At 34.5% G+C, this 72089-nt stretch overlaps 1 protein-coding gene across 1 annotated transcript; it reads left to right on the top strand.

Moving 5' to 3' along the window:
- The first annotated feature begins 25497 nt into the window (after positions 1–25497).
- LOC139500520 (SCO-spondin-like) lies at positions 25498–50545 on the top strand. Its single transcript, XM_071289266.1, has 40 exons — positions 25498–25510; positions 28051–28221; positions 28754–28924; positions 29504–29674; positions 30042–30212; positions 30665–30835; positions 31202–31372; positions 31950–32120; positions 32487–32657; positions 33238–33408; positions 33776–33946; positions 34527–34697; positions 35070–35240; positions 35820–35990; positions 36357–36527; positions 37105–37275; positions 37642–37812; positions 38390–38560; positions 38933–39103; positions 39430–39600; positions 39860–40030; positions 40301–40471; positions 40799–40969; positions 41286–41456; positions 42211–42381; positions 42709–42879; positions 43210–43380; positions 43709–43879; positions 44209–44379; positions 44711–44881; positions 45199–45369; positions 46182–46352; positions 46681–46851; positions 47181–47351; positions 47669–47839; positions 48107–48277; positions 48545–48715; positions 48935–49111; positions 49852–50028; positions 50508–50545. Exons 1-40 carry the CDS (start codon positions 25498–25500, stop codon positions 50543–50545), a joined length of 6561 nt encoding a protein of 2186 aa, XP_071145367.1.
- Positions 50546–72089: the final 21544 nt, after the last annotated feature.

The following is a 72089-nucleotide window of genomic DNA, read 5'->3' as shown; positions in this document are numbered from 1 at the left end:
GAAGGTTAGAAGCTAACTGAATTACATCATTACCTTTACAATGTAATGTAGAATCGTCTGCATATAAATCTATTAATGAATGTTCTATATTAAGTGGTAAATCATTGATATATAAAATAAATAACAAAGGGCCCAGGATAGAACCTTGTGATACACCAGTTTTTCTGCATTTAGTATTAGACATGACGTTATTGACCTTAACTTGTTGGCTTCGTTCAAACAAGTATGACTTAAACCAGTCAAGTGTACTATTAGAAACATTATAATATTCAAGTTTTTTCAATAAAATTATATGATTAACCAGATCAAAAGCTTTCTTTAAATCTAAAAATATAACTCCATTTATCTCTCCATTATCTTTTTTTGCTAACCATTCATCTACTAATTTAGTATGTGCAGTAGTATACGAATGATTAGTTCTGAAACCTGACTGTGTAGTATTAAGAAGGTCATTACTATTTAAAAATATATACAAACTATTAGCTATATGTCGTTCTATGATTTTAGATAGACAAGCCAAAACTGCTATTGGTCTATAATTATCAGGATTACAGGCATTGCCACTTTTAAAAATTGGGCATACTCTTGCAGTTTTAAAAATACTTGGAAATTTACCATAATTGATGTTTAGATATATGTCAAAGCTGGTAAAATGACATTGCTGCACATACTCAAAATAATTGGTCCGACATCATCTAAACCAGTTGCTTTCGACTTGTCAAGTTTTTTTAAATACATATTTACATCTAAAATGCTCATTTCTGGTATAATGAATTTTTCACTACCCCTTTGTAACTTTGATTTTACAAATTTATTAAGTGCATCAATTTAATCAACTCGCATTAAGCCAAAAAGTATGTTAGGGTTGAGAATTGGTATATTTTTTACTGTACGTTAAGGCATTAAATTATTAAATGCACGTGTATTCCCTTATATTTGTTTTTAGTATTTTTTATTTACGACTTTTTTTTATCTGCAATCATGTCGGCAGATGAAATTATTAAACGTACAGTCTGAACAATCATCTTTAAATCATTTATTGCAGCTCTTATGTCTTAAAGTTTTTGAGTCTTTGTTTACTCCTTGACTTTTTTTAAATTGTTATTGTCTTATAAACTATTGGCCTTCAAATATTCGTCTTTTGGTCGTTCATGAGGAAATAGAATCCACAAATGCACTTCTTAGTCAGGGTTGAGTTCAATATCGTAGCTGCTACGTAGTGCTACGTAGATCTTGACGATTGGACATGCAGCTATAGACTAGTTGTTACATAGATATTGATAGCAGCTACGTAGCCGCTACGATATTGAACTCAACCCAGGATTTTATTACGTGTTGTCGTTATTTTTTATCGATTACATAACGATTATATATTGCTGTATAGTATTGATATTAGTTCTAAGTATTGGTACGGAATGAAAACTGAATCCATGGTGTCGCAATGATCATTGTGTTAACTTCGAAAGTAGGAAAATTGTTGATATATATTTTACACTGCTACATGCACTGAATTTAAGAGTAAAATAAAATACTTGTTTGTAGCCAGGATAATGTTACAAAGACTTAGGTCAAACTAAATGTACTGCGGCAATTATTACATACAAATCCCGGTATGCAGGTTGAAAATCATGTGTAAGTTATATGTTTACATTGTATGAATGGCTACAAGCTACTCATGGACTTCGTCATTGGGCATTACTGTGCACCTGATTATTAGCTTGATTTCACCAAACAACAATATGACGTCTAAGCATCCAGGCTAAAAATAAAGCGTATGTTCTTTTTAAAACTCAGGTACGGACCTGCGAATTCGCGGGTATGCTCTAGTCTCGGTAACGACCTTCATAACCTATCAATATGTTAAGCTTATTTTTGACTCCTTATTAATACTCTTTCGACTTAATGTATCATTCTTCAATTGAAGATTTAAAAAAATCAACTAGTAAGTACATCCTCAAAAAGTTTATGTTTGCAATAGATGCGAATTCCAATCGGAAAAAAAAAATAGGATACTGCTATTTCATGTGATGTCCAATTTGTTAATTTGTTTCTTAAACTCATTTATTTTGTAATTAAAACAATTACATGTATTTGATACATTTTGTGCTTTTAATTTCTAACAAAGAATGATCATAACCAGAGCTGTGTTTCTTGTTTTAAAATGATTTCTCCACTTTTGAGAAATTTACATTGTTAATGAATTTAACCGCTTACATTAATTCAACTATTTGCCTCTTTATTAATTTTATACATTATATTTTAAGAATATATGACTGTTCATTTCATTTTGTATTGTTTCGTTCGATTCGTTCCAATTTTCTTCTTTACAGGTATCCCTCTCTCCATCTAGTTTTTATTATTTGGTGAAAACAACTTCACAAATATATAATATGATATATGATATATTCATATAACAGAAGACAGGTTTAGAACTCTTAACTGGTTCGGTTACATTTGAAAAATTTGGAATTTTAAATCGAACTTCAATCAAAATTCCCCAAAACTAATATTTGAAAACTTTTAAAATTTCTGAATTGATAAGTGTTACACGCATTGAAATTGCTTTATTTTACATTGTATGTAAAAAATGAAAAAAAAAAAATCTTCAGAAGTACATCATATGAAATACTAGTATGCATATAATAAAAGACACGTTTAAAACTCTTGACTTGCCTTATTCGGTCTTATTTAAAACAGAGTTACGACCATCACAAATTTAAGTTACGACCATCCTCAATATTTTGTTTTTTTAGTTACGACCATCATGCTTGAATTTTTGAATGACTATTTTACGAAAATTGGAATGTTTTAATGCATCAAATTTGGTTTTAATATCACCGGACTGTCGAATAGTATGTACGAGACAAGCGGTTTGGTTCAAATGAACCTTTTAGTGCACAAAAATCGGAAAAGAAAAACTTATGCCTAGAGTTGTCTCCCATCTCCGGATGGTCGTAACTTTTAGTTACGACCATCCGCTTACCACCAGTGATTTTATATATCGTACATCGAAGCTAGAAAAATAATAATTACACCACTGTTTTCAGTACATTGAATTGTTTTGTTAGACATGAATACTTTTTATAATGAAAATATATTTAGAAAGTTATACAATGAAACATGCTGAACTTTCAATGATGTTCTCGATAACACCTGATTAACAGACTTTAGCCAACCCGATTAACAGACCAATCGCCGATATAGCCGCATACTCAATATAGATTAACAGACCAATCTCTCGGTTAGCCGAGTGTCGGCCGTGAACGTGCCAGTGCTAACAAAAGTGTGCATGTTTCTAAGACATATTGAAAAAATATTTTCATAATTCATAGCATGTTACAATAATTTCTAACCACGTTGCAATTAAGAATTTTGCAAACAAATCAACCAAATATATTTCAGTTTTATTGTATGATATCAATTATTAATTTATTGTGAGTCTTTCTTGTAAATGTATAAGTATATATGTAATTGTTAATGCGGGGTTCGCACATTGCCGATTATTGCTCCCGTTTGAGATCAGACAGCGATACGACACGAAAAGTGAAAAAGTCGGATTAGTATCCTCAATTATCTTGAATGTCCTAGTATTGTCTGAACGCAGTCGTTTTAGTTCGTAACAGATTCCTACTGGTCGGGAAGGGTCCGAATAGTTCGGCAAAGCACCCCGACAGTAAGGTGCGTCCCGTAACATTCGGGGAAACTCAGCCGATTTTGTCTAGTCGGATTACAATCGTGCCTATGTCGTGACAGATTCTGCTGTATCGGATCGAATTCCTAACAATGTTCTGTGTATTCGGGACGGTGTCCTGTGGAACGGGAATGATCTGGAGAAGTCCCGACAATAACAGAATACAATACGACTGAGACCAGACAAAGCCGTTTGCAATGCGATAGAGCGGACCGTGATAGGATTACGTTCCGACAGTACCTGATCATCCCGATTATGCCGACAGTTTTCGAACAGATAACTTCCGTCAGCGTCGGTTCACTGTCTTGTCACTATCTGATCTCTCGGATTACATACGGTAGAATCGGGACGCAGTCGTGACAGACTCGGTCGAATTTTACCTGGCGAAAGATACAAATCGAATTTCCATCCACGATTCACAGGATCTTGATCAGAATTTTGACAAATTTTAATCGGGAATGGTCCTGTCAAGGACGGCAGTAAAAATCGTGAATGTGTGACCCCAGCTTAATGTATAATTGTTATCCTCTTGTAGCACCATACGTGTGCCTAAGTTGTAATAAATTGTCTTGTCTTGTCTTGTCTTGGCACTGTGATTTTTCAGAGGGGGGTTTTGAACAGCCAGCATGAACGGTTGTCGTATCTAGGTCAAGTATGTCAATTTCGGAATGCAACACATTACAGTCATAATAAATAACATGCATGTGCATCATTTAAGAGTTTGGAAGTGTTTCAAGTTAATGAAATATATTAAATGCATGTCAATTTGATAAAATTCATTATTCTGCAGTAGTCAATATACGCATGTGCCCAAAAAAATATTGCATTTAGAGCATGGGTTTATTCATAAAGCGAAAGAAGCACGTCAAATTAGAATGATATATATATATATCAGACCTTAATTTAAAATTATTTTTTTTAAAGGAAAATCTTCTTTTTTTTTTAATTCGCACTAACTTAAACTTCCATTGACTGGAACTGAATAAAACAAAAGACTAGACATGTTTAGCTGAAGATTTTAGCACCATAGAAGATAAAATATAGACTCCATGTAATACATTGTAAATTCTACAAATAGATAATTGATATATCAAAACGTTCCGAATAACAGAGACATATAATACACATTTGTGGATATGTCTCTACAAATATACATTAAAGAAAAAAAAATATGTGAAAAAAGAAATACAATATTACAAATGTTACATAATTTTGCAGTCACTCCTTCTCAAAATGAAAGTTTTCTACACTGAGAAAACGTAGTGTTACTGTTCCGATGGAACACGTTTGATTAAATAAACCCAGATACTACATATGTATTATAACATTAGTATAATATAAAAAAAAAAAAAAAAAAAAAAAAAAAAACCATCAAAATTGCGTTTTTACGAAAAATAATTGTTTATAATATAAAATACTCTGTGAATTTTCTATATTTATTCATTGATGCAACTGAGTCAAACATTTATTTCAATGGTTTGAAGCCCTCTTACTTACAACTAAGTAAAACATTTATTTCAATGGTTTGAAGCCCTCTTACTTACAATTTAGCCATTTGTAATATTAGGTAACAAAACTACGGAAGCCGATAAGGGCCATTCAAAAAAAAATAATTATGTCGTAATTACGACATAGCATGTCGTAATTTCGACATAACATGTCGTTATTACGACATCGCTATGTCGTAATTTCGACATAACATGTCGTTATAACGACATTGCTATGTCGTAATTTCGACATATCATGTCGTAATAACGACATCACTATGTCGTTATAACGACATCGCTATGTCGTAATAACGACATCGCTTAATATAAAAGAATATGTATTATTATTGCCAAGAGACTAAATGACACAGATATTAACAACTATACGTCATCATAATGCCCCCAATAATTAGAAAAGCCCCTGCATGTCAGCTATAAAAGAGGGAGGAAAGATACCAGAGGGAGAGTCTCCGAAATGCTGTGTTGCGGACAGTGTTATTATTCAATTATTAGCTCCCTTGGTAAAACTCCAAATTTCATATTTAATGCATTTTATTGTTAAATAATTTACATGTAGCTTAATAAGTATATACTTGTTAATTGCATAGTTTTTTGCTATTTGAATTCATTGGTTAAAAATATTTATTTATATTGTAAAGTTTAATATTTGCATCGTCGCAAATTCTTTGAATGCCTTCTTTGAATACCTTCAGTGAAAAAGTTATATATTTTATAAACTACAATTGAGGTTTATAAATTAACGCATGTCAAACAGCTATACAGCTACATAATAGTATGTGAATATACGAGCCTACTTTTCCAGCTAAGCAGCCTACTTTGCCAGCAAAGCATCCTATCTTCCTCTAAATAAGCGCATACTACATGGCTTTTTGTAATAAGGGAGAATTATTGTATCAATTGCTTTGATGCTACTTTCAAACGTTGGGCACGATATCCCTACAACACGTTACACTTAAAATGTGACGTCGAAGAGGGTCTTTGACTTCGATTAATTTTTGCAAGTTTTATTCGGATTTTTATATTGTTGGTTGATTCTGGTTCTGTTCGTTTTGTGATGTCATTTTATCAAAAAATTACCTCGAGTTGTGGAAATCGATATAATAATGTTTACCCTTTAAGTTATTTCAACTTAAAATGCAGTACTGTTGCAAGTAATGTAGGAAGGAAAGATGGGACGGAAGTACATGTATACGGTTTTCATATTTTTTTTATCATAGGATGTTTAACTTTCAAGTTGCATATCATCTGTCATTGTAAAATTTCTATATCTTAATTCATCCCCAATACAAATATATCTGACACTCTGCAAGTAAATCGATTTTTTTACCCTTGGTTAAATTTGAATAGAATTGTATTTTCCCTGACATATAAGTTGTCGAAATACACCCCTTCAATTACTTGAACCTTGACTTGAGAATTATTTCCCAAGTCATCTTCAGATATATACTTTTTAAAATATAGCAATCTACTCCTGGGTCGTCCGTGAAAACGGCAAATAAAAATATAATCCCTTTTTTTTTTTTATTCGATGAAACGGTTTTCGTTGCTGTTTGGGATTCGTCTTTCAATTACCTCCATTTCATGCACAAGTTTATATTGACGAAAAGTTCCGGCTTCGCTAGTACAGGAATTACTTTCATCACGAAATAGCAGGACAAATCGCGAAAGTGTTTTGATATTGGTGATTGCACCTAACTGAAGTGACGACTTTAAATGATCTATTTCGGAGTACTTCCGTAACATAAATTTCAATTTATTTTATAAAATGGGATTTTTCCCCCATTTCCAAATTCTTTTAAATAAATCTTTAAAAGCTATACAATTAATAAAAATTGCAAAATTTAACCTGTGTCGAACCTATTTCCCCGGGCGTAGTCTTTAGCAACATGCACTATTTTTTTTCGGCAGCAATCATTAACATCTTTCTCAAAATTTCATAACACGATTTGTTTTAATTACATGTATCATAAACATTTAATTGAAACTTTAGCACATTTCACGTCGGAAATTAGCGTCTTTAGGATTTTAGACGTTTTCAGACATATGGAAAAATTGGCTACCGTTTTGTAATGTATGGAAGCATTTTATTCCTTTAAGACCCAAATATGTTGTTAATAAGGAAAGAATTTTGGCATTTTTTACTCTTCGTATATCTAGCTTTTGTTTTGATCAATTATAAAAAAAACCGCCTTAACTGCTTTGAAAAATGAAATATCAACTTGGACAAAATGGCTACCGTTTGAAAAACGACTGTGTAGAGAAGATTTTTATTGAATCAGCAATATTTGAACTCACATGAGGCAAATATTTGTACTTTTGTTAGATATTATTATTGTGTTACTATTTTTATTCATTTTCTACTATAATATGCAGTCGAGTCAAATGAAATTTGGTAAAATAACAGCTTTAACGCCACAAAGAACCGACACATGTCGTTGTTCCTGTCAAGAATCAAGAAGATCAGAGAATAAGAAATAGGATCACTATACATAAGAGTTAAAACAGTTTTTCATAAATGTAACGTTGGATGGGGACATCCGTTTTTTCACATAGCTTTCTTTTTTTAATCCTCAAATATACTAGATATTACTTAGGAGATGATCAAGAGCTGTAAAAACATAATTTAAAACATATATTGCATTTGTTTTAATATTGGTTCGTGTTTTCTAACATTTTTATTTGTTTTGCGGATGAAATTTCGAAGATTCTGTTTTAAATCCTAGGGGTTGTAGGAACATCGTGCGTGTCCAACTTTTGAAAGTAGAAATAAAGCTATCAATACTTCAATACACCCTTATACCAAGAAGCCATGTAGTTTGCGCTTATTTGAAGGGAGATGGAAAGCTTGGCTTGACTTGGTTGTACAATTTCAGTCCTCTAATAATTCCACAATTCATTCTTCCAATATGTGTGACTGCATAGCTATTCTACGACCGGTAACTTGTTAATCTAAACGACTTTGACTGACTGTACAGCCCTCGCACTATAGGCCATGTTAATTTGAATTAGTATCTATAACATATATAAGTTTCTCACTGAAGGTATCCAAAGAAGGTAACCAAAGATTTTGCGACGATGCAAATATTAAACTTTACAATATGAATAAATATCTTTAACCAATGAATTCAAATAGCAAAAGCTATGCAATTAACAAATATTAAACTTTACAATATGAATAAATATCTTTAACCAATGAATTCAAATAGCAAAAACTATGCAATTAACAAATATATACTTATTAAGCTTTATGTAAATTATTTAACAATAGAATACATTAAATATGAAATTTGGAGTTTTACCAAGGGAGCTAATAATTGAATAATAACACTGTCTGCCACACAGCATTTCGGGGACTCTCCCTCTGGTAGCTTTCTTCCCTCTTTTATAGCTGACCATGCGGGGGCTTTCATAACTATCGGGGACATTATGATGACGTATAATTGTTAATTTCTTTGTCATTTAGTCTCTTGCCAATCATAATACATATTCTTTTAAATAAAGCGATGTCGTAATTACGACATAGCTATGTCGTTAAAACGACATAGTGATGTCGTTATTACGACATGATATGTCGTTATTACGACATGATATGTCGAAATTACGACATAGCGATGTCGTTATAACGACATGTTATGTCGAAATTACGACATAGCGATGTCGTAATAACGACATGTTATGTCGAAATTACGACATGCTATGTCGTAATAACGACATAATTTATTTTTTTGAATGGCCCTTATCGGCTTCCGTACAAAACAGCTTATCCTTATATTTATTCTCCTTGGTGAAAAGTTTAAACCGTTAAACCCCTACTTCGTTTTGAGTATGTAAATTTGAATAACGCGTTATTTAAACTTCTCAATTATTAACGTTTTTTACAGAGGTACTTATACATTCCTGGGTGCGTTCGTTATTTTCTCAGTGTACGTTTTATTACCACTTTATAGTTGATACAAATAATGCTTCAGTCTATATGCAGATGTTGCATCTCCAATCTTTTTAAAAATAGAAAGAACAAGAAAAGAAACAGAAAATACGGGCATGTGTTTATAATCTAAATAAAAACATTAAATAAAAATGAAATTGAAAATTACGTTACTGATATAAAATAAGAAGTTGTGTTATGATTTTCAATAAGACAACTCTCAACAAGAGATCAATTGACTTAGAAGTTTACAACTATAGGCTAGCGTATGGCCTTCAACAATAAGCAAAACACATACCACACAGGCGGCCTTAAAATGATCAGTAAAGAGAACTTGTAAAACAATTCAAACGAGAAAACTAAATGCCTGATTTATGTTAACTGAATACAATCGACGAAATACGATATGGTATACAGCAAAACACGACAACCAATTAATTACAGACTCCTGACTAAGGACAGGCATATACAAAATGTAGCGGTGTTAAACTATTTGCTGGGAAAACCCTCTATTTTACCTGTTTTGACGAAAAGTACTATGAGACAAAATCAGTCAGTCGAACAAAATTTTTCTTAACGAAAGTGCTTTTCAATCAGGATCAGACCCGATTTTATTTGGACTTATCATTTACAAATTTTGATTTATTTGTTCGTTCGTCCGTCCGTCTGTCCCGCTTCAGGTTAAAGTTTTTGGTCAAGGTAGTTTTTGATGAAGTTGAAGTCCAATCAACTTGAAATTTAGTATACGTGTGCCCTATGATATGATCTTTCTAATTTAAATGCCAAATTAGAGTTCTGACCCCAATTTTACGGTTCACTGAACATAGAAAATGATAGTGCAAATTTCAGGTTAAAGTTTTTGGTCAAGATAGTTTTTGATAAAGTAGAAGTCCAATCAACTTGAAACTTAGTATACATGTTCCCTTTGATAAGATCATTCTAATTTTAATGCCAAATTAGAGAATTTATTCCAATTTCACGGTCCACTAAACATAGAAAATGATAGTGCGAGTGGGGCATCCGTGTACTGTGGACACATTCTTGTTTGTTATCTTTTTAAACAAACAAATGAAATCTAACGATATAATCGTATTGCTGTGAGTGAATAAACAGGTTTGTTAAATACCATTTATTAATGGTCCTTCCGTTAATTACAGTAGTAGACAACCACCAGACTAAAGATTACCAGTGGGGTATTTAGGTTAATCTTCGACCCTACTTTTACAGTACTGCATTGTGTTTATAACACTTGTAACTATGATGTCTAAATGAATCAATGCCTTTTTTAAAATATAATAATGGAGTTCTCATTTTTTGTACATAAATAAGGCCGTAAGTTTTCTCGTTTGAATTGTTTTACATTTGTCATTTCGGGGTCTTTTATAGCTGACTATGCGGTATTGGCTTTGCTTGTTGTTTAGAGCCGTACGGTGACATAAAGTTGTTAATTTCTGTGTCATTTGGTCTGTTGTGGAGAGTTTAAATTTTTTCATTGAAAATCACACCACATTTTCTTTTTAAATTTACAGACCTTTTTTTTTAATTCATTGAAATTAACGAGGTTACTATTATTTTATATCGGTTATAAAAATGGTAGTTTTTTTTTATATTTTCCAGTTTATTTAACTATTTAAGACCTTTTCATTTTCATTTTCATTTTCATTTTCATTTTCATTTTCATTTTCATTTTATTTTTATTTTTATTTTTATTTTTATTTTTATTTTTATTTTTATTTTTATTTTTATTTTTATTTTATTTCTATTTCTATTTCTATTTTTAATTTTAATTTTAATTTTTATTCAATACAATACATGATTTTCAAATTGATGCACTGTGCAAAAACATGCAATTGAATTTCAGCATATTGTAAAGAAGGAACTGCTAGACAAATCAAAATTACCATCTTTAAAAATAAGAAAAATAAAATCAATTTCAACAGAAACATTTAAAATAATTCACCAAAATAAAACCTAGTTAAAACTTCTTTATTTGATGGATATAAGAATTAGCAAGTATTATTTAAGATCACAGGAAACAACAGTAACTCCCGAGATTCAGAACTACCAGGTATGGTTTTAGATCGTTTCGCTATAATGCTGTACAAATATATAAATGAGCTGCCGAACCACTGTGACACACAGTCCTTTTTCCTAATTTTTTTTTTAATAAAACACATTATCCTGCCAAATATAAAGAAAATATAGAAAATTTTTGCACATTTTCCTTGATTTAATAGCAGAATATAATATTCTTTTTTAATTTTACAGGTAAAATAAAAGGTAAAAAATAAGACTATAATTCAGAAATAAACTATATTTGTTAAAACAACAATTCCCTCTATGTTTACATATACATGTAATTAAAAGTGGGCAAACCAGGATGACACCGTTTTAAGATACTATGTTTTGCATACTATGCACATGGTATCTTACTATGAACTATATGCTTAGAATCGTGTTTGTTTTCATGACTTTTGTATGTGTGTATACATTCCGGTATTCGGTTGATTTGGAAAGATTACTATAGAGTATGTTTATGTAGTTTATTGAATATCGACTTTAAATAAAACTTTGAACTTGAACTTGAACTTGAACAAGGCCCATGAAACGATTTAAATTAGAGAAAACAGACGTATTGATTCATACTGCTAAATATAGTCTATTCATTATTTTATAAATAATATGCTGTCAAAGTGCTGACTCATTTGTGCCTTTAAATGTATTCATACTATAATTTTAAGCTGACGGTTATTTATTTAGTAAGGTTTACTTATAACTGTCTTTCCATTCAATAATTTGATCTTTAAAGAGATAATATATATATATATATATTTTCAATTTCTCTTCAATATTCAAACGATAAAAAAAAAAATAATAAACCGTGCCTATCTATCCGTATCACAATTCCGAATTACAACAAAACAAAAAAACACTTCAGGGTAGTAGTTACCAATAGATATTGTGAAATATAAACAGGAATTTAGTTTATTCATAATAAAAAAAGTCCACTAGCCCACTTTGAAAGTGCTGATTCGATAGTGCTTATAAATTCATGCTATGATCTAAAGCTGTCAATTAATCCTTTAGTAAAGCTTATCATTTATAACCGCCTTTATATTCAATTATTTGATTTATGAAGATGTTACGCTATTGTTTCGGGTAAGGGTGAAGGTTGGTCCCTATTAAAATGTTTCAACCCGCTGCATTTGTTTGCACCTGTCCTAAGTCAGAAATTCAAATAAATGTTCAGTAGTTGTCGTTTGTTGATGTGGTTCATAAGTGTTTGTCGTTTCCCGTTGGTTTTCCGTTTGAATGATTTAACACTAGTCAATATTTGGGCCCTTTTTTAACTTACTGTTCGGTGTGAGCCAAGGCTCCGTGTTGAAGACCGTACTTTGACCTATTTTGGATTTATCTTACAAATTGTTGCTTGGATGGAGAGCTGTCTCATTTGCACTCATACCACAAATATTTAAAAAAAAAAAATTCTCATGCCTTTCGGTCTGCATCACAATTTAAACGTATCATAGGATTTAAAATTAAAATTCCGACCGGACACATTGAGGCATCAGTCATATAGCTATATACGGAAGCACAGCATTTACGATTATCGACATCTTGGTGTTAATTAAGTATAATTTTTTATTTTTTTATTTTACTTCATGTATATCCAAACTGAATGTTTCTCGTCTTTCGAAAAAATTAACTGTTTACTTTTTGCTTTCACAATGAAGCTAAACGAAAATTACAATAATTTATTATATTTCGGAGAAAAAAATCTTTTAAATGACGAGAATTTAACGAATGGGTTAAATATGTCTCTGGTTAAAATAAATAAAACATATAAAAGCTAGCATACATTATAAATCATTTCAATAATTTTAAAAGAAAATTCAATTCACACAATCATGACGATAATATATTGTAATGAGAAAAGTTGAATATTCTGGTACTGAAACATGGTCTGCTTCCTTTCGGACTCTCGATAGACACACTACATCTGTGAGAGTTGATGTTGGGACCTTTACATGTTGTGGGGAAAACTAGCTTATGTCTCGAATGAAATGAGACATTGCGGCTCTGCTACCGTTGTTGAAAGCAGGCCAGCTGTTCTGATGTTGTAGAGACAGACCGGGATCAACTGACACCTATAAGATTCAAAATTCAAACTCTTTTAATAAAATAAATAAAAACAAAAATAATACAAAACAGTACGTATTTCATATCCAAAATTTTATGGAAATATTCTTTATAAAGCACAAAAATTTCAGTATTCTCCTCAGAAACTAACAAAACCTTTAAATAGACTTATTAAAAGGGGATATAGTTACGATACTGTTGTCAGGTCATTAAAGATTGCATATTTTGGCTTTAACATTGATTCACTGATAGGGTCTTTGCATCGGAACTAAACACATTTACTTCTAAAAAAAACAGTTGTTGGCATGACACGGGTTATGTTCTTCTCATATATTTTATGATAGTATGATACTAAACCCCTAACGGGAGGGATTGTACCTGATATTCATATGATGAAGACATAATCTTTCAATCAGTTTAATTAAGGTCTGGAGCTGGCATGTCAGTTAACTGCTAGTAGTCTGTTGTTATTTATGTATTATTGTCATTTTATTTATTTTCTTTTGTTACATCTTTTGACATCAGACTCGGACTTCTCTTGAACTGAATTTTAATGTGCGTATTGTTATTCTTTTACTTTTCTACATTGGCTAGAGGTATAGGGGGAGGGTTGAGATCTCATAAACATGTTTAACCCCGCCGCAATTTTGCGCCTGTCCCAAGTCAGGAGCCTCTGGCCTTTGTTAGTCTTGTATGATTTTAAATTTTAGTTTCTTGTGTATAATTCGGAGTTTAGTATGACGTCCATTATCACTGTACTATTATGCATATTTTAGGGGCCAGCTGAAGGACACCTACGGGTGCGGGAATTCTCGCTACATTGAAGACCCATTGGTTGCCTTCGGCTGTTGTTTGCTCTATGGTCGGGTGGTTGTCGCTTTGACATATTCACCATTTCCTTTCTCAATTTTACAATCACAATAAAGGAAAACAAATATTGGCAATTATTTCTTTAAAAGAAAACAATGAATATTTTATTAAAACTTTATTTATGAAAACTATTAATTATCTCTATTTCAATTTAACTTGTTTTAAAATATTTTACTTTAAATCTTAATAACTTTTAATTAACAATTCAAAACTCATGACTTACCTATAAGATTCAAAATTCAAACTCTGACGTCTCAAAGCAGAATTTTGACTTATATAGCAATCATGATAAAATTAGAAATTTCCAAATATGGTTAGGGTCAATTGTATTTGTACAATTCGATTATATAATTTTTATGAAAGAGGTCACTCTGTTTATATCGGCCACGTAAACAATCGTGTATTGGAAATTTGAAGTAGATAAACATATTAATTAAATGGACAGAGAAATTGATTATTAGCGCTATAAAAGTTAATGATTAATTCTAACAACATATGTGTCCTAAATTAGTGTCAAAATACTGTCACAATAAATACATGAAAAATAAATAAAAAACAAAATAAAAACAAACTAAACTACGATGATCAAGGGTCTGGCTAAGTTTGGTGACTATTTAAACAAATAAACAATGATGATCAAGGGTCTGGCTAAGTTTGGTCACTATTTAAACAAATCAACAACAAGGAATATCTTCGACCCTCTAAAAAACTCAATCACGTGTTTTAAAATCTTTTCGTTTTGCACCCGAGGTTAATGTGCAGAAAAGATTAGTGTGTTATTACTAGATGTCGTATTGGTCATACTAGAATAACACACGAGTATCTTTTAAAAAATGAACATGAACCACAATGTGTACCTTGCAACTGCAAGTATACTATTAAACATGTTTTAATTAATTGTATTGACTTTGCTGATATTCGTAAGAAGCATTTCAATGTCAATAATATGTATGATCTATTTAATAATGTTCCATTTACAGATATTGTTGCATTTTTAAAAGAAATTGGAATTTATTTTAGAATATAAAAATGTTATTATATTTTAGTCGTTTTTAATTTTTATCACGTTATCTTACTGCTGAATTTTATTTGTAAATAATCAATTTGCTTTAGTCTAGAATTTTAGTATATTGGAGGACGTATTGTCTTATTTTAAAAATATTCCTTAAATTGTAAAAATAATCGAATTAGCTCTCGCCGCGATATAGCCTTTTTGTGCTAATGCGGCGTAAAACAACCAACAATCAATCATCAATCATTAATATTTTTATGGCGTGAAATGTGTATTTTACATGTTTGGTTGAATTTTACTATATTTTTCTTTTATTTTATAAAATATGACTTAACATAACATAAAGCTAACTTGCATTTCTTTTTAATCACTGTTCTAAATATAACAATTTTACAGCTCATTTAGGATGAGGCATGTTGTCACGGATTTTAAAATAGCAGGGAAATCAAACTTAGATTTATATTTGTAGATATTTCATGATTGTATTGTTTAATTTTTATATTTGTATGATTTAGCAATAATCCTATTGTTTGGATTTTATACTAATAAAGTATGTTATATAATATAATCATAACTTTCCGAAAAAACCCGTTAGGGATTAGGATAAGCTCGTTGAATAGGGACTCGTTTCATCTTCATAATAGTCGAAAGGACTACATAGCGGTTGTGTAATTAGTTCCATAGTATTTACGTAATTTATTCTTATTATTTCACATTTTTTAGCATGTGACACTTATCCTAATACGAGTTATAGGATGAAAATAGAATTAGTAACGTTTAACTTATAGTTCCACTGAATTTAGTCACATATGTCCGGGGAAGGAGTTCATGTCGGTTAGTTTTTTTATTCCGCTCTAGAATTTTGACTGATAGATACCTTTACTGTGTATCCCCATCACCGGATATTTTCGGTTGTGTACTGTAGATTAGAATTGGTGTACGGGAATTTGGATAGTCAGCAGGACAACAAGCACAAGTCAGGTATTTTAAAATAAATCTTTTTTATTAGATAGTTTATTTCTCATAAAACCATAAAAGTACAAAGGTTACAGAGAAGTTAAAAACATGCATACAAAATATACATAAATACATCAATACAAATAGTTAAATAAACAAAATAAATAAAATAGTTAAATAAACAAAATAAATAAAATAGTTAAACAAATAAATAAATAAAATATAAGAATGCAATTCAAGTAAATAAACATGTTTAAAGTCATAGTTTTAGTGTTCAGAGGTTGAGAAGAAGGAGTAATTTTACTGTTGATACATTTGATGAAATTGCAAAGCTGTCTGAGTGCTTTTTGTTTTTTGGAATTAAACAGCCGCTTGAATTTTAAAACATTATGTCTGATTATTAGTTCTTTCGGTATCAATCTTTTCCTTTCATCTTCTAAAGCCAGGCAAACAAAAATATGATATTCGTCTCCAATATCTCCATTCTGGCATAAAGAACACTTTCTGTCACTTCTGTCAATATGATACAATCTCCCCTTTTCTATTGGGAGTGAAGAATCTGTAGTTCGGAATTTGCAAAGTGTATATATATCTCGGTCATTGCTAATATTCAAATAATTTTCTAACTCCAAATTTTTCTTGAAAAATATTTACAGATTGTTATTTTCTTATCGAAACCATTGATTTAAGGCAAATATGAGATTTTTTTTTAATTTTTGTTATCTTAAAATCGTATTTTCACCCAAAAATTTATAAATCGATTAAAAATATGAAACTTGAAACTTCACCATGGTCTGCTTAAATTTCATAATGACTTTGTGCAGATATTTGAATATTTAATTTTCGTCTTCGAAATTAAGGGTCGACTTTTGTCATAAGTTTCCGCAACAAAAAAAAAGGAGAAAATGAGTAGGTTCAGTAAGACCTCTTTTTGGCCCCAAAATATATCGGTTTTACAAAATTGTTATAATGTTAACTTATAGCTATTTGTTGGAAAGTAAAATACTTCTGCTACATAAATATGGGCTGTTTTTGACAATACAATGCACATATATCGGGTACTAAGTCATGCTAAATTACTGAAATCTTTACAATTTTAGCATTTGCGTTGAATTTTGGACGGTTTTCGTCTTAAATGGAAGTGGCCGCATTCGTGTTCATTCTTAATTTTTAAATGTAAGTTGTATTTGATGATAATACATAACATATATAAAGGTTGAGGGTGAACACGGATGCGGCCACTTTCATTTTTGACGAACACTATCTGAAAAGTGGCATATTATGGCATATTTGATAGATTTTCCATATCTAAGCTTGAATATGAGCATCTGAAATGACTAAATCAGTTCAAATCTTTCACACAAACTAATTGAATCGACTGAAGTAGACACTTTAGTGTTTAAAAAGTGTACAAAATCTTTAATCAGATGAACTTGAACTTTGAGGCCAAAATGGGTCCTTACCGGACCCACTCCTTTGACCGCTGTGTGAAAAAAACACGGTATTTTTTTACTTTCCAATTTGGTCAGATTTTTTAAATCATATGTATTTGAATTTCAAACGATTTTTTTCATTGGAAAATTTAACAGTTTTTCTATCTATTATATTTTATGAAAAATTTGTGTATCGTTACTTTTGTTGATTAGTATATTTGATTTACTCTGTTGTTTTCATTGTTTAATCTGTTAATATACATATCAAGGACTAATTGTTTGTGCACAATAACATGGACTTACCTGCTCGAAAATAATTATAACTGTTGAATAAATAAATACGTTAAATCTACCCTTTGTTAAACAAAATGTAAAGGAATGCACAGAAACGTAATCAAAAGCTACACGCAAGCGTAATGGCAATGCGCGCAAACGTACTCATTTTGGGCGCAAATGTAAGGGCAATGCGCGCAAATGTAATATTGTTTGAGGGGAGGGATTGACGCTCACTAACTTGTTCACCCCGCCACTTATGGATGTATGTGCCTGTCCCAAGTCAGGGGCCTGTAATTCTGTGGTTGTCGTTTGTTGCTATGGTACATAGATATGAAACATATTTGTTTTTCGTTCATCATTTTGTTCATAAAATGTTTCTCGTTTAAATTGTTTTTCATTTGTAATTTTGAGGCCTTTATAGCTGACTTTGCAATAGGGGCTTTGATCATTGTTGAAAGCCGTACGGTGACATATAGTTGTAAATTTCTATGTCATTTGGTCTTGTGTGAAGAGTTGTCACATTGGCAATCGTATCACATCTTCTTGTTATATTAAGTATGATCCAGAATCGTCCGAGTACAAATTAATATTTATACTAATTGAAATTCAATAGAAATCAAAATTCCAATATCGCCATTTGACGTGTAAGAATTGGGATATCCAGACTTTTACTAGAACAATTCTGTTTTTGTCCGAGGATCTACGATTCTGCATTTGATTATTTGTATTCATTACTTTACTGATGCACTTCACAAGAAGAAATAAAACCCAAAAACAAAATAATTAAAAATGATAAAATATAATGTTTCTTTCAATACTTCATCACACAATAAGGTGAAAAAAATAAACTTTTTTTGTTGTTATCAAAATAACATTTGCTTTATATATTTTGTGTATCATGGTATTTTGATAAGCACAAAACTTTTATTTAATAACACGAAAAAGGAAATAGATTTTGCTAAATTAACAAGTGTGGACACAGATCAGTGTGGCTAGTATGTTTGGGTGTTTGGGTAGTGCTTTCTGATAAAAAGAGTTCTCTGGTGCTAAATTAACAAGATTATCTTCTGAATATGAATGTTGAGACATTATTGCAAACTTCACTTGTTAAATTTTGTATCGAAGGACACCATTGACATACATTATTATGTTATAGATATAAGAAGATGTGTAAATACAACGTTCATGTCTTCTTAAAATTAAATAACAGGTTTTCACACTCTCACGTATCATATTTACATCTGAAAAGAACAACATTGACCTTGGTTTTCATCTAATTTAAAAGTATTTATTTTCAGCAACATAATTTAAAAGGTTTCAAAAATCGTCATATAAAAAATAAAACTCAATAAAACTATCACATAAATTGCATACTTTATTTTTGTAAAACTCTATTTTCATATAAACAGTCCAACTATACAGGAGCACCAGATTATGTCCAGTCCTAAGTCAAGAGCCTGTTGTTCGGTTGTTGTCGTATTTTGGTGTGGTTCATAAGTGTTTCTTGTTTTTCGTTTATCATATAGATTAGACCTTTGGTTTTCCTGTATTTTTCTGAATGGGTTCACACTAGTAATTTTACGGTCCTTTGCGTCTTGCTGTTCGATGTGAGCAAAAGCTCTGTGTTGAAGGCCGTACTTTGACCAATACTTGTTAACTTTTTATACATGGTGACTTGGTTAGAGAGTTTGAGTCTTATTTGCACTCAAATAAATCTTCTTATTTATATGATGCTTTGTATCCCCAAACAATTACCCTAGACGCAAAAATCAAATTAATTATTCCCTTGAAAAGCGGTTTGAAAGAACAAACATTTTTAAACGTAAACAATTTTGTTATATTCTAATTGATTATCTAATAGATATTAGAACATGTGGTGTGAGTGCCAATGAGATAACTCTCCAGCCAAGTCGGAAGCTGTAAAACAAAATAGGTCAAAGTACGGTCTTCAAGACTGAGGCTTGGCTCACATCGAACAGCAAGCTTTAAAGGGCTCAAAAAATGACTAGTGTAAAACCATTCAAACAGGAAAACCAACGGTCTACTCTCTCTATATAAATAAAACCGTTTAAAACTTAAAATAAAAGTTTAATAATAAGGATGATATTATGTATACCTTATTGAGACGGCAAACAAACGACGCAGCGCAATTTCAAATTATGTTGAACTCTAACTCGAGATGTAACTTGGACATACAATCGATGGATAGTCACATTCTTATTGTAGCGCTTTAATATCGTGCGCTACAGTTTTGATAACGCGTTCACGAAAATGTCTTTTGTTCATTGGACTAAAAGGGATCAGAAGTTCATTAACATTGGAATTTAAAATACACAAAATATACATATTTTGTAGGTTTGTTGGGTTGTTAATTAAAAAGTAATTGTCTTGAATTCGGTGTACAGGTCGATTTTCATTAAGCGAGTGTCGATAAATACAATTTATAGTACAACAAAACACAATTTTCATTTTAGCAATAAGCGTAACAGTATAAATTAACGATTTACAGCAAAAAAGGTATTTCAACGTAGTCAAAAGCATTCTCCTCACCACACAGAACAAATTACATTATACACATTATAATTGTCTAGAACAATCGTTGTACCATTTTTGGACTACATCAGGACCAAGAACAACGACTAGAAACCTTATTTCTTTTCCAATACACAACGTCACGGCCTCCCCCCCCCCCCCCAAAAAAAAAAAGAAGATGTGATTGCCAATGAGACAACTCTCCACAAGAGACCAAAATGACACAGAAATTAACAACTACAGGTCACCACACGGCCTTCAACAATGAGCAAAGCCCATATCGCATAGTCAGCAATAAAAGCCCTGAAATGTCCATGTAAAACAATTCGAACGAAAAACTAACGGCCCTCTTTATATAAAAAAATGAACTTACGATCAAGTACTTACCGTGAGGATATTATCGTTCTGATTATCTATGTAATACTGTGCCACTTGACGTTTGTATAGACTGGTTATACTGTGCCACTTCGCGTTTGTATAGACTGGTAATACTGTGCCACTTGACGTTTGTATAGACTGGTAATACTGTGCCACTTCACGTTTGTATAGACTGGTAATACTGTGCCACTTGACGTTTGTATAGACTGGTAATACTGTGCCACTTCACGTTTGTATAGACTGGCAATACTGTGCCACTTGACGTTTGTATAGACTGGTAATACTGTGCCACTTGACGTTTGAATAGACTGGTAATACTGTGCCACTTCACGTTTGAATAGACTGGTAATACTGTGCCACTTCACGTTTGTATAGACTGGCAATACTGTGCCACTTGACGTTTGTATAGACTGGTAATACTGTGCCACTTGACGTTTGAATAAACTGGTAATACTGTGCCACTTCACGTTTGAATAGACTGGTAATACTGTGCCACTTCACGTTTGTATAGACTGGTAATACTGTGCAACTTGACGTTTGTATAGACTGGTAATACTGTGCCACTTCACGTTTGTATAGACTGAATTACTGTTTATATTTTGTGTGTTTACTTTATTTTTAGGGAAGAGTGATGTTTGATACTGTGCGTAAAAGTATAAAATCAAAGATGTTGCTCATCTATTTGGCTGTTGTTTGTCTTGCGTACAAGACAAGTGCATATAGTAAGTTTAGATAGCACATGATATATACAGATGTGTTCCGAGAAACTTAATAGTAAAGAAGAACACCTCTAAAATTTATAGAAATGTGAATGTCCTAAATATTATGGGCTAAAGCTATTGACACATGTATATTGAATTAATTGTTGAATCGTCTTTGGTATGCGATTGCTTGTTTTTACTTAGGAAAATATAAAAAAATGTTTTTTTAATCAGAGACAGAGAAAACTATTGACAACACGAAACACTAACATTTAAAAAAAAATTAAATGGTCAAAATTTTCAGTAACGAATAACAATTCTACAATGATGTAAGACTAGTATCAATTAAAAGGTCTACAGGCATATTTTAAAAGAAATATTGTACTTTACAAACTGTAAGACTAAGTTCAGATGTTGTATGATTTTGCATGTACATTGATTACGGCTAGGGACTGTCGGAGAGAAAAAAAAGCACATTTTTAAAAGAGAAAACTACGAAAACTGGACACTACATTATCTGTGACAGATGGGGTAAAAAAGGTTTTTGGATATATTAGTTTATGCTATTTCTTCATGATACTATTTTGACGAAACACGGGATAACTTTTGGTGTGAAATTGTTAATATCGATCCAATAACTTTCAAATATTTTTGATTTGAGCGTCACTGATGAGTCTTATGTAGACGAAACGCGCGTCTGGCGTACTAAATTATAATCCTGGTACCTTTGATAACAATTTCAGTATCTTCCTTTAGCAAATATATCTGATGAAGAACCTTTTTATTACTTACAATACTGCAATTCGGACATTTTCCCACTAAAAACCGACCAATTAGAGACATTCCAAGCCATATGTAATTGATTTATCTTTAATTTTGGAACTTTCTACGAGATGAAAATAACTCTAATATCCGTTACTGACAATTATTCATTTCAACTGATCATGACATTTTGATTTAACTTGCCAATTTTGTTCAATTGTTTGATTTTGTGTTTATTATGTTTATCATTTACACTCTCCTTCTGGATGCAATAAAGAATACATATATATGCACAATATGTTATAACAATATTAAACTTATTTATGACATCTTTGTTTCGAAAGGTTCTTGCAAAGACATATACATGGCCGACAACCGGAACTCAAATGGAAATTACGTCATTCATCAATATGGAAACGCAATCAGCGTGTATTGTTCATTCGAAAGTAACTATGGTTACACGTACATCTCAAAACAGTCATATACTGCAGATTTAAACATTAGTTTATTGTATACCACTCTAGATTTTGCCAAAATTCGCCATAGAAAAAGCAATGGCAATCAAAAAGAAGTTATCGTAGAAAACTTGTCTTCATTCCAAAGCTTGTCTACTTTATATTTTGGATACAACGCCAATACTACGTATCAAGGTCCAGATAGCCGTAACGCAGGTTTAAAACCATACTTATTTCTCGGCTTTTTACCTGAGAATTTAGTAAGAAACAAAAATACACAAGGGTACCGCGCAGCCGGAAAGGACTTTACTTTCAGAAATTGTGATGCCAATCCGAACAGTTATATCACATTTTACTATAATCCCAACAACACATCCCCTGGTAGGCTGGGCTATTCCAATCACTTCATGAAGGGGTGGATGGATGAATCTGAACTATTGCCAATGAACAACTATATGGATACTGATTTTTACTTTGACTGGGAAATGCACATGGGCGGATGTGGTGGTTTCATGACGTCACACTATATGTCAAACAACAGAGCGGCACTTGGATTACCATTTAGTAAGTACATATATTGTTTAATGATGTACTAATAACTTTGATTTCTGTTTATATTAATTGTATATGTTAAATTGAGAAAGGAAACGGGGAATGTGTCAAAGCGACAACAACCCGACCATAGAGCAGACTACAGCCGAAGGTCACCAATGGGTCTTCAATGTAGCGAGAAACTCTCGCACCCGTAGGCGTCCTTCAGCTGTCCCCTTAAAAATATGTATACTAGTTCAGTGATAATGGACGTCATACTAAACTCCGAATTATACACAAGAGACTAAAATTAAAAATCATACAAGACTAACAAAGGCCAGAGGCTCCTGACTTGGGACAGGCGCAAACTTGTGGCGGGGTAAAACATGTTTATGAGATCTCAACCCTCCCCCTATATCTCTAGCTAATGTAGAAAAGTAAATTCATAACAAGACGCACATTAAAATTCAGAAAATAAACAAAATGAACAGACTACTAGCAGTTAACTGACATGCCAGCCCCAGACCTCAATTAAACTGATTGAAAGATTATGTCTTCATCATGTGAACCTTTGAAGTTTGTTTTTTTACATTTGATATTATAGCGTTTCATCATTAAAGCTATCATATTATTCCATTTCTTAAATTGCATATTAACGACTATTAATTTATGATACGAGTATCACAGTACCATTAATGCTCTTTTTTTATTGTGCAGGCATTCAACCATGTGACGGTCTTAATTGTCAAAATGGCGGAAGTTGTGATTCATCCGTGTCACCAGCCTGTTGTATATGTGTCGGGAATTACTTTGGTGACAGATGTGAAAATAGTAAGCCATTATATCTTTTCCATAATCTTATGTGTAGATATGTCATGATCAAATATAAACAAAAAAGACATTGACATAGACAAAATAATAATAAGAATAATAATAAGAAGTTCATTAAATTAAATTCCAAACAATAGGATTGTTAATATATATATATATAACATTATAATTTAAGCCATCAATCACAAACAGTTCAATTATTTACTCATTGAATTAAAAATGAGGATAATACTAGAAATTTTATTAAACATTTTGATCCTAGTTTTAATTTCGGTACATGCTATGATAAAATGGAATTCATCTTCCACCTCTTTATTTATGGCATACAGGACATATTCTATTTTCCAAGGCTGTTTTGTTGTATCTACCACGTTCAACATCCATAATACTATTACGTATTCTTATTTTGTAACAAAGGAAAATGACAGACTTCGCATACAATTATTATCATTTGTCATATTGATTACCTGTCAATATAAAACTGTTTTTTTCAAAGACCAATTGTGTGAATTTAAATTGATTTATATCAATATTCACGAAATATCAACAAAATACATGTAAACTGAAAAAGTACAGTGTCTGAATGACATTTTTCCATTTAAGTTAATGGTGGATGGACCGAATGGTCAGTCTGGAGTGATTGTCCATTGACTTGCGGTGATGAGGACCTGACTAGGACTAGATCCTGCACAAATCCTTCTCCAGAAAACGATGGAACAGTTTGTCAAGGGCACACCTCGGAAACAATTTCATGTACTACAGCAAAATGTCCAGGTTAGATATCCATAACAGTAAGGCGTTGTTTTAGAAAATTGTTTTTTAGTATGAACAAGCTTTATATTGTATCATAGATCAAACTTATTCGTATTTCAATGAATTTTAAAGTGTGTCTTTTTATGTTGTAATGATTTTTCATTACATTTATAGACAGTATCTATGCGTTTGATATAAAGGTAGAACAATTACAATTTTATATTCAGCGGCTTTTCTACAAAACACTCTTTAAGTACCCATCTACAGGCGTATGAAAATCGTTCCAATTATTATCTTTATACTGCAAATGGTATTTATTAATGAAATGTATTTTCTACTTTAGTTAATGGTGGATGGACAGAATGGTCAGTCTGGAGTGATTGTCCAGAAACTTGCGGGGATGAAGACCTTATTAGGACTAGATCATGTACAAATCCTTCTCCAGAAAATAACGGAACAGTTTGTCAAGGAAGCAACACGGAAACAATTTCTTGTACTACAGCACAATGTCCAGGTAAGAAATATATAAAACAGAGTGCTTAAGATTTTTATGTTGTGTCTTGAGGACAAATATTTGTCTATTCTAGCCATGGCGTTGTCACTTTCTATTCAATTTATGAGTTTGACTGTCCCTCAAGTATCTTTTATCCCTCTATTAAAATGTTTGAATTACATATAATTTGAAGTAAAAGTTTTAGCTAGCTATAAAAGCAGGTTTAATCCTTGATTTTCTAATAAGAAAATGGCGATACCAAGTCAGGAATATGACAGTTGTTATCCATTCGTTTATTGTTTTTGACCTTTTGATTCTGCCATTTGATACATCCTTTTTGAATTTTCCCCGGATTTAAGAATTTTGGGGATTTTACTTTTTATACCACAGCTACCTTAAAAAAAGAGCACTAGCTTATTGGATATATTTTCTGTTTAAGTGAATGGTGGATGGACCGAATGGTCAATCTGGAGTGATTGTCCAGAAACTTGCGGTGATGAGGACCTTATCAGGACTAGATCCTGCACAAATCCTTTACCAGAAAATAACGGGACAGTTTGTCAAGGACACACCTCGGAAACAATTTCATGTTACACTGCAAATTGCCCAGGTAAACAATACATATAAAAAGAGTGCTTGTTTATTCATAAGTTATAAGTATGGACAAGATTGCGCATATGATGAAGACATAATCTTTCAATCAGTTTAATTGAGGTATGGAGCTCATATGTCATTAACTGCTAGCAGTCCTTTGTTAATTTATGTATCAATGTCATTTTGCTTAATTTCGTTTGTAAATTATTCTAACATTGGGCTCAGACTTCTTGTTAACTGAGTTTCAAAAGTATAAATTATTCTAAATAATAAGGATGTTCTGGTCCCAAACAGAAAACACTGGCCGTTTTTGGCACAACGTTTTTGAACTTTTGGTCCTCGATGCTGTTCAACTTTGTACTTGTAAAGGCTTTCAAACTTTTGTATCTCGACGTCACTGTTAAGTCTTGCGAGGACGAAACGCACTTCTGGCGTATTGCATTTAAACATGGTGCCTTTCGTTAGCTATCATTCGTGTGTTTCTTTGACAAATATGTTCTATTTATTAGTATTGTAGTCCTGTAATGTTGTGTTGTAATTTTAATGTTATATTTAACATGGCAATTAAAGCGGGAGATTTGGCATGCCACTTAACCAGGTTCAACCCACCATTTTTGTCGAGCCTGCAACTTTTGTTGCAAAAAGCTCGACATAGGGATAGTGATCCGGCGGCGGCGGCGGCGGTGTTAGCTAACTTTTTAAAAGCTTTATATTTTAGAAGGTGGAAGACCTGGATGCTTCATACTTTGTATATAGATGCCTCATGTTACGAAGTGTCCGTCAGTCACATGTCAAATGTCCTTGACCTCATTTTCATGGTTCAGTGACCACTTGAAAAAAAAGTTCAGATTTTTTGTAATGTTGAATTCTCTCTTATTATAAGTAATAGGATAATTATATTTGGTATGTGCATACCTTGCAAGGTCCTCTTGCCTGTCAGACAGTTTTCACTTGACCTCGACCTCATTTCATGGATCAGTGAACAAGGTTAAGTTTTGGTGGTCAAGTCCATATCTCAGATACTATAAGCAATAGGTCTAGTATATTCGTTGTATGGAAGGACTGTAAGGTGTACATGTCCAACTGGCAGGTGTCATCTGACCTTGACCTCATTTTCATGGTTCAGTGGTTATAGTTAAGTTTTTGTGTTTTGGTCTGTTTTTCTCATACTTTATGCAATAGATCTACTATATTTGTTGTATGGAATGATTGTAAGGTGTACATGTCTAGCGGGCAGATGTCATCTGACCTTGACCTCATTTTCATGGTTGAATGGTCAAAGTTAAGTTTTTGAGTTTTGGTCTTTTTATCTAAATACTATATACCATAGGTCAACTATATTTGGTGTATGGAAATATTTTATGATCTATATGTCAGTCACGCAGGTTTTATTTGACCTCAACCTCATTTTCACGGTTCATTGCTCAGTGTTAAGTTTTTGTGTTTTGGTCTATTTTTCTTAAACTATAAGTCATGGGTCAACTATATTTGTTGTATGGAAGCATTGTTAGCTGTACTTGTCTGCCTGGCATGGTTCATCTGACCTTGACCTCATTTTCATGGTTCATTGGTCTTTGTTTAGTTATCTTGGTTAATGTTAAGTTTATGTGACAGTTTCAATAAAGCTTTATACTTAGGACTATCAACATAATATCAATGATTAGTAAAGAAGGCGAGACATTTCAGTGTGTGCACTCTTGTTTTGAAATGTCCTGTACCAAGTCAGGAATATGGTCATTGTTATATTATTGTTCGTTTCTGTGTTTGTTATGTGTTTTTTTTTGTGTCGTTTGTTTCCTCTTATATTTGAGTGCGAATTCACATTAATATAAGACGTGTCACGGCCCTTTTCTATCCCAAATTCATGTATTTAGTCTTGATGTTATGTTTGTTATTCTCATCGGATTTTGTCTAATGCTTAGTCTGTTTCTGTATGTGTTACATTTTAATGTTGTGTCGTCATTCTGCTCTTATATTTAATGAGTTTCCCTAAGTTTTGGTATGTGAACCGGATTTATATTTCTCTATCGATTTATAAATTTTGAACATCGGTATACTTCTGTTGCCTTTATTTTACTGTGCGTATTGCGATTAATTTTTTCAAGACGATACTTCGTACGCTATATGACGGGTTCCTCGGAAGCTAGCAGTTTCGTTTTCTACCATAGACATATTTATAAAGCCTAATGGATTTATTTTGTACTTAAGTTAATGGTGGATGGACAGAATGGTCAGTCTGGAGTGATTGCCCAGAAACTTGCGTTGATGAAGACCTTATTAGGACTAGATCATGTACAAATCCCTCTGCGGAAAATAACGGAACAGTCTGTCAAGGAAGCAACACGGAAACAATTTCTTGTACTACAGCACAATGTCCAGGTAAGAAATTTATAAAACAGAGTGCTTTAGAATTTTATGGTGTGTCTTGAGGACAACTATTTGTGTTTTCTAGCAATTTCGTTGTCACATTTTTTTTCAATTTATGAGTTTGACTGTCCCTCTGGTATCTTTCGTCCCTTTATTAAAATATTTTAATTTTATATACAAATGAGAGGTTAGGATACATGTAGCTATAAAAGTGGGTTTAATCCTTGATTTCTAATAATAAAAAATGGCTGTACCAAGTCAGGAATATGACAGTTTCCATCCATTTGTTTATTGTTTGTGACCTTTTGATTCTGCCATTTGAAACATCCTTTTTAAATTTTCCCCGGAGTTTAGAATTTTTGTAATTTTACTTTTTATACTGGTCATAGCTATGACACGAAACACTCAATAAAGTACTCATTATCAGGCATGTTTATGGACGATATTTTGTGAGTTCAATAGCACTGTTTTATCGGGAGCCAGTCGTTTTAATTTCAACCTTCAACATAGAAATATAACTTATTGGATTTATTTTTTTATTAAGTGAATGGTGGATGGACAGAATGGTCAGTCTGGAGTGATTGTCCAGAAACTTGCGGAGATGAAGACCTTATTAGGACTAGATCATGTACAAATCCTTCTCCGGAAAATAACGGAACAGTTTGTCAAGGAAGCAACACGGAAACAATTTCTTGTACTGCAGCACAATGTCCAGGTAAGAATACATAAATTGGAGTGCACAATTAATTAAATAGCTACCAATAAGGACAACATTATAGCAAACAGACTTGTTTTTTTAACAAACATGAACAATACATTTACTACTGCTAACTTGACAGATCCCATTGTTATCTGAAATTAAAAAAAATAAATTTCAATTTCATGTATAAAAAAAGTAGTTTCTTTGTCATGCAGGTTGTAAACATGATATTTCATATACAAGTGAGATGTTTAGCTAGCTATAAAAGCAGGTTAAAACCACCATTTTCGAATAAGAAAACGGCTGTACCAAGTCAGGAATATGATACTTGTTATCCATTCGTTGATTTTGTTTGACCTTTTAATTCTGCAAGTTGATACATTCTTTTTGAATTTTGCCCGGAGCTCAGAATGTTTGTGAATTTACTTTTTATACCACAACTGTGACACGAAGCACTCCAAAAAGTACTCATAATCAGGCATGTTTAAGGACGACACTTGTGAATTCAATTCCACGGTTTTATCGTAAGCTAGTCGTTTTAACCTCAACCTTAAACATAGAAATATAACTTATTGGATATATTTTCAATTAAAGTGAATGGTGGATGGACTGAATGGTCAGTCTGGAGTGATTGTCCAGATACTTGCGGTGATGAGGACCTTATTAGGACTAGATCATGTACAAATCCTTCTCCAGATAATAACGGGACAGTTTGCCAAGGACACGCCTCGGAAACAATTCCATGTTACACTGCAAATTGTCCAGGTAAGAAATGTATATACAAAAGAGTTTTTTCTTTTTTCATTAGTTATCAGTAAGGACAAGATTAATCACATGAGGAAGACATAATCTTACCATCAGTTTAAATGAAGGCTGAAGCTTGCATGTCAGTAACTGCCAGTAGTCCTGTGTTAATGTATGTCCCATTGTCATTTGGCTTAGTTTCTTTTGTTACCTATACTAAAATCGGACTTGGACTTCTTGTATACTGAGTTTTACTGTGCGTATTGCTATGTTTTTTTTTTAAAGATGAGACGTTGTACGCTATATACCTCTTGTTCTTCTGGAGCTAGTAGTTCCAACTTCACTCATAGATATACTAATAAAGCAAAATTGATTTATTTTTATTAAGTGAATGGTGGATGGACAGAATGGTCAGTCTGGAGTGATTGTCCAGAAACTTGCGGAGATGAAGACCTTATTAGGACTAGATCATGTACAAATCCTTCTCCGGAAAATAACGGAACAGTTTGTCAAGGAAGCAACACGGAAACAATTTCTTGTACTGCAGCACAATGTCCAGGTAAGAATACATAAAATGGAGTGCATTACTAATTAAATAGCTACCAATAAGGACAACATTATAGCAAACAGACTTGTTTTTTTTTTAACAAACATGAACAATACATTTACTACTGCTAAAATGACAGATCCAATTGTTATCTGAAATTAAAAAAGGAAATTTCAATTTCATGTATAAAAAAAGTAGTTTCTTTAGCATACACATTGTAAAAATGATATTTCGTATACAAGTGAGATGTTTAGCTAGCTATAAAAGCAGGTTTAAACCACCATTTCGAATAAGAAAACGGCTGTACCAAGTCAGGAATGTGACAGTTGTTATCCATTCATTAGCAGGCATGTTTAAGGACGACACTTTGTGAATTCAATTCCACGGTTTTATCGTAAGCTAGTCATTTTAACTGCAACCTTAAACATAGAAATATAACTTATTGGATATATTTTCAATTAAAGTGAATGGTGGATGGACTGAATGGTCAGTCTGGAGTGATTGTCCAGATACCTGCGGTGATGAGGACCTTATTAGGACTAGATCATGTACAAATCCTTCTCCAGAAAATAACGGGACAGTTTGCCAAGGACACGCCTCGGAAACAATTCCATGTTACACTGCAAATTGTCCAGGTAAGAAATGTATATACAAAAGAGTTTTTTCTTTTTTCATTAGTTATCAGTAAGGACAGGATTAATCACATGAGGAAGATATAATCTTTCCATCAGTTTAAATGAAGTCTGAAGCTTGCATGTCAGTAACTGCCAGTAGTCCTGTGTTAATGTATGTCCGATTGTCATTTGGCTTAGTTTATTTTGTTACCTTTTCTAACATCGGACTTGGACTTCTTGTATACTGAGTTTTACTGTGCGTATAGCTATGGTTTTTTTAAAAGACGAGACGTTGCACGCTATATACCTCTTGTTCTTCTGGAGCTAGTAGTTCCAACTTCACTCATAGATATACTAATAAAGCAAAATGGATTTATTTTTATTAAGTGAATGGTGGATGGACAGAATGGTCAGTCTGGAGTGATTGTCCAGAAACTTGCGGAGATGAAGACCTTATTAGGACTAGATCATGTACAAATCCTTCTCCGGAAAATAACGGAACAGTTTGTCAAGGAAGCAACACGGAAACAATTTCTTGTACTGCAGCACAATGTCCAGGTAAGAATACATTAAATGGAGTGCATTACCAATTAAATAGCTACCAATAAGGACAACATTATAGCAAACAGACTTGTTTTTTTAACAAACATGAACAATACATTTACTACTGCTAACTTGACAGATCCTATGTTATCTGAAATTAACAAAAGAAATTTCAATTTCATGTATAAAAAAAGTAGTTTCTTTAGCATGCAGGTTGTAAAAATGATATTTCGTATACAAGTGAGATGTTTAGCTAGCTATAAAAGCAGGTTTAAACCACCATTTCGAATAAGAAAACGGCTGTACCAAGTCAGGAATGTGACAGTTGTTATCCATTCGTTGATTTTCTTTGACCTTTTGATTCTGCCAGTTGATACATTCTTTTTGAATTTTGCCCGGAGCTCAGAATGTTTTCTATTTTACTTTTTATACCACAACTGTGGCACGATGCACTCCAAAAAGTACTCATAAGTAGTCATGTTTAAGGACGACACTTTGTGATTTCAATTCCACGGTTTTATCGTAAGCTAGTCGTTTTCACTTCAACCTTAAACATAGAAATATAACTTATTGGATATATTTTCAATTAAAGTGAATGGTGGATGGACTGAATGGTCAGTCTGGAGTGATTGTCCAGATACCTGCGGTGATGAGGACCTTATTAGGACTAGATCATGTACAAATCCTTCTCCAGAAAATAACGGGACAGTTTGCCAAGGACACGCCTTGGAAACAATTCCATGTTACACTGCAAATTGTCCAGGTAAGAAATGTATATACAAAAGAGTTTTTTCTTTTTTCATTAGTTATCAGTAAGGACAAGATTAATCACATGAGGAAGACATAATCTTTCCATTAGTTTAAATGAAGTCTGAAGCTTGCATGTCAGTAACTGCCAGTAGTCCTGTGTTAATGTATGTCCGATTGTCATTTGGCTTAGTTTATTTTGTTACCTTTTCTAACATCGGACTTGGACTTCTTGTATACTGAGTTTTACTGTACGTATTGCTATGGTTTTTTTTAAAGACGAGACATTGTACGCTATATACCTCTTGTTCTTCTGGAGCTAGTAGTTCCAACTTCACTCATAGATATACTAATAAAGCAAAATGGATTTATTTTTATTAAGTGAATGGTGGATGGACAGAATGGTCAGTATGGAGTGATTGTCCAGAAACTTGCGGAGATGAAGACCTTATTAGGACTAGATCATGTACAAATCCTTCTCCGGAAAATAACGGAACAGTTTGTCAAGGAAGCAACACGGACACAATTTCTTGTACTGCAGCACAATGTCCAGGTAAGAATACATACAATGAAGTGCATTACCAATTAAATAGCTACCAATAACGACAACATTATAGCAAACAGACTTGTTTTTTTTAACAAACATGAACAATACATTTACTACTGCTAACTTGACAGATCCCATTGTTATCTGAAATTAAAAAAAGAAATTTTAATTTCATGTATAAAAAAAGTAGTTTCTTTGTCATGCAGGTTGTAAAAATGATATTTCATATACAAGTGAGATGTTTAGCTAGCTATAAAAGCAGGTTAAAACCACCATTTTCGAATAAGAAAACGGCTGTACCAAGTCAGGAATATTACAGTTGTTATCCATTCGTTGATTTTGTTTGACCTTTTGATTCTGCCAGTTGATACATTCTTATTGAATTTTGCCCGGAGCTCAGAATGTTTGTGATTTTACTTTTTTTACCACAACTGTGGCACGAAGCACTCTAAAAAGTACTCATAAGCAGGCATGTTTAAGGACGACAATTTGTGAATTCAATTCCACGGTTTTATCGTAAGCTAGTCGTTTTCACTTCAACCTTAAACATAGAAATATAACTTATTGGATATATTTTCAATTAAAGTGAATGGTGGATGGACTGAATGGTCAGTCTGGAGTGATTGTCCAGATACCTGCGGTGATGAGGACCTTATTAGGACTAGATCATGTACAAATCCTTCTCCAGAAAATAACGGGACAGTTTGCCAAGGACACGCCTTGGAAACAATTCCATGTTACACTGCAAATTGTCCAGGTAAGAAATGTATATACAAAAGAGTTTTTTTCTTTTTTCATTAGTTATCAGTAAGGACAAGATTAATCACATGAGGAAGACATAATCTTTCCATTAGTTTAAATGAAGTCTGAAGCTTGCATGTCAGTAACTGCCAGTAGTCCTGTGTTAATGTATGTCCGATTGTCATTTGGCTTAGTTTATTTTGTTACCTTTTCTAACATCGGACTTGGACTTCTTGTATACTGAGTTTTACTGTACGTATTGCTATGGTTTTTTTTAAAGACGAGACGTTGTACGCTATATACCTCTTGTTCTTCTGGAGCTAGTAGTTCCAACTTCACTCATAGATATACTAATAAAGCAAAATGGATTTATTTTTATTAAGTGAATGGTGGATGGACAGAATGGTCAGTATGGAGTGATTGTCCAGAAACTTGCGGAGATGAAGACCTTATTAGGACTAGATCATGTACAAATCCTTCTCCGGAAAATAACGGAACAGTTTGTCAAGGAAGCAACACGGAAACAATTTCTTGTACTGCAGCACAATGTCCAGGTAAGAATACATAAAATGGAGTGCATTACTAATTAAATAGCTACCAATAAGGACAACATTATAGCAAACAGACTTGTTTTTTTTAACAAGCATGAACAATACATTTACTACTGATAACTTGACAGATCCCATTGTTATCTGAAATTAAAAAAAGAAATTTCAATTTCATGTATAAAAAAAGTAGTTTTTTTGGCATGTAGGTTGTAAAAATTATATTTCATATACAAGTGAGATGTTTAGCTAGCTATAAAAGCAGGTTAAAACCACCTTTTTCGAATAAGAAAACGGCTGTACCAAGTCAGGAATATGACAGTTGTTATCCATTCGTTGATTTTGTTTGACCTTTTGCTTCTGCCAGTTGATACATTCTTTTTGAATTTTACCCGGAGCTCAGAATGTTTGTGATTTTACTTTTTATACCACAACTGTGGCACGAAGCACTCTAAAAAGTACTCATTAGCAGACATGTTTTAGGACGACACTTTGTGAATTCAATTCCATGGTTTTATCGTAAGCTAGTCGTTTTAACTTCAACCTTTAACATAGAAATATAACTTTTTGGATATATTTTCAATTAAAGTGAATGGTGGATGGACTGAATGGTCAGTCTGGAGTGATTGTCCAGATACTTGCGGTGATGAGGACCTTATTAGGACTAGATCATGTACAAATCCTTCTCCAGAAAATAACGGGACAGTTTGCCAAGGACACGCCTCGGAAACAATTCCATGTTACACTGCAAATTGTCCAGGTAAGAAATGTATATAAAAAAGAGTTTTTTCTTTTTTCATTAGTTATCAGTAAGGAGAAGATTAATCACATGAGGAAGACATAATCTTTCCATCAGTTTAAATGAAGTCTGAAGCTTGCATGTCAGTAACTGCCAGTAGTCCTGTGTTAATGTATGTCCCATTTTTATTTGGCTTAGTTTCTTTTGTTACCTATTCTAACATCGGACTTGGACTTCTTGTATACCGAGTTTTACTGTGCGTATTGCTATGTGGTTTTTTTTTTAAAGACGAGACGTTGTACGCTATATACCTCTTGTTTTCTTCTGGAGCTAGTAGTTCCAACTTCACTCATAGATATACTTATGAAGCAAAATGGATTTATTTTTATTAAGTGAATGGTGGATGGACAGAATGGTCAGTCTGGAGTGATTGTCCAGAAACTTGCGGAGATGAAGACCTTATTAGGACTAGATCATGTACAAATCCTTCTCCGGAAAATAACGGAACAGTTTGTCAAGGAAGCAACACGGAAACAATTTCTTGTACTGCAGCACAATGTCCAGGTAAGAATACATAAAATGGAGTGCATTACTAATTAAATAGCTACCAATAAGGACAACATTATAGCAAACAGACTTATTTTTTTTTAACAAACATGAACAATACATTTACTACTGCTAACTTGGCAGATCCTATGTTATCTGAAATTAACAAAAGAAATTTCAATTTCATGTATAAAAAAGTAGTTTCTTTGTCATGCAGGTTGTAAAAATGATATTTCATATACAAGTGAGATGTTTAGCTAGCTATAAAAGCATGTTTAAACCACCATTTTCGAATAAGAAAACGGCTGTACCAAGTCAGGAATGTGACAGTTGTTATCCATTCGTTGATTTTGTTTGACCTTTTGATTCTGCCAGTTGATACATCCTTTTTGAATTTTGCCCGGAGCTCAGAATGTTTTTGATTTTACTTTTTATACCATAACTGTGGCACGAAGCACTCTAAAAAATACTTATTAGTAGGCATGTTTAAGGACGACACTTTGTGAATTCAATTCCACGGTTTTATCTTAAGCTAGTCGTTTTAACTTCAACCTTAAACATAGAAATATAACTTATTGGATATATTTTCAATTAAAGTGAATGGTGGATGGACTGAATGGTCAGTCTGGAGTGATTGTCCAGATACCTGCGGTGATGAGGACCTTATTAGGACTAGATTATGTACAAATCCTTCTCCAGAAAATAACGGGACAGTTTGCCAAGGACACGACTCGGAAACAATTCCATGTTACACTGCAAATTGTCCAGGTAAGAAATGTATATAAAAAAGAGTTTTTTCTTTTTTCATTAGTGATCAGTAAGGACAAGATAAATCGCATGAGGAAGACATAATCTTTCCATCAGTTTAAATGAAGTCTGAAGCTTGCATGTCAGTAACTGCCAGTAGTCCTGTGTTAATGTATGTCCCATTTTTATTTGGCTTAGTTTATTTTGTTACCTATTTTAACATCGGACTTGGACTTCTTGTAAACTGAGTTTTACTGTGCGTATTGCTATGGTTTTTTTTAAAGACGAGACGTTGTACGCTATATACCTCTTGTTCTTCTGGAGCTAGTAGTTCCAACTTCACTCATAGATATACTAATAAAGCAAAATGGATTTATTTTTATTAAGTGAATGGTGGATGGACAGAATGGTCAGTCTGGAGTGATTGTCCAGAAACTTGCAGAGATGAAGACCTTATTAGGACTAGATCATGTACAAATCCTTCTCCGGAAAATAAAGGAACAGTTTGTCAAGGAAGCAACACGGAAACAATTTCTTGTACTGCAGCACAATGTCCAGGTAAGAATACATAAAATGGAGTGCATTACTAATTAAATAGCTACCATTAAGGACAACATTATAGCAAACAGACTTGTTTTATTAACAAACATGAACAATACATTTACTACTGCTAACTTGACAGATCCTATGTTATCTGAAATTAACAAAAGAAATTTCAATTTCATGTATAAAAAAGTAGTTTCTTTGTCATGCAGGTTGTAAAAATGATATTTCATATACAAGTGAGATGTTTAGCTAGCTATAAAAGCATGTTTAAACCACCATTTTCGAATAAGAAAACGGCTGTACCAAGTCAGGAATGTGACAGTTGTTATCCATTCGTTGATTTTGTTTGACCTTTTGATTCTGCCAGTTGATACATCCTTTTTGAATTTTGCCCGGAGCTCAGAATGTTTTTGATTTTACTTTTTATACCATAACTGTGGCACGAAGCACTCTAAAAAATACTTATTAGTAGGCATGTTTAAGGACGACACTTTGTGAATTCAATTCCACGGTTTTATCTTAAGCTAGTCGTTTTAACTTCAACCTTAAACATAGAAATATAACTTATTGGATATATTTTCAATTAAAGTGAATGGTGGATGGACTGAATGGTCAGTCTGGAGTGATTGTCCAGATACCTGCGGTGATGAGGACCTTATTAGGACTAGATTATGTACAAATCCTTCTCCAGAAAATAACGGGACAGTTTGCCAAGGACACGACTCGGAAACAATTCCATGTTACACTGCAAATTGTCCAGGTAAGAAATGTATATAAAAAAGAGTTTTTTCTTTTTTCATTAGTGATCAGTAAGGACAAGATAAATCGCATGAGGAAGACATAATCTTTCCATCAGTTTAAATGAAGTCTGAAGCTTGCATGTCAGTAACTGCCAGTAGTCCTGTGTTAATGTATGTCCCATTTTTATTTGGCTTAGTTTATTTTGTTACCTATTTTAACATCGGACTTGGACTTCTTGTAAACTGAGTTTTACTGTGCGTATTGCTATGGTTTTTTTTAAAGACGAGACGTTGTACGCTATATACCTCTTGTTCTTCTGGAGCTAGTAGTTCCAACTTCACTCATAGATATACTAATAAAGCAAAATGGATTTATTTTTATTAAGTGAATGGTGGATGGACAGAATGGTCAGTCTGGAGTGATTGTCCAGAAACTTGCAGAGATGAAGACCTTATTAGGACTAGATCATGTACAAATCCTTCTCCGGAAAATAACGGAACAGTTTGTCAAGGAAGCAACACGGAAACAATTTCTTGTACTGCAGCACAATGTCCAGGTAAGAATACATAAAATGGAGTGCATTACTAATTAAATAGCTACCATTAAGGACAACATTATAGCAAACAGACTTGTTTTATTAACAAACATGAACAATACATTTACTACTGCTAACTTGACAGATCCTATGTTATCTGAAATTAACAAAAGAAATTTCAATTTCATGTATAAAAAAGTAGTTTCTTTGGCATGCAGGTTGTACAAATGATATTTCATATACAAGTGAGATGTTTAGCTAGCTATAAAAGCAGGTTAACACCACCATTTTCGAATAAGAAAACGGCTGTACCAAGTCATGAATATGACAGTTGTTATCCATTCGTTGATTTTGATTGACCTTTTGATTCTGCCAGTTGATACATTCTTTTTGAATTTTGCCCGGAGCTCAGAATGTTTGTGATTTTACTTTTTATACCACAACTGTGGCACGAAGCACTCTTAAAAGTACTCATTAGCAGACATGTTTAAGGACGACACTTTGTGAATTTAATTCCACGGTTTTATCGTAAGCTAGTCGTTTTAACTTCAACCTTAAACATAGAAATATAATTTATTGGATATATTTTCAATTAAAGTGAATGGTGGATGGACTGAATGGTCAGTCTGGAGTGATTGTCCAGATACTTGCAGTGATGAGGACCTTATTAGGACTAGATCATGTACAAATCCTTCTCCAGAAAATAACGGGACAGTTTGCCAAGGACACGCCTCGGAAACAATTCCATGTTACACTGCAAATTGTCCAGGTAAGAAATGTATATATAAAAAGAGTTTTTTCTTTTTTCATTATATATCAGTAAGGACAAGATTAATCACATGAGGAAGACATAATCTTTCCATCAGTTTAAATAAAGTCTGAAGCTTGCATGTCAGTAACTGCCAGTAGTCCTGTGTTAATGTATGTCCCATTTTCATTTGGCTTAGTTTATTTTGTTACCTATTCTAACATCGGACTTGGAATTCTTGTAAACTGAGTTTTACTGTGCGTATTGCTATGTTTTTGTTTTTTAAAGACGAGACGTTGTACGCTATATACCTCTTGTTCTTCTGGAGATAGTAGTTCCAAATTCACTCATAGATATACTAATAAAGCATAATGGATTACTATTTTTATTAAGTGAATGGTGGATGGACTGATTGGTCAGTCTGGAGTGATTGTCCAGAAACTTGTAATGATGAGGACCTTATCAGGACTAGATCCTGCACAAGTCCTTCTCCAGAAAATAACGGGACAGTTTGTCAGGGACAAACCTCGGAAACAATTTCATGTTACACTGCAAATTGCCCAGGTAAGAAATACATGATAAAGAGTACTTGTTTAATTCAAAAGTTACATGTTACGACAAACTTATGTTAAAAGAGAGTTTTTAACGAATTTCGAAGTCAAAAAATGTTGTAGAATCATATTCATAGCTGATAGATTTGAAACTACCTCAGTAATAACAAGTTCTGAAATGCTGAAATAAATCAATTCTGTTGGTATCATGGATGTAAATTTAGAATTTTATGAAATATTTTTTTTTTGCTATATGCCACTGGGTAATCGGAATTAAATGGTTTTAATTACAAAATTTTAAATATAAATACAACTTATTTGATATATATTTTACTTAAGTTAATGGTGGATGGACCGAATGGTCAGTCTGGAGTGATTGTCCAGATACTTGCGGTGATGAGGACCTGACTAGGACTAGATCCTGCACAAATCCTTCTCCAGAAAACGACGGAACAGTTTGTCATGGAAACAGTTCAGATACTAAACCATGTACTGCATCAAATTGCCAAGGTAAGATTTACAAAAAAACAGTGCTTGTTTGATTCAATAATTATATATAACGACATGCTTATGATATAAGATAGAAAAAATTAACAAATTTTAAAATTCAAATCATATTCACGACTAATAGATATAAAATTCCCCCTGTAATATTTTTTATCCATTTTATACTTGAATAGAAGTAATTCTTTTGGTTACACGGTTTTAAATTTAGAATTTCATGAAATGAGAGGTTGTGAGTTATATGTCTTTGGGTTTTCTACTTAAGTTAATGGTGGATGGACTGAATGGTCAGTCTGGAGTGATTGTCCAGAAACTTGCGGTGATGAGGACCTTAATAGGACTAGATCATGTACAAATCCTTCTCCAGACAATAACGGAACAGCTTGTCAAGGACACGACTTGGAAACAATTTCATGTTACACAGCAAAATGTCCAGGTAAAAAATATATAACACAGCCACAGATGTGTCGTTTAAAAAAATAATCATTAGTGAGTTCAAGCAAGAAGGAGTTTGAACATTTTTTTCCATCAAAACATGTTGTAAAATCATATTCACAACGTCTAGGGTTAGAATAAGTTAACTCTTTTTCATGTGTACTTGCAGACGATATCATGTGCACACTATGCCACTGACTCAATGGGACCTAGTCTCTATTGCAACCACAAGCACATTCATAAAACGTATCAAATATGTTTTGTACTTCAGTTAATGGCGGATGGACAGAATGGTCAGTCTGGAGTGATTGTCCAGATACTTGCAGTGATGAGAGCCTTGTTAGGACTAGATCATGCACAAATCCTTCTCCAGAAAATAACGGAACAGTTTGTCAAGGGAACAGTTCGGAAACAATATCATGTACTTTAGCAAATTGTCCAGGTAATAAATACATAAAAAAGTGCTTGTTTCATTGAATAGTTGGAAACGAAAAGCTAATGATATTAGAGAATTATTTTTAACAAATCTGAAAATTCAGAAAATGTTGCCAAATCATATTCACGAATGATAGATTTAAAACTCCTTCAGTAATATTTTTTTATTTTTTTACTGAAATAAGAGTATTTTTTTGGTATTACGATTTTAAATTTAGAATTTTAATAAATGAAAGGTTGTGAGCTGTATATCCCAGGTTCACAGGAAGCCATTCGTTCCAATTGCAACCTTAAAAAAATAAATACAACTTATTGGATATATTTTTCATTTCAGTTAATGGAGGATGGACCGAATGGTCAGTCTGGAGTGATTGTCCAGAAACTTGTATTGATGAGTACCTGACTAGGACTAGATCATGTACAAATCCATCTCATGAAAATAACGGGACAGTTTGTCAAGGAAGCACCACGGAAACAATTTCATGTTCTACCGCAAAATGTCCAGGTAAGAAATACATTAAACGGAGTTCTTGTTTAGTTAAATAGTTCTTGTTAAGAAAAAGCTTCAAACAATATATTTTCAACAAATTTGAAATTCAAAGCATGTTGTAAAATTATATTCAAAATAGATAAAAAAATCTCACATTTTTTAAAAGTCGAAAAATAACATATTAAATGTTTTGTTTAAATAATGTTATTCTTTATGCTTTGTAAGACAATATGTTGTGAGCTATATTTCACCGGTTCTAAGGTAGTTAGTCGTTTCAATTGCAACCTTAAAAAGATAAATACAATTTATTGGATATATTTGTTTACTTAAGTTAATGGCGGATGGACCGAATGGTCAGTCTGGAGTAATTGTCCAGAAACTTGCGGTGATGAAGACCTTATTAGGACTAGATCATGTACAAATCCTTCTCCAGAAAATAACGGAACAGTTTGCCAGGGAAGCAGTTCGGAAACAGTATCATGTATTATAGCAAATTGTCCAGGTAAGAAATACATGAAACAAATGCTTGTTTTGTTAAATAGTGTAATTTAGAAAAAGTTTTAAGCTATAAGAGATTTTTCATCGAATTGGAAATACAAGGCATGTTGTAAAATCCCTTTCACGACTGATAGATTAAATAATCCTACTACTAGTTCTTTGCTTATTCATGTATCATTGTCATTTTGTTTAGTTTCATTTGTAAATTATTCTGACATCGGCCTCGGACCTCCTTTAAAGTGAGTTTTACTGTGCATATTACTGGTTTTTTTTTATTTTACATTTGCTAAAGGTATAGGGACAAGCTAATCATATTATAAAGACATAGTCTTTCAATCAGTTAAATTGAGGTCTTGATATAACTATGAAATATATTTTTGTTTAATGGAACAGTTTGTCAAAGGAACAGCTCGGAAACAATTTCTTGCATGACAGCAAAATGTCAAAGTAAGATATCCATAACACAGAGATGACGAAAATAGTTATTTTCCAGTATGGACAAGCTTACTAATAAAAATGTATCAAACTTTAAATATGATGACTTTCGATTATTCATTGTTAGTAGTAATGTTTTGGGTAAAATGACGATATTATGTACATCGGCTTTTGTACAAACACTCAATAAAAAGCACATCGCTAGGCGTACGAAAGAAAAAAACGTTTTGTGAGCTAAATGCCACTGGTTTATAGGAGAAATTCGTTCCAATTGCAATCGTCTAATTGCAAATGGTAAATATTAGATATATTTTGTTCTTTAGTTAATGGTGGATGGACAGAATGGTCAGTCTGGAGTGATTGTCCAGAAACTTGTAATGATGAGGACCTTATCAGGACTAGATCATGCACAAATCCTTCTCCAGACAATAACGGAACAGCTTGTCAAGGAAACAACACGGAAACAATTTCATGTTACACTGCAAATTGCCCAGGTAAATAATACATAAAACGCAAGGGTCGTTTAAGAATATATTTTTTTTCAGATGGATAATTTGAATATAAAAAAATATATCAAACTTTAGAAATATGAATTTCCATTACAATTTTTATAAGTAGTAATGTTTTTAGTATAAATATAGCAACTTAAGATTTTGTGTACATCGGTTGCTGTACAAACACTCAAGAAAGTACGGAATACCAGGCGTACGAAGAGGTAAAAGTGTTGTGAGCTTATTGCCACTTGTTCATCAAGAGCAAATCGTTCCAAATACAATCTAGATAAAACAAATGGTTATTATTAAATATATTTTGTACTTCAGTTAATGGCGGATGGACTGAATGGTCAGTCTGGAGTGATTGTCCAGATACTTGCAGTGATGAGAGCCTTGTAAGGACTAGATCATGTACAAATCCTTATCCAGAAAATAACGGAACAGTTTGCCAAGGGAACAGTTCGGAAACAATATCATGTACTATAGCAAATTGTCCAGGTAATAAATACATTGAAAAAGTGCTTGTTTCATAGAATAGTTGGAAACGAAAAGCTAATGATATTAGAGAATTATTTTTAACAAATTTTAAAATTCAGAACATGTTGCAAAATCATATTCACGAATGATAGATGTGATACTCCCTCAGTAATATTTTTTTTAATTTTTTTACTGAAATAAGAGTATTTTTTTGGTATCACGATTTTAAATTTAGAATTTTATTAAATGCAAGGTTGTGAGCTGTATGTCACAGGTTCACAGGAAGCCATTCGTTCCGATTGCAACCTTAAAAAAATAAATACAACTTATTGGATATATTTTTCATTTCAGTTAATGGAGGATGGACCGAATGGTCAGTCTGGAGTGATTGTCCAGAAACTTGTATTGATGAGTACCTGACTAGGACCAGATCATGTACAAATCCATCTCATGAAAATAACGGGACAGTTTGTCAAGGAAACACCACGGAAACGATTTCATGTTCTACAGCAAATTGTCCAGGTAATAAATACATTAAAAAAGTGCTTGTTCCATTGAATACTTGGAAACGAAAAGCTAATGATATTAGAGAATTTTTTTAACAAATTTTAAAATTCAGAAAATGTTGCAAAATCATATTCACGAATGATAGATTTAATACTCCCTCAGTAATTTTTTTTTAAATTTTTTTACTGAAATAAGAGTATTTTTTTGTATCACGATTTTGAATTTAGAATTTTATTAAATGCAAGGTTGTGATCTGTATGTCACAGGTTCACAGGAAGCCATTCGTTCCGATTGCAACCTTAAAAAAATAAATACAACTTATTGGATATATTTTTCATTTCAGTTAATGGAGGATGGACCGAATGGTCAGTCTGGAGTGATTGTCCAGAAACTTGTATTGATGAGTACCTGACTAGGACCAGATCATGTACAAATCCATCTCATGAAAATAACGGAACAGTTTGTCAAGGAAGCACCACGGAAACAATTTCATGTTCTACAGCAAATTGTCCAGGTAATAAATACATTAAAAAAGTGCTTGTTCCATTGAATACTTGGAAACGAAAAGCTAATGATATTAGAGAATTTTTTTAACAAATTTTAAAATTCAGAAAATGTTGCAAAATCATATTCACGAATGAAAGATTTAAAACTCCCTCAGTAATATTTTTTTAATTTTTTTACTGAAATAAACGTATTTTTTTTGGTATCACGATTTTAAATTGAGAATTTTAATAAATGAAAGGTTGTGAGCTGTATGTCACATGTTCACAGGAAGCTATTCGTTCCAATTGCAACCTTAAAAAGATAAATACAACTTATTTGATATATTTTTCATTTCAGTTGATGGAGGATGGACCGAATGGTCAGTCTGGAGTGATTGTCCAGAAACTTGTGTTGATGAGTACCTGACTAGGACTAGATCATGTACAAATCCATCTCATGAAAATAACGGGACAGTTTGTCAAGGAAACACCACGGAAACGATTTCATGTTCTACAGCAAATTGTCCAGGTAATAAATACATTAAAAAAGTGCTTGTTCCATTGAATAGTTGGAAACGAAAAGCTAATGATATTAGAGAATTATTTTTAACAAATTTTTAAATTCAGAAAATGTTGCAAAATCATATTCACGAATGAAAGATTTAAAACTCCCTCAGTAATATTTTTTTCATTTTTTTACTGAAATAAGAGTATTTTTTTTTGGAATCACGATTTTAAATTGAGAATTTAAATAAATGAAAGGTTGTGAGCTGTATGTCACAGGTTCACAGGAAGCCATTCGTTCCGATTGCAACCTTAAAAAGATAAATACAACTTATTGGATATTTTTTCCATTTCAGTTAATGGAGGATGGACCGAATGGTCAGTCTGGAGTGATTGTCCAGAAACTTGTGTTGATGAGTACCTGACTAGGACTAGATTATGTACAAATTTATCTCGTGAAAATAACGGGTCAGTTTGTCAAGGAAACACCACGGAAACAATTTCATGTTCTACAGCAAAATGTCCAGGTAAGAAATACATTAAACGGAGTTCTTGTTTAGTTAAATAGTTCTTGTTAAGAAAAAGCTTCAAACAATATAATTTTCAACAAATTTAAAATTCAAAGCATGTTGTAAAATTATATTCAAGACAGATTAAAAAATCTTACATCTTTTAAAAGTCGAAAAATAATATATTTAATGTTTTGTTTAAATAATGTTATCCTTAATGCTTTGTAAGACACTAGGTTGTGAGCTATATTTCACTGGTTCAAAGGTAGTTAGTCGTTTTAATTGCAACCTTAAAAAGATAAATACAACTTATTGGAAATATTTGTTTACTTAAGTTAATGGCGGATGGACCGAATGGTCAGTCTGGAGTGATTGTCCAGAAACTTGCGGTGATGAAGACCTTATTAGAACTAGATCATGTACAAATCCTTCTCCAGAAAATAACGGGACAGTTTGCCAGGGAAGCAGTTCGGAAACAATATCATGTACTATAGCAAATTGTGCAGGTAAGAAATACACGAAAAAAGTGCTAGTTTAGTTAATTAGTTTAATTTAGAAAAGGCTGTTAATTAGTTTAATTTAGAAAAAGCTGTTAATTAGTTTAATTTAAAAAAAGCTGTAAGCTATAAGAGATTTTTCATCGAATTGGAAATACAAGGCATGTTGTAAAATCCCTTTCACGACTGATAGATTAAAAAATCCTGCTAGTAGTCCTTTGCTTATTTATGTATCATTGTCATTTTGTTTAGTTTCATTTGTAAATTATTCTGACATCGGCCTCGGACCTCATTTAAAGTTAGTTTTACTTTTCATATTACTGTGTTTTTTTTAAATTTTACATTTGCTAAAGGTACATGTATAGGGACAAGCTAATCATATGATGAAGACATAGTCTTTCAATCAGTTAAATTGAGGTCTTGAAAAAACTATGAAATATGTTTTGCTTAATAGAACAGTTTGTCAAAGGAACAGCTCGGAAACAATTTCTTGCATGACAGCAAAATGTCAAAGTAAGATATCCATAACACAGAGATGACGAAAATAGTTATTTTCCAGTATGGACAAGCTTACTAATAAAAATGTATCAAACTTTAAATATGACTTTCGATTATTCATTGTTAGTAGTAATGTTTTGGGTAAAATGACGATATTATGTGCATCGGCTTTTGTACAAACACTCAATAAAAAAACGCATCGCTAGGCGTACGAAAGAAAAAACGTTTTGTGAGATAAATGCCACTTGTTTGTAGGAGAAATTCGTTCCAATTGCAATCGTCTAACTGCAAATGGTAAATATTAGATATATTTTGTTCTTTAGTTAATGGTGGATGGACAGAATGGTCAGTCTGGAGTGATTGTCCAGAAACTTGTAATGACGAGGACCTTATCAGGACTAGATCATGCACAAATCCTTCTCCAGACAATAACGGAACAGCTTGTCAAGGAAACAACACGGAAACAATTTCATGTTACACTGCAAATTGCCCAGGTAAACAATACATAAAACGCATGGGTCGTTTAAGAATATTTTTTTCTCTGATCGATAATTTGAATATAAAAAAAATATATCAAACTTTAGAAATATGAATTTCCATTACAATTTTTATAAGTAGTAATGTTTTTAGTATAAATATAGCAACTTAAGATTTTGTGTACATCGGCTTTTGTTCAAACACTCAGGAAAGCACGGATCACCAGGCGTACGAAGAGATAAAAGTTTTGTGAGCTAATTGCCACTTGTTCATAAAGAGCAAATCGTTCCAAATACAATCTATATAAAACAAAATGGTTATTATTAAATAAATTTTGTACTTCAGTTAATGGCGGATGGACTGAATGGTCAGTCTGGAGTGATTGTCCAAATACTTGCAGTGATGAGAGCCTTGTTAGGACTAGATCATGTACAAATCCTTCTCCAGAAAATAACGGAACAGTTTGTCAAGGGAACAGTTCGGAAACAATATCATGTACTATAGCAAATTGTCCAGGTAATAAATACATTAAAAAAGTGCTTGTTTCATAGAATAGTTGAAAACGAAATGCTAATGATATTAGAGAAATGTTTGTAACAAATTTTAAAATTCAGAACATGTTGCAAAATCTTATTCACGAATGATAGATGTGATACTCCTTCGGTAATATTTTTTCCATTTTTTTACTGAAATAAAAGTATTTTTTTTGTATCACGATTTTAAATTGAGAATTTAAATTAATGCAAGGTTGTGAGCTGTATGTCACAGGTTCACAGGAAGCCATTCGTTCCAATTGCAACCTTAAAAAAATAAATACAACTTATTGGATATATTTTTCATTTCAGTTAATGGAGGATGGACCGAATGGTCAGTCTGGAGTGATTGTCCAGAAACTTGTATTGATGAGTACCTGACTAGGACCAGATCATGTACAAATCCATCTCATGCAAATAACGGAACAGTTTGTCAAGGAAACACCACGGAAACAAGTTCATGTTCTACAGCAAAATGTCAAGGTAAGAAATACATTAAACGGAGTTCTTGTTTAGTTAAATAGTTCTTATTAAGAAAAAGCTTCAAACAATATAATTTTCAACAAATTTTAAATTCCAAGCATGTTGTAAAATTATATTCAAGACAGATTAAAAAATCTCACATTTTTTAAAAGTAGAAAAATAATATATTTAAAGTTTTGTTTAAATAATGGTATTCTTTTTGCTTTGTAAGACAATATATTCTGAGCTATATTTCACTTGTTCAAAGGTAGTTAGTCGTTTTAATTGCAACCTTGAAAAGATAAATACAACTTATTGGATATATTTGTTTACTTAAGTTAATGGCGGATGGACCGAATGGTCAGTCTGGAGTGATTGTCCAGAAACTTGCGGTGATGAAGACCTTATTAGGACTAGATCATGTACAAATCCTTCTCCAGAAAATAACGGAACAGTTTGTCAAGGAAACACCACGGAAACTATTTCATGTTACACAGCAAACTGTCCAGGTAAGAAATATATAACACAGACACAGAGGTGCCTTTAAGAAATTGATCATTAGTAAGGACAAGCAAGAAGGAGTTTGAACAAATTTTTCATTCAAAATATGTTGTAAAATCATATTCACGACTTCTAGGCTAAGAACAATCTTTTTTATGTGTACTTGAAGACGATACAATGTGCGCAGGATGCCACTGACTCAAAGGGACCTAGTCGTTTCTATTGCAACCACAAACACATTTATAAAACGTATCAAATGTATTTTTCCATTTTAGTTAATGGTGGATGGACAGAATGGTCAGTCTGGAGTGATTGTCCAGAAACTTGCGGTGATGAAGACCTTATTAGAACTAGATCCTGCACAAATCCTTCTCCAGAAAATAACGGAACAGTTTGTCAAGGTAGCAACACGGAAACAGTTTCATGTTCTACAGTACAATGTCCAGGTAAGAAATATATAACACAGACACAGAGGTGCCTTTAAGAAATTGATCATTAGTAAGGACAAGCAAGAAGGAGTTTGAACAAATTTTTCATTCAAAATATGTTGTAAAATCATATTCACGACTTCTAGGCTAAGAACAATCTTTTTTATGTGTACTTGAAGACGATACCATGTGCGCAGGATGCCACTGACTCAAAGGGACCTAGTCGTTTCTATTGCAACCACAAACACATTTATAAAACGTATCAAATGTATTTTTCCATTCTAGTTAATGGTGGATGGACAGAATGGTCAGTCTGGAGTGATTGTCCAGAAACTTGCGGTGATGAAGACCTTATTAGGACTAGATCCTGCACAAATCCTTCTCCAGAAAATAACAGAACAGTTTGTCAAGGGAACAGTTCGGAAACAATATCATGTACTATAGCAAATTGTCCAGGTAATAAATACATTAAAAAAGTGCTTGTTTCATAGAATAGTTGAAAACGAAATGCTAATGATATTAGAGAAATTTTTGTAACAAATTTTAAAATTCAGAACATGTTGCAAAATCATGTTTTGCATAAATTATTACCGATTTAACATTCTTGTGCTGATATCTAAAGTAATTAGGTGCATAGTTATATAATATATAGTTACAACTGATCATTTGTTTCAGTGGATGGAAACTGGACGTCATGGTCATCTTGGACTGATTGTCCGGACAACTGCAAGGGAGAGATTTTGTCGAGGAAGAGAAATTGTACAAACCCTATGCCACAAAATGGAGGGAAATATTGCATTGGGAATGAAACAGAAATGTCCTCGTGCGAAGCCCTTGGCTGTCCATGCATAGGTAAAGAAAACATATTAATAGGAAACTGATTAATTATTTCTGTTTGCAGACATTGTAGCAACTACTACGGATTTGTTTATGGATATTTCTATGTGTGCTTTAACTGACACGGTAGTGATTACAAGAGATATAGAACAGAGGCATCAGTAGTTGTCGTTTGTTTATGTGGTTCATAAAGTGTTTCTCGTTTCTCGTTATTTTTATATAGATTTATAGACCATTGGTTATCCTATTGAAATGTTTTTCTACATGTCATTTGCGAGGCTCTCGTTATCTCGCTGATCGGTGTGAGCCAAAGTTCCGTGTAGAAGACCGTACAATGATATATGATGGTTTACTTTTATACATTGTGACTTGAATGATAGAGTTATGTCATTGGCTCTCATACCACATCTTCGTATATCTACCATTGTATTCTCATTATCATATGAGGCAACTCGGTTCATTTCAATCCAAAAACAAGGATCCTGTAATTCAGTTGGTGTTTTTGGTTCATGTATGTCATATTTTTTTAGGTTGTTGAAATCTGAATTGCATTGTTTATAATTTTTCATGTCCGGCCTTTTTATAGCATTTTACGTACAGTCGGTATAGGTTTATTCATTATTGAAGGTCGTACAGTTGACTATACTTTTTAAATCCACTTCGTCTGAACTATTTGCTAAAAAGTTGTCTCATAGGCTATCACACAAATTATCCTTATCTTCAAACTAATTATCAAATATATTTTTACATAACAGTTGATGGAGGATGGTCACCGTGGTCATCATGGAGTGCTTGTCCATACAGCTGTCACGGGCACGTATTGACAAGGGATAGAACTTGTACAAACCCTGTACCGATAAATGGCGGGACATATTGCACTGGAAATAGTACAGACACGACTTCGTGTGAATCTCAAGGATGCCCATGCAAAGGTAAAAATATGATTTGTAGAAAATTAATTAATTAAAATCCCTTTTTCTCTCTCTTTGTTCTTTTCGTATTATAATTGCTGCAATATTAGTTAAAGAAGATATACAAAATGGTAAGGCAAATGACAAATGTTGTTTTTTCGGATTCAGATTTTCCCCATACCTTATAGTGTTGAATTTTAGAAACAAATAATTTGTTTGATAAAAAAAAACAGAAAATGTTTTGAAGTTAAATTGTTGCTCCCGAAGTTAGAACTGTTATAACATGATAAAAATAGGTTTAATCCATCATTTTCTACATAAGAAAATGCCTGTACCAAGTTAGGATTATGACAGTTGTTTTCCATTCGTTTGATGTGTTTGAGCTTTTGATTTTGCCATTAGATTAGGGATTTTCCTTTTTATTCATTTTTTATTGGAGTTCAGTATTAATGTGATTTAACTTTTTCCAACTATTTAATGTTTATATTCCTATTTTTCAGGCTATCTAAACTTTGGTATGTATAACTTTAATTTTTGATATATACAAATGTTTGTGAACTATAAAACTGTCACAGTCCAGTGGCGGATCCAGAACTTTTCATAAGGGGGACCCGTTGACTGACCTAAGGGGGGGGGGCACTCCAGTCATGCTTCAGTGATTCCCTATATAATCAACCAAATTTTTCCCAAGAAAGGGGGGGCCGGGCCCCCAGGCCCCCCTGGATCCGCCTATGCAGTCACGTGGTCACAGTGGTTAATGTGTCATAATTGAATTAATAACAGATGGTTGAAGTAAACAACGGTACTATAACTATCACATTCGGATTTTTATCGACTACAGAAAAACTTTAAAAAAATATAATTACTGGTAAGAAAGGTAAATTGTACATCGCTATATTTAACAGTGCTGTATTAAAATAGACAGGGAATACGAAATATAAATACCCTGATTGATTTTAAAAAATTTTTATATCCGCTTACCGAGACCCTGTGCTTTAAAATCGTACATTTATACATGAAAAGCAGGTTGCATGTATGACGACATTACAAAAACAGCAATACAAGCGTTGTTTCTTTAATATTTGTGTTTTGCTGTACATGAAGTGAATTTGTGTCATGAACAAATAACTCATTGCAGTTATTGATTTGATAGAACACAGAAAACTGAATTATGCAAGGATAGCATAACATGGCACATACGTTTGTTAAACATGTTAACTAGTAACTTAGAATTTTAAGTACCATACCCCCTTTTAATAATTACAAAGTTTCTTTGATAAGCTTTTTGACTCAGCTGGTAAAAAAAAAGAAGATAACGTTCAGGTTTTCGGTCATGCAGAATAAGTTTTCTGGCAAAAGAGTCGCCTCTTATATAAACTCAAAAATGATATTAAGTATGCTCTTTCCTCTGTTTCAAAATAACAAGCTTTTAAAAAAACTGTTCTTATATGATAGTATATAAATAAAGGAACAAATAAAGCAGAAAAAAATAAGGTGTGCTGGTTTTTGAGATATATGCTGGTTTTTGAATTATAAGCCATTGGAAATTTGGCGACAAATGATTCTCTCTAGAGTTTTCATATTTTTAACATTGGTCTAAAGAAATTTAATAAAAATAGCAAGGGTTTTAGGGCAAAGTATATTGAATGGCAATACATAGATAAAACCAGAGGAATCCGAAAATCTTGCAAAAAATACAAAATTAAGAGGAGCAAAAATCCTTAATCTTCAATATTGATGATGGAAGATACGTCAGGTTACTTTTGAAATGCAGTAAAGAAAGTGAACTAACTATTTATTTATTATATAGACGGTCTTCAATCTCAGCAATATCATTCATAATGTGACGTATAGTTGCCTAGCTTATAAATACGTCATTGTGCGTATAGTAAATGGTTGTCTCATTGGCAATCATGCAAAATTCTAGTATCTTATGTGATTAAGGTTCAGTCTTTGCTTATTTTGGATAATGATTTACAATAAAATTGAGAATGGAAATGGGGAACATACATTTTAATGAACTTTGATTATCATTAAATTCAAGATACCAACGTTTTGCTTTTTCTCCACCGAAAGTCATGTTTTCCAATTAAGAAATATTTAACACCCAATGTTTATGTTTTCCCCAACAGAAGTCATGTTTTCCAAATAAATGGTCTATCTAACAAACAATGTTTAATGTTTTCTCGAACATAATAAGTCATGTTTTCTAATTAAAAAGTCTATCTAACAACCAACGTTTTATATTATCGTTTCAGATATGGGGAGTGGCTTCACGAGATTAAGCTTCAACTGGACACTGTTTGGAGTTCTATCAGCAGTGTTATTTGTGTGGCGATGATGATTGGTGTCTATTGTTGGATGTATGCCAGTGGTAAAACTGACATTTGTAGATCATTCTAACCTGTGTACTGACACACGTGTCTATTGTTGGATGTATGCCAGTGGTAAAACTGACATTTGTAGATCAATCTAACCTGTGTACTAACACCACGTGACTGACACACGGGTACACAATAAGCATGTGTTGGCAAATGGTTGTCCATAAAGGGTTGATGGAAACATGTAAGACCGAAAGACACTTTTCTTTCGATTCATTATAATTGTATAACAATGGATTTTTTTTCGAAAGTGTCATGGAAGCATTGCTTATGTATTTTGTTGGCCCTCGAACATAAAAACCGCATTTCTTTTGTTAATTATATGTGTTAAGGATGTTCGGTATTCTGTTTCCAAATCAATGTTTTAAAAGGATGTTATAAATCGATAATATGTAATACAGAGACTAAAAAATAGTATAAATGATGGATCCGTGCGGTGTTTTTTCGAGATATGAGTCAATGAAAATTTGGTTGAAAATAATTCTCTCAAGACTTTTCATACATTAAAATTGGAACCCTTTTTATCTTTCCAATTATGAAAAATAACAAGGCTTTAATAGGATTTTCAAATATTATTTTTTTAATTTATATATACATGTATTATAATAATGAAGTAAAAAGGAAGGGGTTAGCGGGGAATATTTTTTATTCATTCTAAATGGATAAAACCAGAGGATTCCTCATATCTAGCAAAACTTAAAAACAAGAGTAGCGAACATCCTTTAACCATCAAAGTTTTAGACGAAACTTATAAACATGAGCTTCTATAAATAGTAGTTTTCAGGGTTTTGAAATTAATGTAGAAGTTCAAATGATTTTTTTATTGTTTAGCAAAAATATGCCTTGTCTATTCTTCTGTTACCTTATGTGCCTACAACTGCTACTTTATATTGTAAATACAATCACTACATTGCTGTAAATTTCATTTGCTTATCATTGATGTTTTATTTTTAAAGCGGCTATGTATTAGACTGCACGAGCTTGAAGCTCTATTTCTATTTCTATTTTACTATGGGGTTATATGACTATCGGTGTTCTTTGGAATTCATATCCATGGTTACCATGGTTACTGAGATGGCGTCTAGTCTAAAATACGCACGAAATTTTGATACATATTTATTCATCTAACGAGTTAAGACTTTTTCAAATGGTGTTTATTATAATAGCTTGTTCTTGTATTGTACTTGTTAACCTTTGGCACAGGTAAGGGGAAGGGTTGATATCTCAGCGCTTACATGTTTAACCCCGCAACATTATGTAATGCCTATCCCAAGTCAGGAGCCTGTAAATCAGTGGTTGTAGTTCGTTGCTGTGTTAATATTTCTTTTTGTTCACTTTTTTGTACTAAGATTAGACTGTTGGTTTTTCTCGTTTATTTTGTTTTACGGTTTTTTAACATTTGCAATTTTGGGGCATTGAATAGCTGACTATGTGGTATGGGCCTTGCTCATTGTTTGAGCCCGTGTGGTGATATTTGTTAATTTTTGTGTCATTTGGTCTCCTGAGATGAGATGTCTCATTTACACAGACGGCATTTTTTTTTCATATTTCTTTTTATCTTTTAAAATTTTTGTAATCTGAACATATATATATATCCAACATGAGAACTTGAATCATATCGGTAAATGTTAATTTTACAGTTAATGCCACCTTTTGTGTATAAACATAGTGTTTTTGTAGTTCTGTACATATTGGCTTGTGCATAAAAAAATCTATGTGATTATTTTTTTGTATAGTTGTATGCAAATGAAAATATGTAAATTTAATACTGAATTGATTTATATACACCTGTTGACTCAAAGATGGTTCGCTATCTCGTCATTTTACCAGGCATAATGTACTAATATACTTTTAGTTTTATATTGTATCATTTTCAATTTTATTGTTCAATTTTGAGAATACAAATAAAATGTATGTAGTTGGCGCATCATCCAATCTTGTTCTGCATCTCATGGAGTGCATGTATTCCCCCTTTCTCTAGAATTAGATAATGTTTCATTTATTCATCCCTCTCTTTTAATCTCATCAGGAAAATGTCTCCGACTATTCATAAAAAAAGAGCGGCATATAAATTATTTTTTATTGTTGTTTTTATTCATGCATATTAGTCTTTTATGCTTTGCTTTGTTCCTCTTTGTATCTATTAATTTGTGTATTTCTTAGTTATGTTTGTAATCTGTTTAAACTTATATATCCGTCCAATTGACTAATAAATGTTTTACAAGCTGTCTGTATTTTTTTTTATTAATTTTATTATTGAGCTAATGATTGCCTTTGGTTATTTTAGACATACAACATGTACAAATTTAGACTGGTTTCCTGTTGCTCGTTAGTTTGGCTCTGATAGATATTAACAACAAGTAATAGCTTTTCTAAAAAGCTTGCCGTATTTTAGCTGATTATATTGAGATCAGTGGTTTGTGAGTAAATTTTATTTTTATTGGAATATTGCACTCCAAGCAATATGAATGCATAGCGCTTTTTTCTACTAATTTGTGATTTTAGTTGTATTATAGGTGGACCAGGGTTATAATGATAAATGACTGGATAAAATTGAGAATGAAAATGGGGAATGATATTACAATAAAATGCATACTGTGTCTATAATCAACTTGATAAAAATAGCTTCTACATTGTAACCTACATGTACTTTTGAGGATTATTACTTGACAAAATGGACTACTATAGAAGGCCTTTCAAATTTGAGAATGTTACATCTTATATATACTTACATGTATAGAAGAGATTGATATCTTATCCGACTTTTGTCTTAGAAGATGCAATTAGTTTGGTAGTTAAGTGTTGTTATTACTAATTTCCAGAAGTAGTAATACTTAAAAAAGATGTTTTTATGGTAATGGGATTTGGAATAATATTAATTTCAAATTTTTTTTTCACCATGTTGTTACATGTACCTGTCTTCTTATATATTTTAATATATCACATTGTGGTTGTAATCTTGACAATTTTTTTTTGAAGTTCCAGTGGCGGATTCAGGCGGGGAGGGGGGGGGGAGGGTGTTCCTGGAGCCCTTTTTTGGCGATCAATGCATTTGAATGGGGACATATAGTTGGAACCCAGCCTTTGTCCTGGGTTGAAACCTCTCCTTTTTAAAATGGTTGGATCCGCCCCTGAGTTCTGTACATGAGAGCTTCATATAAGTATTAGCATGATTAGCCTTTAGTGCTTGATATTTGGTTGCACGTGTAATCAAGTTTTTGTTAGTATGGATATTTATATTTTCATTTCTGATGGCAACCATTTCATGTTATACATATAGTCAGGATTATTAGTTAGTTTTACTTGTTAATGTTTATTGTCATGATCAGTGGCGGATCCAGAAAATTTCATAAGTGGGGGCTGGCTTACTGACTAAGGCAGCAACCATTTGATTTTCTGGGGGGGCTATGGTTTTTTTTTCTGGACAAATTTTTTTTTTTCGCCTGCGGCGAAAAACAATCTATTTTTTTCGCGACAAGTCAAAAACAATTTTTTTCTTTCAATTTTAGCATTACATATAGTGGCAGCTGAGGGTGAAACAAACAATTTTTTTTTCTCAGAATCAAAAACAAATTATTTTTTTCTCCAAAAACTGGAAACAAACTTTTTTCCCAAAAAAAACCATAGCCCCCCCCCCCCCCCCCAGAAAATCAAATGGTTGCTGCCTAAGAGGGGCCCGCTTCTGTCATGCTTCAGTGATTAATTCCCTATAAAACCAACCAAAATTTTTCCAGAAAAGGGGGCCCGGGCCCCATGCCCCCCTAAATCTGCCTCTGGTGATTGAAATGGACTATATATAATTGCTGTTTGGCGTGAACCAAGCTTTGCGTTGAAGACCATACTACAACCTACATAGTGTATTATGGTTTACTTCTATAAATTGTGACTTGGATAGACAGTTGTCTTTGGTACATTGTACTTATAAAAGATTCAGTTATATCTATCTTTGAGATTGTGAACATTTTTTCTCTAGAACATTTTTTTGTAATAAATTTAAAACATATTTAATTCTGCAATATCTGATAAAATTTATCAGTTATTTGTGTTTTTTTAATTTGATGTGTACTCTCTGATAATGTCAGTATAAGTTGATTGGTTGTGATATAAAAATTGGGTCAGTTTGCAATTGTCATGTGCGGGTACAACATGTGTGGATCTTCTTTCCCCTTTCATTCATAAAATTGCGCACAATATTTATCACAAAAAACGCACCAGTATTTTGGTGAATGAAACACTTGTCATATTGTTTCAAAGTCAGAGGTTGAGTTAGAGGGTTTTTTAGGGGGGCCTGGGCCACCCCTTTTGTAAGGAAAATTTGGTTGTTTATATAAGGAATCACTGGAGCATGATTGGAGCAGGCCCTTTCTTAGGCAGTCAGTGAGCCCCTGCTTATGAATATTTCTGGATCCACCACTAAAAGTTTTAGTAAAGTTAGATTAACATTTTTGACAAATTATGTTGAAATTTGAACAGAAAATGAATGAAAAACCTAATAACATGAATACATTGAAAAAAATGCACTATTATTAAAAGCTTTCCTTGCTTATTCACAGGACGTAACATCCTCCATGCTATTCCGATCTGAGTTTTTATTCATACATACTTGTAGTCTTGTGCTGTTCCAAGTAGTCTTCTTTTTTTGTTTCTTGAGAAGTATTTATTTTACCTGTCCAGTCACTATAAAGTGTTACAATTCATATTTAAACGCAACACATAAATAGTGACCAAAAAGGTACCGCTATCACATGAGAGAAGCTAGATAAAGTAAAATGTATATGTTTTAAATATTTTTGTGGGACCATGAAATGTGGTATGTAGATAGATATTCATAGACCATAGAACAAATAAGCAAACAAATTCAAAAGAGATGTACATACAAGATGAATAATGAAAAAAAAAAGAGCCATGGCCAGGGGCCCAAACTTGACATACAGCATTTGGTGTTGAACAGGTAAAATGTCTGTATTGACCATTAATATAGCCTTTGTTAGAGGTGAGCCAGGTCGCCTTTCCCTAAATCAGCCATGTTAAAGGTAACCACATATTTCTGGGCTGGGTTGAAAAATAAATGAACATGACTTTGAAAAAAGCTTTTATTTTAAGCTAAAAGAAATACACCAAATTTGGGAGACACTAATTAAAATGTTTGAAATAATAAGGAAGTTGACAAGAACTAAGCTTTTCAGATAATATACAGACTATTACAGTCAGCCTAAAGACTCTTTGCCTCCTGAAATGTTTGCTTACACAGTGCTTTCCTTAAATGATTTAAAATCAGTGTGATAGTTTTCATGAAGAATGCTGAGCAAACAGGTATAATGACAAAATAAATGTTATGTTACATGTATCTACCAAAATAAGTAAATATAAAAATTCTTGACTTCTAAAACAATGATTAATCTCCTGATTTACATCTTATCACTCTTTGCCGATGCTGTGTGAAAAATAAAGAAATTTGACACATCAGTATGCTTCCATCCAGTGATGAAAATTCCATCTGAGTTGATTTATTATTAGTTACATGTATTGTGCTTTGAATACACCTTATTGCTACAATATGTACATGTCCGCCACTATTAACTTTACATCACAAATGTTCATAGTCCAAATACATTGTAATTATGACGTTTGGCAAGGCTATTTAAAAAAATTTTTGGGACGCCTTCCTCGAACTGACGTCTGGCAAGGCTATTTGTTTTTTTCTGTGACACCTTCCTATGACGTCCTAACACTGAAGCCATTTATTTTTACATCTGGACTTTGTTGTAGGAAGGCGTCCCAGAAAAAATTTAAAATGGTCTTGTCATAATTATTTGGAATAAATTGTTCCATATAAAATTTTGATGTTATCAAAATAAATATCTTACATGTATGCCACAATGGAAAGGTAATTGTTGTATGAAGTCAACGGTTGAAGAGGGAGAGATTCTCAGGTCAGCTGGGACAAATAGGGGGAGGGGGCGACTTGTTCAGTCATGCTTCAGTTATTCCCTACGTAAGCAACCTAATAGTAATTATATCATCATGAAACAAGAATGTGTCCATAGTACACGGATGCCCCACTTGCACTATCATTTTACATGTTCACTGGACCGTGAAATTGGGGTCAATACTTTAATTTGGCATTAAAATTAGAAAGATCATATCATAGTTAACATGTGTACTAAGTTTCAAGTTGATTGGACTTCAACTTCATCAAAAACTACCTTGACCAAAAACTTTAACCTGAGCTTCACACTATCTTCTTTGTTCAGTGGACCATGAAATTGGGGTCAATACTTTAATTTGACATTAAAATTAGAAAGATCATATCATAGGGAACATGTGTACTAAGTTTCAAATTGAATGGACTTCAACTTCATCAAAAACTACCTCGACCAAAAACTTTAACCTAAAGCGGGACGAACGAACGAACGAACGAACGGACGAACGAACGGAGGCACAGACCAGAAAACATAATGCCACTCTACTATCGTAGGTGGGGCATAAAAATGTACTAATTGTAAGACCTGATAATGTTAATAAATTGAAATCGGACATGTATATCAAATGCAGTTCTCAGTGCTGTTGATATATCAATTGACAATGACTGCTTATACTATAATAGTCCCAGGTCCAACAACCAGTGGCGGAATTTTCATTAGTGGAAGCCAACCAAATTTTACCAGAAAGGGTGGAAGGAGGGGCGGGGAGGGGCTGGCCCCCCTCTTAATCTGCCTTTGGACGATCAATGCATTAGAATGGGGACATATAAATGGAAGTTGAAAACCCCCCACCCCCCTTAATTTGTCCTGGGTTGGGCCCCCCTTTTTAAAATGGCTGGATCCGCCCCTGTAGAGGTGTTAGATATACAACTTTATCCAGCTATGTTGATATAAAGTCGTTCACCTAAGGACATTTTTTCTGATTTTTTCTGTAGACAGCTTTGATTTTTTATTAGCATAATTGTTTCTCAGTAACTCAATGTACGATGCCCTCCCATATAATTTGTAAAAAACTAATATTGCAACAGCTGCTGCTGTCAGCATAGTGCACTGTAACCCTTGCCTATAACTATACCGTGATGATTGGTGTAGGCTTCTTTGCACAAGAAACCATATTGCTCACCTTGTAAGTTTTGTATTCTTCTAATCAGTCAGCTGTTTTTTTCTGGATTTGTTTATTTACACCAGAAATCAATGAAGCGATGAAAGCGCGGGAAACGAAATAACATCTTCGGTAAATTCCGTGATTTTAATATTTTCTAATCAATATGTTCGAGCAATGAAAAGTGAATGGTTATTATTTTTATATATAGAGCATACGTTTTGTGTACGTATTTATTATTTAAAATCTAAGCTTACGAAGAAATCTAACACTAAAGTATCTCAATCATTCAACCGTTTTAATACACAGAGTTTAAAGTGTAGATTGTGTGTATTACTGTTCTATTTTTAAATAACAAAATTTCAAGATTACATGATTTCATTATCACAGAATTGTATTGGTTTAATAAATTGCACCAAATTGACAGTGCTTCGTTAATAAACATTATAGCTCTTTACGATAGCAAATGAACACTTCATTATAATTTATACCGATGACCTACTATCATGATTTTTATCCGTCCGCACATACGGACGCGCTGGCACATAATGCATACCACTCAATAATAGCCAATCAGACGTTACTACGGCCTTCATTTCCCCCAGAATCATTCCGGAAGCAACCACGAAGCAGCCATGAAATAGTATTTATAACCAATGAAATACCGTTAACAGATTTACCCGAACCTGACGTCTAGCCTCTGACTAATCAGACCGTATCACCATGGTGATACGGTAAAAAAGAGTGACTCAGATACCCGTATGTTGCGTTGCAAGGGAGAGAACCAGCCTATGGATCAATTCAAATCTTTAAAGCATTGTCTTTTTTATTATGTCACCCGATCGACAATGTCGGGTGACATATTGCTTTTCATCTGTTTCTTTTTCTGTATTATTATTATTATACTTCCACCTAATTTTGTCCGCCCGCTTTCTCAGAGCCAAAAGTACCAATCCGAATGATGGTGCACTATAACAAGGAACCCTGACTCCCCAGAATCTGTGCAACTTTGGAACTAAAAAATGGCTGCCATCACCATGGAAACGGAAAAATGGTGAAAAAATATAATTTTGGAGTTCCTTGAATTATTTGAGAATGCTTAAGCTTAAAATCTTTAGATTTTAATACAATGTAGGTGCCCACTATATACTGGTTTTGGATAATTTTGGCACATTTTGGAACTGCTATGTTGCCATGGAAACTACACCAAAAATTTCAAAAATATGGAAATGCTCCAATTTTTTTTAAACTTTAGCATAACGATGAGCAACTTTAGTAGATGTTGAATTTGGCGTTGGAATTTCCAAAATGTCTGCCGTTTCCATGGAAACAATGCAAAAAGGTCAAAATGCTCCAAAAACTTCCGGGTTTGGTGAATAACTTTCGTATGCTTGAACTTAAAATCATCAAATTTTTATGCAATATAGTTGTCCACTATATACAGGTTTTGAATGATTTTGATAATCATTGGAACTACTATGTTACCATGGATACAGGAGCAAAAATTCCAGAATGCTTCAAAATTGATGAAACTTGATATGATTGTTAACTGTCAAGTCTAGATATGACTTTTGAAGTTGGAATTTCCAAAATGGTCACGGTTGCCATGGAAACTGCCAAAATGTCAAAAATTCTCAAAATGGTTTTAACTTAATGAAATTTGATATTATTGGTAACTGACAAGTTAAGTTGAGACTTTTGACTTTGAAATTTTCAAAATGGCTGCCGTTGCCATGGAAACGGTATCAATGTGAAATACTTTAAAATGCTCTGAATATACTGAAAGTTTACAAAAAGATGAATAGCCATGCATATTTGTGCATTTACTGTTAAACAAGTTTGAAATGGCTGCCTCTTAGTGGCAATAGGGGGAAGGGTGACATCCGCTATTGCTTGCAATGGCAATTCTAGTTCAATTTCCGATTCCTGAATGTATTTATTTTTATGGAAAATGAAATTTAGGCTGTAGTAACCAATGAGACAGCTTCACAACATGACAAACATCAAACAACTTGATATATATATACAAAACAAGCTTTTACACAAAGTGTAAAGTGAAATCACAAAAATACAGAACTCTGACGAAAATTCAAAACAGAAAGTCCATTATTCAAACCCAAATTCAAATCTAAAACACATTAAACGAATTGATAACAACTGGCATATTCCTGACTTAATACAGGCAAGCTTTGAGTCGTTCTGAGTCTTTGGAAGAAGTAAGGTATTGCTCATTCAGTCATTGTTTAAGGTCGTATGGTGACCTGTTGTTGTAAATTTCTGTGTCATATGGAAAATGGTCTCATTGGCAATCATACAACATCTTTTTTTTTATATAGAAAAAAACAACCACTAGAGTAAGCGATTAGTGATGTTTAATTTATCTACGTCGATAGAATATACCAATAAGTGCTTTATTGAAAAAATACTATAATTATCAGCAGTTTCATAAAACCATTTGAATCCCATTGGCAAAATAGATTAAAAAAAAAAAAAAAGAAGATCTCATTGTGTGTAACACTCACTCAAGGGCCATGTAGAAAGGCCAACAGAAATGATAAATATGAAGACCCCATTGTGTGTAACACTCACTCAATGGCCATGTAGAAAGGCCAACATAAACGATTAATCTGAAGACCCCATTGTTTGTAACACTCACTCAAGGTCCATGTAGAAAGGCCAACATAAACGATTAATCTGAAGACCCCATTGTGTGTAACACTCACTCAAGGGCCATGTAGAAAGGCCAACATAAATGAATAATCTGAAGACCCCATTGTGTGTAACACTCGCTCAAGGGCCATGTAGAAAGACCAACAGATATAATCTGAATACCCCTTTGTGTGTAACACTCGCCCAAGGGCCATGTAGAAAGGCCAACAGATATAATCTGAAGACCCCATTGTGTGTAACACTCACTCAATGGCCATGTAGAAAGGCCAACATAAACGATTAATCTGAAGACCCCATTGTGTGTAACACTCGCCCAAGGGCCATGTAGAAAGGCCAACAGATATAATCTGAAGACCCCGTTGTGTGTAAGACTCGTCCAAGGGCCATGTAGAAAGGCCAACAGATATAATCTGAAGACCCCATTGTGTGTAACACTCACTCAGGGGCCATGTAGAAAGGCCAACATAAACGATTAATCTGAAGACCCCATTGTGTGTAACACTCGCTCAAGGGCCATGTAGAAAGGCCAACAGATATAATCTGAAGACCCATATGTGTGTAACACTCGCCCAAGGGCCATGGAGAAAGGCCAACAGATATAATCTGAAGACCCAATTGTGTGTAACATTCGCCCAAGGGCCATGTAGAAAGGCCAACAGATATAATCTGAAGAACCCATTGTGTGTAACACTCGCCCAAGGGCCATGTAGAAAGGCCAACAGATATAATCTGAAGACCCCATTGTGTGTAACACTCACTCAAGGGCCATGTAGAAAGGCCAACATAAACGATTGATCTGAAGACCCCATTGTGTGTAACACTCACTCAAGGGCCATGTAGAAAGGCTTACATAAACGATTAATCTGAAGAACCCATTGTGTGTAACACTCGCCCAAGGGCCATGTAGAAAGGCCAACAGATATAATCTGAAGACATCATTGTGTGTTAGACTCACTCAAGGGCCATGTAGAAAGGCCAACAGATATTATCTGAAGACCCCATTGTGTTAACACTCACTCAAGGGCCATGTAGAAAGGCCAACATAAACGATCAATATGAAGACCCCATTGTGTGTAACACTCGCCCAAGGGCCATGTAGAAAGGCCAACAGATATAATCTGAAGACCCCATTGTGTGTAAGACTCGCCCAAGGGCCATGTAGAAAGGACAACAGATATAATCTGAAGACCCCATTGTGTGTAAGACTCGCCCAAGGGCCATGTAGAAAGGCCAACATAAACGATTGATCTGAAGACCCCATTGTGTGTAACACTCACTCAAGGGCCATGTAGAAAGGCTTACCTAAACGATTAATCCGAAGACCCCATTGTGTGTAACACTCGCCCAAGGGCCATGTAGAAAGGCCAACAGATATAATCTGAAGACCCAATTGTGTGTAAGACTCGCAAAAGGGCCATGTAGAAAGGCCAACAGATATAACCTGAAGACCCCATTGTGTGTAACACTCGCCCAAGGGCCATGTAGAAAGGCCAACAGATATAATCTGAAGACCCCATTGTGTGTAACACTCACTCAAGGGCCATGTAGAAAGGCCAAAAATAAACGATTAATCTGAAGACCCCATTGTGTGTAACACTCGCCCCAGGGCCATGTAGAAAGGCCAACAGATATAATCTGAAGACCCCATTGTGTGTAACACTCACTCAAGGGCCATGTAGAAAGGCCAACATAAACGATTAATCTGAAGACCCCATTGTGTGTAACACTCGCCCAAGGGCCATGTAGAAAGGCCAACAGATATAATCTGAAGACCCCATTGTGTGTAAGACTCGCCCAAGGGCCATGTAGAAAGGCCAACAGATATAATCTGAAGACCCCATTGTGTGTAACACTCACTCAAGGGCCATGTAGAAAGGCCAACAGATATAATCTGAAGACCCCATTGTGTGTAAGACTCGCCCAAGGGCCATGTAGAAAGTCCAACATAAACGATTAATCTGAAGACCCCATTGTGTTTAACACTCACTCAAGGGCCATGTAGAAAGGCCAACATAAACGATTAATTTGAAGACCCCATTGTGTGTAACATTCGCCCAAGGGCCATGTATAACGGCCAACAGATATAATCTGAAGATCCCATTGTGTGTAAGACTCGCCCAAGGGCCATGTAGAAAGGCCAAAAGATATAGTCTGAAGACCCCATTGTGTTTAAGACTCGCCCAAGAACCATGTAGAAAGGCCAACAGATATAATCTGAAGACCCCATTGTGTGTAAGACTCGCCCAAGGGCCATGTAGAAAGGCCAACAGATATAATCTGAAGACCCCATTGTGAGTAAGACTCGCCCAAGGGCCATGTAAAAAAGCCAACAGAAATAATTTTAAGACCCCATTGTGTGTAAGACTCGCCCAAGGGCCATGTAGAAAGGCCAATAGATATAATCTGAAGACCCCATTGTGTGTAAGACTCGCCCAAGGGCATGTAGAAAGGCCAACATATATAATCTGAAGACCCCATTGTGTGTAAGACTCGCCCAAGGGCCATGTAGAAAGGCCAACAGATATAATCTGAAGACCCCATTGTGTGTAACACTCGCCAAAAGGCCATGTAGAAAGGCCAACAGATATAATCTGAAGACCCTATTGTGTGTAAGACTCGCCCAAGGGCCATGTAAAAAGGCCAACATATATAATCTGAAGACCCCATTGTGTGTAAGACTCGCCCAAGGGCAATGTAGAAAGGCCAACAGATATAATCTGAAGACCCCATTGTGTGTAAGACTCACTCAAGGGCCATGTAGAAAGGCCAACAGATATAATCTGAAGACCCCATTGTGTGTTAGACTCACTCAAGGGCCATGTAGAAAGGCCAACCGATATAATCTGAAGACCCCATTGTGTGTAAGACTTGCCCAAGGGCCATGTAGAAAGGCCAACATACACGATTAATCTGAAGACCTCATTGTGTGTAGGACTCGCCCAAGGGCCATGTAAAAAGGCCAACAGATATAATCCGAAGACCCAATTGTGTGTAAGACTCGCCCAAGGGCCATGTAGAAAGCTTAAGGCCAACATAAACGATTAATCTGAAGACCCCATTGTGTTTAACAATCACTCAAGGGCCATGTAGAAAGGCCAACATAAACGATTAATTTGAAGACCCCATTGTGTGTAACATTCGCCCAAGGGCCATGTATAACGGCCAACAGATATAATCTGAAGATCCCATTGTGTGTAAGACTCGCCCAAGGGCCATGTAGAAAGGCCAACATAAACGATTGATCTGAAGACCCCATTGTGTGTAACACTCACTCAAGGGCCATGTAGAAAGGCTTACATAAACGATTAATCTGAAGAACCCATTGTGTGTAACACTCGCCCAAGGGCCATGTAGAAAGGCCAACAGATATAATCTGAAGACCTCATTGTGTGTTAGACTCACTCAAGGGCCATGTAGAAAGGCCAACAGATATTATCTGAAGACCCCATTGTGTTAACACTCACTCAAGGGCCATGTAGAAAGGCCAACATAAACGATCAATATGAAGACCCCATTGTGTGTAACACTCGCCCAAGGGCCATGTAGAAAGGCCAACAGATATAATCTGAAGACCCCATTGTGTGTAACACTCGCCCAAGGGCCATGTAGAAAGGCCAACAGATATAATCTGAAGACCCCATTGTGTGTAAGACTCGCCCAAGGGCCATGTAGAAAGGACAACAGATATAATCTGAAGACCCCATTGTGTGTAAGACTCGCCCAAGGGCCATGTAGAAAGGCCAACAGATATAATCTGAAGACCCCATTGTGTGTAAGACTCGCCCAAGGGCCATGTAGAAAGGACAACAGATATAATCTGAAGACCCCATTGTGTGTAAGACTCGCCCAAGGGCCATGTAGAAAGGACAACAGATATAATCTGAAGACCCCATTGTGTGTAAGACTCGCCCAAGGGCCATGTAGAAAGGCCAACAGATATAATCTGAAGACCCCATTGTGTGTAAGACTCGCCCAAGGGCCATGTAGAAAGGACAACAGATATAATCTGAAGACCCCATTGTGTGTAAGACTCGCCCAAGGGCCATGTAGAAAGGCCAACATAAACGATTGATCTGAAGACCCCATTGTGTGTAACACTCACTCAAGGGCCATGTAGAAAGGCTTACCTAAACGATGAATCCGAAGACCCCATTGTGTGTAACACTCGCCCAAGGGCCATGTAGAAAGGCCAACAGATATAATCTGAAGACCCCATTGTGTGTAAGACTCGCAAAAGGGCCATGTAGAAAGGCCAACAGATATAACCTGAAGACCCCATTGTGTGTAACACTCGCCCAAGGGCCATGTAGAAAGGCCAACAGATATAATCTGAAGACCCCATTGTGTGTAACACTCACTCAAGGGCCATGTAGAAAGGCCAAAAATAAACGATTAATCTGAAGACCCCATTGTGTGTAACATTCGCCCAAAGGCCATGTAGAAAGGCCAACAGATATAATCTGAAGACCCCATTGTGTGTAACACTTACTCAAGGGCCATGTAGAAAGGCCAACATAAACGATTGATCTGAAGACCCCATTGTGTGTAACACTCGCCCCAGGGCCATGTAGAAAGGCCAACAGATATAATCTGAAGACCCCATTGTGTGTAACACTCACTCAAGGGCCATGTAGAAAGGCCAACATAAACGATTAATCTGAAGACCCCATTGTGTGTAACACTCGCCCAAGGGCCATGTAGAAAGGCCAACAGATATAATCTGAAGACCCCATTGTGTGTAAGACTCGCCCAAGGGCCATGTAGAAAGTCCAACATAAACGATTAATCTGAAGACCCCATTGTGTTTAACACTCACTCAAGGGCCATGTAGAAAGGCCAACATAAACGATTAATTTGAAGACCCCATTGTGTGTAACATTCGCCCAAGGGCCATGTATAACGGCCAACAGATATAATCTGAAGATCCCATTGTGTGTAAGACTCGCCCAAGGGCCATGCAGAAAGGCCAAAAGATATAGTCTGAAGACCCCATTGTGTTTAAGACTCGCCCAAGAACCATGTAGAAAGGCCAACAGATATAATCTGAAGACCCCATTGTGTGTAAGACTCGCCCAAGGGCCATGTAGAAAGGCCAACAGATATAATCTGAAGACCCCATTGTGAGTAAGACTCGCCCAAGGGCCATGTAAAAAAGCCAACAGAAATAATTTTAAGACCCCATTGTGTGTAAGACTCGCCCAAGGGCCATGTAGAAAGGCCAATAGATATAATCTGAAGACCCCATTGTGTGTAAGACTCGCCCAAGGGCATGTAGAAAGGCCAACATATATAATCTGAAGACCCCATTGTGTGTAAGACTCGCCCAAGGGCCATGTAGAAAGGCCAACAGATATAATCTGAAGACCCCATTGTGTGTAACACTTGCCAAAAGGCCATGTAGAAAGGCCAACAGATATAATCTGAAGACCCTATTGTGTGTAAGACTCGCCCAAGGGCCATGTAAAAAGGCCAACATATATAATCTGAAGACCCCATTGTGTGTAAGACTCGCCAAAGGGCAATGTAGAAAGGCCAACAGATATAATCTGAAGACCCCATTGTGTGTAAGACTCACTCAAGGGCCATGTAGAAAGGCCAACAGATATAATCTGAAGACCCCATTGTGTGTTAGACTCACTCAAGGGCCATGTAGAAAGGCCAACCGATATAATCTGAAGACCCCATTGTGTGTAAGACTTGCCCAAGGGCCATGTAGAAAGGCCAACATACACGATTAATCTGAAGACCTCATTGTGTGTAGGACTCGCCCAAGGGCCATGTAAAAAGGCCAACAGATATAATCCGAAGACCCCATTGTGTGTAAGACTCGCCCAAGGGCCATGTAGAAAGCTTAAGGCCAACATAAACGATTAATCTGAAGACCCCATTGTGTTTAACACTCACTCAAGGGCCATGTAGAAAGGCCAACATAAACGATTAATTTGAAGACCCCATTGTGTGTAACATTCACCCCAGGGCCATGTATAACGGCCAACAGATATAATCTGAAGATCCCGTTGTGTGTAAGACTCGCCCAAGGGCCATGTAGAAAGGCCAAAAGATATAGTCTGAAGACCCCATTGTGTTTAAGACTCGCCCAAGAACCATGTAGAAAGGCCAACAGATATAATCTGAAGACCCCATTGTGTGTAAGACTCGCCCAAGGGCCATGTAGAAAGGCCAACAGATATAATCTGAAGACCCCATTGTGAGTAAGACTCGCCCAAGGGCCATGTAGAAAGGCCAACAGATATAATCTGAAGACCCCATTGTGAGTAAGACTCGCCCAAGGGCCATGTAAAAAAGCCAACAGAAATAATTTTAAGACCCCATTGTGTGTAAGACTCGCCCAAGGGCCATGTAGAAAGGCCAATAGATATAATCTGAAGACCCCATTGTGTGTAAGACTCGCCCAAGGGCATGTAGAAAGGCCAACATATATAATCTGAAGACCCCATTGTGTGTAAGACTCGCCCAAGGGCCATGTAGAAAGGCCAACAGATATAATCTGAAGACCCCATTGTGTGTAACACTCGCCAAAAGGCCATGTAGAAAGGCCAACAGATATAATCTGAAGACCCTATTGTGTGTAAGACTCGCCCAAGGGCCATGTAAAAAGGCCAACATATATAATCTGAAGACCCCATTGTGTGTAAGACTCGCCCAAGGGCAATGTAGAAAGGCCAACAGATATAATCTGAAGACCCCATTGTGTGTAAGACTCACTCAAGGGCCATGTAGAAAGGCCAACAGATATAATCTGAAGACCCCATTGTGTGTTAGACTCACTCAAGGGCCATGTAGAAAGGCCAACCGATATAATCTGAAGACCCCATTGTGTGTAAGACTTGCCCAAGGGCCATGTAGAAAGGCCAACATACACGATTAATCTGAAGACCTCGTTGTGTGTAGGACTCGCCCAAGGGCCATGTAAAAAGGCCAACAGATATAATCCGAAGACCCCATTGTGTGTAAGACTCGCCCAAGGGCCATGTAGAAAGCTTAAGGCCAACATAAACGATTAATCTGAAGACCCCATTGTGTTTAACACTCACTCAAGGGCCATGTAGAAAGGCCAACATAAACGATTAATTTGAAGACCCCATTGTGTGTAACATTCACCCCAGGGCCATGTATAACGGCCAACAGATATAATCTGAAGATCCCGTTGTGTGTAAGACTCGCCCAAGGGCCATGTAGAAAGGCCAAAAGATATAGTCTGAAGACCCCATTGTGTTTAAGACTCGCCCAAGAACCATGTAGAAAGGCCAACAGATATAATCTGAAGACCCCATTGTGTGTAAGACTCGCCCAAGGGCCATGTAGAAAGGCCAACAGATATAATCTGAAGACCCCATTGTGAGTAAGACTCGCCCAAGGGCCATGTAAAAAAGCCAACAGAAATAATTTTAAGACCCCATTGTGTGTAAGACTCGCCCAAGGGCCATGTAGAAAGGCCAATAGATATAATCTGAAGACCCCATTGTGTGTAAGACTCGCCCAAGAACCATGTAGAAAGGCCAACAGATATAATCTGAAGACCCCATTGTGTGTAAGACTCGCCCAAGGGCCATGTAGAAAGGCCAACAGATATAATCTGAAGACCCCATTGTGAGTAAGACTCGCCCAAGGGCCATGTAAAAAAGCCAACAGAAATAATTTTAAGACCCCATTGTGTGTAAGACTCGCCCAAGGGCCATGTAGAAAGGCCAACATAAACGATTAATTTGAAGACCCCATTGTGTGTAACATTCGCCCAAGGGCCATGTATAACGGCCAACAGATATAATCTGAAGTTCCCGTTGTGTGTAAGACTCGCCCAAGGGCCATGTAGAAAGGCCAAAAGATATAGTCTGAAGACCCCATTGTGTTTAAGACTCGCCCAAGAACCATGTAGAAAGGCCAACAGATATAATCTGAAGACCCCATTGTGTGTAAGACTCGCCCAAGGGCCATGTAGAAAGGCCAACAGATATAATCTGAAGACCCCATTGTGAGTAAGACTCGCCCAAGGGCCATGTAAAAAAGCCAACAGAAATAATTTTAAGACCCCATTGTGTGTAAGACTCGCCCAAGGGCCATGTAGAAAGGCCAATAGATATAATCTGAAGACCCCATTGTGTGTAAGACTCGCCCAAGAACCATGTAGAAAGGCCAACAGATATAATCTGAAGACCCCATTGTGTGTAAGACTCGCCCAAGGGCCATGTAGAAAGGCCAACAGATATAATCTGAAGACCCCATTGTGAGTAAGACTCGCCCAAGGGCCATGTAAAAAAGCCAACAGAAATAATTTTAAGACCCCATTGTGTGTAAGACTCACTCAAGGGTCATGTAGAAAGGCCAACATAAACGATTAATTTGAAGACCCCATTGTGTGTAACATTCGCCCAAGGGCCATGTATAACGGCCAACAGATATAATCTGAAGATCCCATTGTGTGTAAGACTCGCCCAAGGGCCATGTAGAAAGGCACAAAGATATAGTCTGAAGACCCCATTGTGTTTAAGACTCGCCCAAGAACCATGTAGAAAGGCCAACAGATATAATCTGAAGACCCCATTGTGTGTAAGACTCGCCCAAGGGCCATGTAGAAAGGCCAACAGATATAATCTGAAGACCCCATTGTGAGTAAGACTCGCCCAAGGGCCATGTAAAAAAGCCAACAGAAATAATTTTAAGACCCCATTGTGTGTAAGACTCGCCCAAGGGCCATGTAGAAAGGCCAATAGATATAATCTGAAGACCCCATTGTGTGTAAGACTCGCCCAAGGGCATGTAGAAAGGCCAACATATATAATCTGAAGACCCCATTGTGTGTAAGACTCGCCCAAGGGCCATGTAGAAAGGCCAACAGATATAATCTGAAGACCCAATTGTGTGTAACACTCGCCAAAAGGCCATGTAGAAAGGCCAACAGATATAATCTGAAGACCCTATTGTGTGTAAGACTCGCCCAAGGGCCATGTAAAAAGGCCAACATATATAATCTGAAGACCTCATTGTGTGTAAGACTCGCCCAAGGGCAATGTAGAAAGGCCAACAGATATAATCTGAAGACCCCATTGTGTGTAAGACTCACTCAAGGGCCATGTAGAAAGACCAACAGATATAATATGAAGACCCCATTGTGTGTTAGACTCACTCAAGGGCCATGTAGAAAGGCCAACCGATATAATCTGAAGACCCCATTGTGTGTAAGACTTGCCCAAGGGCCATGTAGAAAGGCCAACATACACGATTAATCTGAAGACCTCATTGTGTGTAGGACTCGCCCAAGGGCCATGTTAAAAGGCCAACAGATATAATCCGAAGACCCCATTGTGTGTAAGACTCGCCCAAGGGCCATGTAGAAAGCTTAAGGCCAACATAAACGATTAATCTGAAGACCCCATTGTGTTTAACACTCACTCAAGGGCCATGTAGAAAGGCCAACATAAACGATTAATTTGAAGACCCCATTGTGTGTAACATTCGCCCAAGGGCCATGTATATATAACGGCCAACAGATATAATCTGAAGATCCCGTTGTGTGTAAGACTCGCCCAAGGGCCATGTAGAAAGGCCAAAAGATATAGTCTGAAGACCCATTGTGTTTAAGACTCGCCCAAGAACCATGTAGAAAGGCCAACAGATATAATCTGAAGACCCCATTGTGTGTAAGACTCGCCCAAGGGCCATGTAGAAAGGCCAACAGATATAATCTGAAGACCCCATTGTGAGTAAGACTCGCCCAAGGGCCATGTAAAAAAGCCAACAGAAATAATGTTAAGACCCCATTGTGTGTAACACTCGCCCAAGGGCCATGTAGAAAGGCCAATAGATATAATCTGAAGACCCCATTGTGTGTAAGACTCGCCCAAGGGCATGTAGAAAGGCCAACATATATAATCTGAAGACCCCATTGTGTGTAAGACTCGCCCAAGGGCCATGTAGAAAGGCCAA

This window comes from Mytilus edulis, chromosome 13 (genome assembly GCF_963676685.1).
Source record: "Mytilus edulis chromosome 13, xbMytEdul2.2, whole genome shotgun sequence".
Lineage (NCBI taxonomy): Eukaryota > Metazoa > Mollusca > Bivalvia > Mytilida > Mytilidae > Mytilus > Mytilus edulis.
The sequence above is the reverse complement of the archived record's forward strand: the minus strand, read 5'-3'. Positions and strand labels throughout refer to the sequence as shown.

Coding starts and splice junctions, on each gene's coding strand:
- LOC139500520 (XM_071289266.1), top strand. Junction 41,457..42,210: donor TATTATAGCAAATTGTCCAG/GTAAGAAATACA, acceptor TTTGTTCTTTAG/TTAATGGTGGATGGACAGAA. Junction 46,852..47,180: donor TACTATAGCAAATTGTCCAG/GTAATAAATACA, acceptor TTTTCATTTCAG/TTAATGGAGGATGGACCGAA.